The following is a 72089-nucleotide window of genomic DNA, read 5'->3' on the forward strand; positions in this document are numbered from 1 at the left end:
GCGGTAATTTCAGCAATTTACCTTAAGATTTTTTTTATAAGTTTATAAATATGTATTCATTTATTGCAATGCCTACCTTTTCTGGGGCTGATGTCAAGCATTGAATACTCTTAACTCTGTGTACTACCAATTACACATTTTGACCTTTGCAGTGGGATTAAGGATGATATCCAGTACTGAGTTATCTTTCCAGACAGAAATTAAGTAGAAAAAAGAAAACAATAAATATGGTGAGAACTTAGTCTCTCATGTTATTTGTGAGATGGGAAAGGACTAAAATAAGTCAAAAAGGAAAAATGAAGGTGTAGATTACACGTTCCTGGTCTGGAATCTTGGGCTAGCTGTCTATAACAAATGTTATCTGTCCACTTCCTAATAATTCTTTTTTTATTTCAAATTCTCTGTTGCTGCACATTGAATGGTTATAGTATTTGATATGGACTTCTTCATCTTGGTGGTAAAGAATTTTTATAAAGTGTGTTTTCCAGTTTATGTAATCTCCTAGTTAGAAATTGTGATGTTTTAAATCATTTGTCTCTTTTAATTAATTGATTGAGTATGAGAAGCAGAGTAAGATAAGTGCAAAGTTTAGGTAAGGCTGCTGAAAACCCTGCAAGCAAGGTATCATACTGTTATCCCATGAAGGCTTTTGCCAGTCAATCTTTGTTCCTTGAAGCTGCCTATCTAAGACTATGCATATCTTTCTCAAACATTCCAGTCAAAGCCTTGATGATATAACAGTTTCCAATTTTCTGTTACAAGGAAAACAGGTTCTTATTGAACTTATGTTAATTATTATAGGAGAGTTTTTGTATTCTTATATAGGTAAGCTCATATTCAAGGGGCGTAGAAACAGATTCTACCTCTTCATGAGAAGAACTACTAAATATTCTGACTAATTTTTTTTAAGTCTACCGCAGTAGACTTAATGATTTTTTGCACATAATATGTGCTACATGAATGTTAGCTTGTATTAAAAGTAAGAAACCCTAACCCAGCTGGTGTGATTCAGTGGTTGAGCATTGACCCTATGAACCAGGAGGGCAGAGTTCAATTCCTGCACAGGGCACATGCCTGGGTTGCTGACTCTATCCCCGTTAGAAGGCATGCAGGATTCTCTCTCATCATTGATGTATCCATCTCTCTTCTCCCTTCCTCTCTGAAATCAATTAGAATATATTTTTTAAAAGGACAAGAAAATCTCACAACAGTCCAATTAGGCATTTGTATAATAAATTATTCTCTGGCTTTTAAGTAAATTGAGACCCAAAAAGTATGAGTAGCTGTCCAACTTCACTTAACTAACAAATTCCATAATCTAAAACTCAAACACAGAATTTCTGACTCTGACCTCACTGCATGAGGCCTCCCTACACTCAGTAAAAATTGCTTTCTTGAAAACTCAAGGTATGATTTTTGGCTAATTGACATGATGATGCTACCATTGCTAATAATGTCCCTTGGTCCTTTCCAAATCAGTGAAGATGAGTTTCCTGAGAAGTTTCTGAGCAATGGGAAATAGATAAGCATTCTTGTCACTCTGAATTACTTGTGTCAGAATATTTTAACCATAGCCCTAAGTAAATTACGTTTTTTAACAGGAAATAGTCTCAGATTTGAACAAGAGCTATGAGCAGTGCAGAAAAAATTCACCCACCCTCGAAGCACTCTTTATCTTTTAAGAACAAAATGAGACCTTTTGAACATACAGAATAATTTATGATACCCTTAGGTAATAAGAGTCTCCCATATCAAAATGCTAATGGAAAATTACCACCTAGAGCTGAGCTGCACGCCCAGTTCCCTCTGACTCCAAATCTTTTGTCCTGTCCACCAATGCATGCCGCCACTAGAGGTCATTTGCAAATGCTCTTTTATAAGCTTCAGAAGAGGGAAAAAGAGTTAGAGGAGGGGCTGGTAAAAAAGCACTAAAGTGCACAGAAACACAGGGTGAGGCATGGCTTTAGGACTCACCTGGTGCATCTCTGAAAGGGAGCTGTGGTTCACATTGTCAGAGACCAAAAAATTTCAGATCTGAAAAAGCAGTCACTAAGGCCAAAAAATCCTTAATATTTAGCATTGTCTTTCTATTCTCTTTTCCTTTAGTTTCCATGGAAACCTACTGGGTAATTTTGTGTGTATTTGCTGAAGACAGGTGGTTGTTTTTGCTTAGCCTAAGAGGGAGAAAGCAGTCTGAGAGAGGTCAATTAGAGGAAGAAATCTCATTTTATTTTGTGGGAACTCATAAGCTAAGGTCTTTAAAAATAACTGAGTTAATTTCTCAGACTTTGTCATAAGCATTCACTGAAATATAAGAAGAGGGAGAGGAGGAGGGGAGAGTGAGAGAGGGGTGGAGAGGGAGAGAGAGAGAGAGAGAGAGAGAGAGAGAGAGAGAGAGAGAGAGAGAGAGAGAAGGGAGAGAAGATAAGAGAGACGGTGTTGGGGAAAGGAAGACAGGAATAAACACATCTGTACTGTGTGGATATTCTCAGAGGACTAGCTACATTTTAGCCATTTTCCCTTTTTGCCTTCATACTCCCAGGGCATTCATCTACTTCCTCTCCTCTCTCCTCCTTTCATCCTTCTGTTCCCTGACTTCTGCTCTGTCACTGCAGCGAAGCAGAAGAGACAGGCTGGTGGCCCTGCAGGGAAGCCAGGTCTCTATGCCCTCCCTAACCCACTCCTAACAGAGGTCAGCTCCACAGATCTAGAAAGTCTACCTTCCACCTCAGGTGCCTCCTATTGTCTGCTTCTCTGTCTGAAGGCTTTCTCCACATAGAGGCGGATTGCTCTATCTGTGAGCGGGATATGCCAAAATATAGGTGATTTAACAACACCCCAGAAATGTCTGTGGGTAAAAGTTCCCTTTTGGCACAAATCCTAATGGGACACTTCAAAGGGGGACTCTACATGGTTCCTCAAATGTATCCCAGTGGGAATAAATTCTTTCACATAATCTACCTTCCTGGAGCTCTGCCCCGTTCTCTGTGTCATTTTTCCTACTTTCTTATTTGTGTATCCTAACTAAATAGTTGCTCCCAAGTCTTCATTGTAAATGAATGAGACCTAGGACACCAAGGTATCTCCTTCTTGGTGTCAACATATGCAAGAAACAATATTAATAATCATTAACACTAATAATTAAAGCAAAGCAAGTGATATATTTGAGGGTGGCTACGGCCCCAATGCTTCATTCTGGCATCCATCAGGGAAATAGAACCTCCCTGGGTTTTCATGTCGAATAGTTTGTACAACCATTGGGAGAGCTTAGGAATCAAAGGTCAGGAGATCTACAGCCAGAAGCAGGTGCGTCTCAGGAACACACCTGGAAACCACGGCGAACCTTATCTGCCATCCATCCAGACATCAGCTTACAACTGTCCCTAGAGAATAACAGCTTCTGTTTCCTTCCACCTCCAAAATTTTGTGCAGATTCTCATCAGTAAACAGAAAAGAAAAATAGGGTCGTAGGTATGTGCCCTAAAATGCAGATGGGCATGTAGGAAAGAAGGTGGCCAGGTTAGGAGTATAGCAGGTAGTTCAGCACACAGGCACATGCTCTCAGGATGCCCTGGAGATGCCGGAACTGATGGCTGGCCATGCTGGATAAACACTGACAAACCCTTGCTACCCAATTTCTTCATTTTTAGTCTACATGAGGACCACCATATCGTTTGACATAGTAGTATTAAGTAGAGAGGTTGATGCCGACCAGTTAAATCAAGAGATTTCTAAAACAACAAGCCTGTGTGAAACTTTCACACCAGTCATCTTGGATTCTCCCATGTCCCTACCTAGGGCTCTCCATTAGGTATTTACAAAGCATCTTCTAAATCTTAAATCTTTTCCATCACCGTGTCCCACTGTGGCCACCATCACCACTAATGCCTACACCCTGCTCCTTCTCCCAGTTCTCCATTTAAGTGAAATTAATAGTTTAAGTCAGCTATAAAGAGCTGCTTCTTCTTCTTCTTTTTTTAATATATATTTTATTGATTTTTTTACAGAGAGGAAGGGAGAGGGATAGAGAGTTAGAAACGTCAATGAGAGACAAACATCGACCAGCTGCCTTCTGCAACCCCCTACTGGGAATGTGCCCGCAACCAAGGTACATGCCCTTGATCAGAATCGAACCCGGGACCTTCCAGTCCTCAGGCCGAAGCTCTATCCACTGAGCCAAACCGTTTGGGCAAGAGCTGCTTCTTCTACATGCTGAACTCAAAAGAGCTCTTCAGCAATGGGTGGGAAACTGCAACTTTCTATATTATCTGGAGACTAGATTGTTGCTTCTGACCATTGAAACCTCTGACTCTTTCTTGGTTTCATCCTCATGACATATGCTACCACAGGACACCCTCTCTGCTCATTTCTTTTCTCTTTTTCTGTAGTTTGTCTTACAATTCACTTTCTTTGTTCCCCTCCCATCTCTGGACTTTCTTTTGGTCCTTAGCTGGCCCCTCTTTCTTCTCATTTTGTTGCCTAAACCTTTCTATCTTCATTTCTGTGGAGGTTTTCAACACTTGAGGGAGTAACAAATCACCTTGAGAGTCTGCTAAGCCTAAAGATCCTCAACTCAGCAACATGAACATGATATGTATGGCGGGAGTGTGTGTGTGTTGATTTTAAATATAATTTTCTCTTTTGGTTTCATTGAGTATACAATCCTGCCATAGTCTTCCCTGGCCATGACAATCAGCTACTTTCAATCAGGAAGCTAGATTTATTGTCTTCATATGATTCTTTGTGGTGGAACCGAGTTGAGAACTATACACCCTGCCAGTGGCCTGACACCCTGGTCAGAGGCCAGTTAGAGGCTGAGAGGATAGAAGCCAATGAGGTATCAGAAGTCAAGTCAGAAGGACAGGATGGTCACTGCTCCTGGGATCATGACTGGGCCAGAAAGGTGGGACCATAAAGTCACCTGCTTCAGAACTCAGCATCAAAGGCCAGCAGAAAACAGCAGTCTGGCCAGGAGGCATGCTTGTTGATATCAGAGGATGCCTGCCAGAACAATCCAAGGGCCCATACGAGGCCTAAGCCCCTTTCCTCATCCCTGCACAGCTCCTTAGTGAGAGAAACAGGAGAATATGGAGACTCTCAAAGAGCCTAAGCTTTGTATTCCAAGGGAGCCAGGAAATTTTTGGAAGGGACTCTTAACATTAGTTTAAACCAAGTTGGACATTTAATTAGTTTGTTTTCACACTCCCTAGTATATAAATATTCAGGAGAGAAAAACTAATTAGTAGTGGACCATATTAATTTATTAAATTTTTTCCCCCCTGCACAACCAATTTGGAGTGTGAGTGGCTTTTTTTTTTTTTTTTTTTTTTTTTTTTTTTTAACTAAAACATGCACAGATTTGCAGTCCTTTTCAAAGTCTTCAGAGCATCTCTGAGGGTGAAGATTTCTGCTCTATATTCATACATTTGGGAATAAAATACACTTGTGTTCCACTTCTTTGCAAAATCTGTATTTTCATCCTGTGTGTATAATATATCTATTGCAGCCACTAGCAAGGCATCTTAACTTAGATGTTCTATGAGTAGCCTGCAACTCAGGGAATGTACAGTGGAACCTACCCTGTCTCCTAACGTCAGCTCTCATCTCACCTTGCTTTTGCTGTCACGACCACAGCATTTCTGTGTCCCAGTTTTTATTGCTCACAAATCAAAGGTACTTTTGTTTCCTCCCTTCTCATTTATTCACAATAGTACTGGCTCTTTGCTCTTTGAAGTGGATCTAGGTTTTACTCCTTATCTCTGCATTCCTCTTTTTCATTATTATTAGAATAGTATCACTAATCAGGATACAAGCTTCTCCTCATGACCTCAGCTGTGGCCCTTTAGTCCATTGCCAGTACTCTTTTTAAAAACTGTATTTTATTTTTTAGAAATCTTTATTACTGGACCATTGCCTGTTTTCTTGACGATTCTTTTTTTTTAAAAATATATTTTATTGATTTTTTACAGAGAGGAAGAGAGAGGAATAGAGAATTAGAAACATTGATGAGAGAGAATCATTGATCAGCTGCCTCTTGCACAGCCTCTACTGAGGATGTGCCCGTAACCAAGGTACATGCCCTTGACCGGAATCAAACCTGGGACCCTTCAGTCTGCAGGCCAATGCTCTATCCGGTGAACCAAACCAGTTTCGGCGACAATTCTTTTTAAAGGTGTCATTTCATTGTGTCTTTCCCCTGCTCAAGGCTCTTCTTTTCTTGACCTGGACTTTCCTTGAACTTCAGTTTTACATTCCTAATTGCTTGCTGAACCATCTACATAAGGAGATGGAGATCTGATAAGGAAAGAGGTATCAGGGAGCAGGGAGGGACAGGTACCTAAAGGGAGAATGGTGTGAGGGAGGAAGTAGAGAGGAAAATAGTTTGGTTTTGGGAGTCTCACTGAAGGCCTGGGATGACCTGGATTGGGTTCAAATTTCTCCCTTCTTGTTCTTAACTTAAACATTTTAGAAACAATCCCTGAAATCTTTCCAGAGATGAAATGGGTACACTATAGATGTGTCTAGTAAATATTCACTTTTAGGAAAAGTAAGGGAGTCAGCATCTGAACCGGGAAGTGATGACTAACCTTTATCTCCTGGTCACTCACCAATGGGTCACCTATTCAAGGCGGGCTACTGAGTTACTAGGAACATCTCTATATAGACAGTGGGAAAGGGTTGGTGTGACATCAGCTTGGACCTTGGAGTGTCTTCTGGTAAATACCTGTCATGTCCCACTCATTCTTCCAGGCCTTTTCTGAGAAACCCTCCCTAATCCCTTCAATCCCTAGTCCATACTGTCAAGGTATTATTTGTACAGGAAAATGCTCATCTTCTGTACTAAAAAACAAAATTCTTGGGTACATGGACTAAGACTAGTTCAGTCTTTAATCCTAGTTCTTGGCACTATGCTATACATTTAGTAAATGCTGAATATACATTTAATAGATCTATAAATATGAAGCTTTTTATTATAGCTATTGTGTATATGTCTCTTACTTTTAAAAAATTCACCGTCTCCAATTTTTCTCTCTTCTTCCTTATTCTTTGAACACTTTTGTGTGTGGATGTGTGTGCTCGTTGTCAACTTTTGGGAATATTTAATTAGTTGAATTAGAATCTGAAAGTAGTTTACAAGAATCTGTTTATTTCAAGCATGTACCTGATGATATTACCATGAAAAAAAAAGATGCTGCTTCTGCAGTGTAATTTTCAATGGATTAAAAATGTTTGACATCGATATTTCTATGATTAAAAATATATTTCTTAGTTATTGTGAAGGTAAGTATCTGCCTAGTCCATTCCTGAATGGTGACAGATTCTAGAATAGTGGGATTTAATTTAATAAAGTTCTCAAGCAATGTGTAATTAATTTTGATTATCAGAAAAATATTTTTTAAAGGACATCAATTTGAATAAAACTTCACTCTGTAAAAGCTTTAGAAATAGCCAAATTATTACCTCTTCATATCCTGAGTTTAAAAACTTATTTTGGTTTCACCAAGTAAAAGATTCTCCAATAAGAGCATGATATTGTTAGTGTGCATGCCATATTGTTCACTCAATATGTTTTACTCAATATTACTAATCAGGATACACAAGTTTTTTTATTTTATTCTATTTTTAGATATTTTTAACTTTTAAAAAAGTAGCTAAGCCTGTTAAATTTGGCAGAAAGGTTTAATTAAAAAAATTAAATAGTCCTGGCCAGTGTGGCTCAGTGGCTGAGCATCCTTCTGTGTACTAAATGGTTACAGGTTCAATTCCTGGTTAGGGCATATACCCATATTGTAGGTTTATTTCTCACATTGATGTTTTTCTTTCCCTCTCCTTTAATTTTTCTCTAAAAAACAAGTAAAAACATATTTAAAAAATAAATAAAAATAATCAAACAGAAATCCCTACCACTAATTAGGTGGTTGCTATAGAATTTTCTTATTTTATTCCTGTTCAGGCTTTTACTTTTTTAAATGTTTCAAAGCTTTGTCAACTGCTGAGCTTTAGTAAACATTTATTTAGCCAATTAGTTGAGTCTAAAATAGCGCATGTCTGTCTATTTCCATTTGGAAAATGTATAATTTTAGTGCACTTCTATTTCAAAGTCTGAGATACCAAAGTTAAGAAGCAGATGACAATGATTTTCAAGTAATTTGATGTGTCAGGGTACTTGAGCTTCCTGAGCCTTAGGTTTATCAACCAGTAAGTCGATAAAATAATTCTTACTGTGCAAGCTCACCATCAATGACAAGTAGGAGAGGTAATTCCTAGCTTCTGGCCTGAGCTACTCTTCATACAACAAGTAATATTTAGTCTACAAGTAGTAAAGTCCAACTCCACCTCCAAATATAGCTAACTTATCTCAGCATAATTTAAAACTGACTAAGCTTTTATTTATTTTCAATAGCAACATAATAATTCTTCCTTAATTTTCTCATTAGGTACTTTCAAGGGGGGAGTTGGAAAGGGAGCCAGAGAGCATATGTATAGAGAGAAATGAGCCAATTTTATAGGGCCTGTCCCTGAGTTGGAATTCTTTACCTCACCACAGCTTGTTCAGACAAGAGTAGGAAGACATTCTTTCCACAGGGGTCATCAAGCCCTAAGAATACACAGAACTTTCACTGTGTCAGTGCAGTGACTTCACATAAAAATGAATTCCTTGTTTTTAATAAGACTTATTAGAGAATATCATTAGTATCGTCACCATATTCTTCATCACTCTTATTATTGATCTTGCTAATAGTAGCTAACATTAATTGAAATCTTATCTTGAGAGTGTTGCTTCAAATATTCCAGGTGCTGGCTAAGTATTTCTCTTTTGGCATTATCTCATCTAATCCACTTAGCCCACACTATTATTTATTTCCACACCATGGATGAGGACAGCAGAGGGGTTAAGTGATTTGCCCAGGACCTCACAGTAAGTGATAGACCTGGGATTGAATCCCAGATCTGTTTGAATAAAGGTCCTGTTCTCATATGCCTTTGTATTATAATAGTTCAGCAGCCAGTTTCCCCATCTCTATGCCATGCATAGAATAATAAGAAGCACTGGTTTGGTCAGGAGTTCAGATACTTTGACAAGTAGTTGGAGTTAGGAGGCAGAGGGGTGGTGGTACAGCCCAAGATTAACATTACGAATAAAACCAACCAACAAACAAAACATACTGGGTAAGTGACTTTTTTAGAATTGTTAGTTCCAGTTCATGGAGTAAACAATATTCCTAGGTTATAAAAAAAGAACATTCTAAAAATAGGTTTATTAAAGTTAGTTGATACTTTGCAATATTTCAAAATGGTTTTGCAGAGCAAGTCGGATAATGGTTCTCTCTCACTTTTTACTAAAAATGAGCATATGAAAAATTGTCTAGTTTGGATAATAGAAATATTTTATATTCTGCATACATCTATAAGAATAATTAAATATGTCACAAAAAGAAATTTAAGGAGTTTTGTGTTGAAAAATTTTGTTTGACTTCTTTTAAATAAACTGAAGAAGAATGAAAAAAACATCTCTTAAAGTACTTCTGTCACACCTTTATTTCTTTGTAATTTAAACTTCTGTAAGAATAATAATACATGAAAGAAAAAGTCTTTAAAAACACATTTGATTAACATTTCTTTTATAATGCAAGTACTTACTATAATGATAAATTACACATACCTATATATCCACATTTGAATTTTTCAATAGCAGAAACATTCCTAACAATTTATTATCTCTTGAGTGTAATTACTGAAGTCGTTTTTGGGATCAGATAGTTTATTAAATTTCTGAACATGGAATTTCAGACTGCTTCAAACATCAATGGCTGACAGGTCCTCGGGAAGAATGAGTTTGCAGAAGTGCCAACTAGATATTATTATAAGATACACATTCCCAGCAACAGCAGCATTAGCAAACAGGCAGGAACAGTCTATTGCACGTTATGTTCCAGCATCATCGCTCAGCTGCCAATGCTGATCACATAGAACAGGTTCCTTTGCAGAAAAAATGCTTTGAAGCATGAAGGATTCTTTGAAGAACAGATGCCCAAAGGCAGTACTCAACCACAGTTCAAAAACAAAAACAAAAAACACCCCAAAGTATAAACCAAGATTTTTACACTGAAGAAACATAGTTATAATTTCTGCTCTTGAGAGCCATTATTAAAGTATGTACGTTATTTTGGGCCAAGGAAAATCTGCTGATCCCTCCATATACTGACTGCTGTGAGTGCCCATCTTGAATTCTATTCTCCAAGACAGTGGGACAGATTTAAAAGTCTGATGACAAAGTCCACTGGCTAACATACCTTCTTGGATAAGCCTTGTTTAAATTCTATTCTATGAAATATTGTATCCACTAGGTTATGAGCTCTATGAGGTGACAGATTTTTTAAAGCATTTTGTTCATTGATATAGCCCCAGCACCTAAGGTACTTGGCACTTAGTAGGTACAAAATAAATATTTTAAATAAATTCATAACAAAATGAATTTTTTATTCATAACAAAGTGCAAGCAAGACTATATTAAAATAGAGATTGTGTTAAGGCAATAGTTTGGTCTCAAAGCCATGGGCACTGAAATATGTCCTGAACCTCCTTTGCAGAATTTTGCACAAACTAGGGCCTTAGCCAAGCAGCAAATTATCTGACCCAGAACATTTTGCTCCACACTCTATGTCACTTGCTTATTTCATGAGCAATGATATGAAGTGGAAAATGTGAAAGGCCCAAATGATTTACTTCTAGGAAGAAATATAAAGCTCTCTCCCATCACAGCTCATCACTTAATAATGTAACGTCACGGGAACCAGTGACATCTCAACTCACAGCTCACATGCCTGTATCCTTTACTCAATCTTCCCAGGATATTCTGGAACAAGTTACAAAACCTTGATTCCTTTCATTTTTTTTATCCCCTTGTAACAACATCTGTTGGTCCTTCCACTGTTAGAACTTAAGAGACATTCTGAGGAATTTGACAAGGATCCAAGAAATATTTGCCCCTACCAAGGAGCCGGTCCAGTACAGATATAATCGCCTTCAGGAGCCTTAACTGACTCCTTCCAAGTTGCCTTAATCATTCTCTTCTCTGATCCCATAATACTGTCTGCCTCTTTTCTGTGCTTTTAAGTTTATCTTTATTGCTGAAAGTATTATAGAGGTTCCTCCTTTCCCCCCTCCTTGGCCCCCTTCACCCTGCTCCTACCCCCTCTTCAGGGCTTCAGCCCATTTTAGAGAACCAAAGTGAATGGAGATGATCAGTGAATAGCTGTTCCTCCCACTAAACTGTAAGATTCATCAGGGGTCATGTCTTATTTCTCCTTAGCTTTTGTCATTGTAGGGATCACAGTGCATAGGATATAGTAGGTGCCTAGTCAATGCTCACTGAGCTCCCTGCTCCCTCTCTATGCTCTGTAATTGTCATCTTAAATGCTTATGTGAAAGTAGAATATTGTTGCTAGAAATGTTCCTCTAATACAATTGATAGCACTATGTGAAAACCATAATTTTATATTCTGTTTAATAGAGGGTGTTATTTCTGCTTTAAGAAACTATTGTCCACAACCCCATGATGCACTAAAATTAGGATCTTTGTTTCAGGTTACAGAAACCCAAATAGCATATCAAGTGAGGAATTTATTATAAAGATAATATGTCTCATAGAGGCCACAGATAAGAACAGATGAGGCTAAACTTTGAGAATACATGTACTAGGGACTCAGACTCTCAGGAAAGTTGAATCTTATATCTCTGTTCTTTCTAATCAGCTTCCTTTGCTTTTTTGATACACATGAGAAAAAACATGACTTCCTATAGCTTTGAAATGACTCCAATAGGCCCAACTTTATTAAGTATTCCTCTTCGACCAGCAAAATGCTGAAAATGGGGTCAAAAATAGGGGCAGACAATCCCATATGCATGTCCACCACACTTCCAAGGAAAGTTTCCTTTTTTAAGGAAAACATCTGGTCAGAATGGACTATTTCAAATTTAATAATCGTAGTCCCTATAAAATATAAAAGTTTTCCAAAGCACTAATATTCAAATGTAATTCTCTTAATAATATATGGTACCAATAGAAAATTCCTGAGTATACAGTACATGTGTTTTCTTTGTTTTAAAAATAAAAGTCACTTTATTATTTGATAATAATGACAATTTATATCCAAGTTCATTTAATATATGCAAAACAATTATAAATACATTTTGAAAAAGATATGAAAATCCTCAGTTCTTTCTTGACATCAGCCCTATCAATTTTCAAAAGACACCATTAACATCTTAGGATCAAAACAAAATTCCACATCGGAATTGTCTTTGGTCAACTAACATCAGTTTAGGAAAGAAGAAACATTTATGCCTTCTTTTTTGTTTTAAATGCTCAAACGAGCATTTGTTTCTAGTGTTCTTAGTATCAAAGAAGACTGAGAAAGAGAAAGGGCATGGAATGAGTCCAGAAGACTTGTAAAGAAAACATATACAACATAAATCAGCTGTATATAATCCTGTTGTAAGAATGTCTAAGTTAGGAGAATAAAATAGAATTAGAAAATTATCAGCTGTTGATATTTGAGCTAAATCTGTATTACATAGAAGCACAGCCTTAGTGTCACTCCAAACATGAAGTGTAATAGGAAGTGATGTACAGCTTCACCTTTTCTCTCAATTCTCCACTTCACTCTAGGTATAGCATCTACACCATAAATATAATTTACAAAGATTCTGGAAAAGGAGCTGCTGGGCTGACAGGTGCAACAGCCAAAGAGCAGCAGTTTGGGGACATCCTCCATCTGTTTTTGTAAAAGACCTAGCCTATCAATGTTGAAAGTTCCATATTCTATTGGATGTTGGTTAAATGTAGATTTTGCTTCTTCAGTTGTAAAGAGTCCTTATTAAATATACTAGGGAGTTAAAGGAGCATATGGGAGATGGTCTCAAGTAATAGTTGTATACACGGGATTTCATTGCAACAATATTCCATGGAGTGCAGTCTCAGTTACTGCTTATTAGAAGGACAAAAATGAGGATAGGGTCACAACCAGCTTCTGCCTGAGCTTTGCTATGCTGTCACTGACCATTATCCTGGGGATAACTAGATCTTCCAGTGCTATTGTTGATACTCAGTGAACAGCACACTCACCTGGGTCTTAATGACTGCCAGGCACTTCCTTTCTGAAGCTCTGTGCATTCTACGAGGGGGCAAATCTGTTTGCTTTACTAACCTAGAGTTTATGCATGTCTCTAAGCATTATATGAAGGAGCAAAGGAACATAATAAAAGTCAATGCTGCAGAAAATATGGTAGTAACAGTAACATATATTCGGGACCCTGCATTCTGAGTTTCTGCAGGGAAATAGCCCCAGTATCTCAGAGTCATGACAAAACACAGTTCAGTAGAAAGTGTTGAGTTATCTAGTGAGTTAAGTTGTACCAAGTGTGAGGAGCAAAAATGAGGGCTCAGAGCACATACGTTGAATGGGGTAAATCTTGGTTCTAGTTTCAGCTCCACCAGTTCCTAACTCTGAAAATCTGCTTTAGATTATTTACCTTCTTTGGGTCTGTTTCTATATATAGAAAATAAGGATCATAATAGATATCTCAGAGACTCTTGCAAGGATTCAAGGAAATAAAGTATTTCAATTTCAAACTCCCAGCATATGGTAAGTGTTGGATAAATGGTAGATGTATTATTAATGCAACTTCTAGGATCTAGAGACCTTCCTACTTTTTTCCCCCCTTATTTAACTAGTAATCCTGGTGACAAAGCTTAAGTGGAAGTTTAATAATATTCCCTTCTTAACTGGGTACTTTTTCCCAATTATTAAACAATAATAAAATTTATTATTATAACAAAAACAATAGTAAACAACAAAAACTGTTGCAAAGGTAAATACATGATTTAAAATTCATTTTGTTAGCTGTTTTTCTGAGACACATTCTGTCATTTTCAGTTGAGCCTGGCATTTTGTAGCTTGCGACCAGCCTGGAGGTACCTTCAGAAACTGTAGGAAACCAAAAAGAGGAAGTGTTTAAAAGAAAAATGTGCTATGAATATCCCTCCTCTCCCCTCCCTCCCCCCACCCAGCAAAAAAAATATAGAGAGCCAGCATTTTTGTATTTTTGTTTTCAATTCATTAGTGTTATCCTGGTAATAAGTTCAGAGAACATTATAATTTCTTGAGAGGCATTTATTGTACCCCATTTACCTGGGAGTTTCTGGGAAAGGAGGTTCTTTGTGATGCTGGGAGGCCTATGGAAAGTCACTACCCCGCTCTTGCTGAAAGTGAACAAGGAAGCCTGTGGCCCTGATTGCTACAGGCCTTGGCAGAAGTCATCAAGGATGAAGCCACCTCTTTAGACAGGGAGCAGAAAGAGAGAACTCATGTTTCCCTGCATGGGAGTCTCTGGATTGCCAGTTCACGTGCGCCAAACACTCCATTGTTTTAAACCAGTGTGGCTGTGTTTGGCCCTACCACAGGCAAAACGACTCGGTGACTGTTGTTTGCCCCCTCAGAGCCCTTCTCTCCCTGTTGTGCCCTCGAAGGGGCTGACACTACAGATTGCACCACAAGGGCTCCAGGCCTTTCTGGTTCTTAGGTTTAGCTAGTGGAAGGCTCCTGCTAAAGATCTGAAGGCAGGAGGAGAGGAAGTTTGGGGTGTTTTTCTCCATTTCCTGCCTCCCTCCTTGTTTAGGTTCCAGCAGTGGCTTTTTCATTCCACAGCACCAGCTCCTGCCTGGTGGGCCCTCCAGCAGCCCACCTCTCAGGGCCAAGGGAATGTAACTCCAGCCCTTGTGGACATGGGAAGGGTACAGCTCCTGCCATTGCTAGACTCTGGAGCCTCCATGTTCCTGTGAGTTTCCTCAAGCACCACCCCCCGCCCCCCCCCCCCCGCAACTTTTGCCTACCTCAATCCCTTCATCAAAATCTATTTATTGGTTCTAGTTGGTTTGGCTCAGTGGATAGAGCATTGGCCTATGGACTAAAGTGTCCCTAGTTTGATTCTGGTCAAGGGCATATGCCTGGATTGTGGGCTCGATCCCTAGTAGGAGGCATGCAGGAGGTAGCCAATCAATGATTCTCTCTCATTATTGATGTCTCTATTTCTCTCTCCCTCTCCCTTCCTCTCTGAAATCACTAAAAATATATTTTAAAAATCTCTTTATTGGATCATCCCAGAGGATTTGTGATTCATACTGGGAAACTAACTGATACAACATTTAAAGAGCATAGAACAACAGTGTTTTGGCATGTGGTAAATGCTCGATAAATGAAGCTATTAATAAAATATTACTATTATTATTTCCTCTCAATGAGAGATGTCTCTCAACCTGTTCTTTGTGCCTAAAAATGAGGAAGAAACAAATATAAAATAACTACACAACTATGTAAAATGAGAAAACTGCCCAGCCAGCATGGCTCAGTTGTTGAGCATCCACCTTTGGACCAGGAGACCATGGTTTGAGTCCAGGTCAAGGCACATGCCCAGGTTGTGGGGTCCATCTCTAGTAGGGGATGTGCAGAAGGCAACCAATCAATGATTCTCTCCAATCATTGATGTTTCTATCTGTCTCCCTCTCCCTTTCTCTCTGCAATCAATACAAATATATTTTTAAAAATTAAAAAACAATTGATCTGAGTACCTTAGAAAAAGTATATGAAATTCCTCTCCCACATACATGCATCTCTGTGATAACATGTGAGAGAAAGATATAAGAACATTTTATTTGACTTCAGAGTCTATGGAAAATTTTATTTATTTTAGATGTTTTTAAACATAATCAAATTTTAATCAATGATTTATTAGATGCAATTAAACCCCCATTTTCCCAGGTAAATGCCACCTGAATAGTTTCCCATCTACCAAGTTTATCACACTCACCATTAAACAATACTAGTTTCTTGAATATCTTCATTTACAGGAGTTATATCTTTATCAAGATTTGGCATATCTTCTTTCTTTTTCTTTCGAAGGGGACTTGGAAAATAGTGTTAGAAATTAGCATGGGCCTGTTAGTTCATGCGAAGACAAAATTAATCATCAAGAAAGCCACCTATGATTTTATTTCTAGAAGACTGTTAAGAGTGCATAGGTTCCTTTTTTTCCCGTTAAATATTTGAGGTTTTCTTTTAAAAATCATCTCTCAAGGCTCCAAGGCTCTGTTGGTCACTACAATAAGCAACAGTGTGACAGAGTAAGGCTATAGGTAGAAAGAATGTGGCACCTGAGTGTTGATGGAGTTTGGTTAGCACAAGAACATTTTCCAAAACAAGTCATTTTACAAAATAGACTGATATGGCATTATTTAGTGTGTATATAAGAAATAGTACACATTGGAAAAGAGCACTTTTGGAATGTTAATTAAGTTGCCAGATACATTAGAAATCTGGACTGTAGTCCCATTTTTTGGAAGTATAACTCAAAATTAATGTAATAAAATAGGCCATCTCTGAGCTCTGTCCAACAGATACTTTGTCCCAAACCTGGCATTATAAATGTTCCTTTTGCTAGAAAGTAGGCAAAAAAAAAAAAAAAAAAATAGTTTTCAATTTTATAGCTAGAAAGAATCCTATAAATTATCTGGTTTAATTCTCTAATTTTACAGATAATATGATTTTACAGATGTTAAGAAAGTCCTCCAACATTTCAAAGATACTCAATGGCAGAGCTGTAAAAAAATCAGTCACCCGGGAGCTGTGCTTGTGTTTCTCATCCCTGATGGCTGTGAAGAAAGGGATCATGGGATACTCTCTTCCGGGGTAGACCGCAGACCACCGGTCTACCTAAAGCAGTTTAGGAGGCTGCACTAGTTCCTCAAGACAGAAAGATAGCACTGGAGACTTTTAGCGTAGTACCTGGGAGTTCTAGTCTAACCAATCATTTGATGGGTTTCCGAAAGTAACTATCTTAAGTAATACACCAAGCCACCCTCTCTTAGACAAAAGCAAGGTGTTTATTGAGTGCCAAAATTGTGGCATATAATGAAAAGTAAAAGAGAAGAACAAGAGTGTGATTATCTTTCATAAATTAAATTCATGATTTTGATGTGGATAAAAATATGTTTTGTTCATTTATTTCAATCTTTCAAAGTTAGTCCTTGTGTAGCTTGAGAAAAGGAGTCTGATTCAGTCAGCCTAACAAACTCACATAAAATATGACAAACTTTAGGACTAAATAATAGTTTTCTTTAAGTTAGGAAATTTATACAAATTTGATTTTAAATTATAATAATTGTGCCCATTAAAATGACAAATATCATGTGTTTTGCTATAAATAGTTTAAATAAATGATGGAAAACTTGGAAAGTGATTTATTTAAATAAAAGCAAAAACAAAAAGTTAGAAAGGAGGGAAAAAATCAGGATGATACAGTTTCTCAGATTTACTTAAAATTAAATTTAAAATACTTACTGACAGTATGTGCAGACACCAATCACCAAAATGATCAATGTCACCATAACTGCTGTCAAACAAATCACCAGAATCCGTCCTGTGTCCCCTCTCAGGTAAAAAATGTCAACTTTCTCACATCTCATCCCAGTGTAGCCAACATCACAGCTGTAAAAATAAAACAAAAACAAAACAAGGTGAAATGGCAGTTTTCAAAATCTCTACTATTTCTTTTATGAAGTAACTAACACTGTTTTCATTCCTTGGAATTAATAATTAAAAAAAAAACCCACATAATTCCTTTAAAATATTAAGTAGTTCATGAATAATTTCTCTTTCTTTGGTTTGCTGAAAATCTGTCATCACTTGAACAATATTAACAATATGTATAACATAAATAGGGATGCTGGCAATTTACTAAACTTTAGTTTGAAATTTTAGATTTTGCATTTGAATAGAGAAGATGATAATATTCCCAAGCACTTAAATACCTACATGGCAAGGGCTTCCCATTTCATCGCAGGACAATATGAACAATTTCAGTGTGCCCAAGTTCTCTTAATATAATTTAAAAAAAATTATACTGTCTCATATCATCAAACATGATAATTACTATGCATGAAAGTTCATAGACATCTACCTACATATAGAAGTTCCATACATATTATTCAATAGAATTCCTCTCTCCCTGTGACTTCCACCCATCAGTTCTAGTTCTACTGCTTGCAGGTGTCACAGATGAGGTACTGCTTCTCTATTGCTCTTGTAGTCACCACCTCCCTAACTACACTCCCAAACACAATAGGTCATTATCCTCTCTGGTTCCTGGTTTCTGGTTCTTTTATCTGATCCTCTAAGTCCACATTTTCAGATCTGGTCATAATTCCCTCTAGTCTCTTCCAAATGGCCTCCCTTTCTCCATGGCCTAATAAAGTGTGGTGACCAGAAATCAGCAAGTTTTCCAAGTGTAGCAACACTCCCCTCATTCTCTCAACTCTCTATCAACACAGTCCTAGGATCCACCTGAACTCAGTGGATGCCCCAAGTCTCAGTTACAGTTAAGGATGTATTTGACCAAGCCAGGGCTTGTCTGAGCAATACTCAAGAAGCTCGAGGCTCAGTGATTTGGAGACTATTCCTAGTATTCTCTGAAGAGTGTCTATGCTTACAAGGTATTTAAGAAGTCTGAGGACATTTGAAACCAAAATTATATGTTGTAACATCAATTACTTTCCCCTTTTCTCCTTAGACTCATTCAAAATGCAGAGATGTTGGTCATGCTTATATATATCTGAAAAAGGGTAAATTATGCTTCTTGAAAAGACTTCTGTACAACCTCTTTTTTTGTTTTGTTTTTTTGCTTTGCTTGATTTGGTTTTAATTTTGTAAAAAGAGTTGAATTGCCAGGCTGGTCTATGGTTTATGTTTGACCAAAGAGTCAAGTCTGCTAATTCTCACAAAGTCTATATTGCACAAATAAAGAGATTCCCTGAATGCCAATACACAATGCTACAAAAATTAAATACAACAAAACAAAAAAGCAAGCTTGGCTGGAGTGGCTCAGTTGGTTGAATATAGTCCCATGCACTGAAAGGTTGCTGGTTCCATTCTTGGTCAAGACACATAGCTGGGTTGCAGGCTCCATCCTCAATTGGGATGATCATAGAAAGCAACCAATAGCTTAACCTCTCCTCTCCTCTCCTCTCCTCTCCTCTCCTCTCCTCTCCTCTCCTCTCCTCTCCTCTCCTCTCCTCTCCTCTCCTCTCCTCTCCTCTCCTCTCTTCTTCTCTCCCCTTTCTCTCTGTAAGCATGTCCTCAGGTGAGGATTGAAAAAAACAACACAAAAACAAGCTCAATCTCAACCCTGAGTTGAAAGGTGAGGCTCAATGCAGGCCAGGAGAAAGATACCTAATCAACTGCAAAAGGACCCCAGGACCTATGAGAGAAAACTGCTTCCTTTAGGAGAGCTGGGTGACTTGGTTGCAAGGTTAAAGTCATGAAAGGAAAACTTAGAAATATCTCAAAACATCAACAACAAAAAAATCTTCTGTACATGGGCCTGGAACTGGGGGGAGGGGAGGAAATCACTTTTAATTGCATGTGTGGGATGAAGGTTTTTAAGAGTCTTTTTTTTTTAAGGTCATAATTAAAAATCTTACAAATATAGTCTCTCCTAATTAGCTTAAATGTTTCTCTAACAAATTCACTGAAAGTGGCATTTTTAAACAATACCTTCACCTATAAAATACACTGCAATTTCTTACTGTTCTTTAGGATGCTTTTCTAATTATAAACTCCAGGTTTATAACTCAGGTCCTGTGGTGTAATCACACACTGGTTGAATTTCTCAGTGAGCAGTAAGCCTCCCAGCAAGTTGTAACCCGGTAAGCCATGCTAGAAGGTGAAATCTTAACCAGTTGTAGTGGCTCTCATGTTATTTCACTTCTGGTCAAATCAATAGTAACCTTTGCCTCGCTGAAAATGAGGCAAAGGGTACAAGATTCCAGGAGATGTTTATTAAATGCTCAATAAGTAAACAAATGAGATTTAATAAACATGAAATAAAATTTTAAATAATTTTTAAAGATGCCCATGGTCCTTGAGGACTCTGAAAAATCAGATTTGGGATCACTTTTCTGGAGTAATCACCAGACACAATTCTAAAAGATTTAGAAGTATTAACTCCATGATTCTTTTTTTTTTAAATATATTTTTTAATTGATTTAGGAAGGAAGAGAGAGCGAGGGAGGGAGACAGAAACAGCAATGATGAGAGAGAATCATGGATTGGCTGCCTCTGGCATGCGCCCTGATGGGGAATCAAACCTCGTCCTCCTGGTTCATAGATCTATGCTCAACCAGTGAGGCATGCCAGCCGGGCTCAATTGATTCTTAAAGTAACATTTGCAGTAGTTGTTATTATCAACCCATTTTACAGATGGAGTAACTCAGCTATAGAGAAATTGAGTGAGTGGGGCTGGGGCTCAAAGGCAGGAAGTTGGCTACTAAATTAATGCCCAACTCCATGCAATACTGCTTACATGAAATGTGCTGCATAAATAATTAAAAATTATGTATCTGGAAACAAATTGCCTCCATTCCAAGAATATACAGAAGAGACTAATAGAGGATTGAAGTTCTTTGAAACACTGTGGTGTTTATGTAAAAGCAGGAATCCACAAACTCCTCTGAGCTCAAAAGGAGATATTTCTGGTTCCCAGAATAGCATAGGCACCATGGGCAGGGCAGTTTTACCTGAATCTGTGTAAGTGACCCAAAAGGTCAGGCCTAGGTTCAATATTTCTCACTCATCTCATGGTACAGTTTATGAAACATTTACTCTGTGCTGGGTACCATAATAAATATTTTTATTAATGTTTATTTTGCCTAGTTCTCAACACTTCAGAGGAAGATATTATTATTCCATCTTACAGAAGATAAAACTGAGACTTGAGAAAGATATCTTATCCATTGTTAAACTTGCTTATTATTGATGAAAACAAAATTTTAACTTAAGTCTATTTGATTTCAAAATCTGTGTCCTGCTCCATAAGCTTTCCCACCTCCTATTGATTCATTATCATTCTACCACTAAGAAGGTGTTCCTGGTTCAGATTAAGGCCTTGGTTTGTGTTTTTTTAATATGTTTTTTTTTAATTTTTTTTTTTTTTTTTTTGAGAGAGAGAGAGAGAGAGAGAGAGAGAGAGAGAGAGAGAGAGAGAGAGAGAGGAAGGGCAAGGGATAGATAGAAAGATGAATAAGCTACCTCCTGCATGCCCCCTACTGGGGATTGAACCCACAGTAAGGGCATGTGCTCTGACCAGGAATTGAGTAGGTGACCTCCTGGTTGTGGGTCAACGCTCAAGGACTGAGCCACATCACCCAGCAAGGCCTTGGTTTTGATACTTAGCAGAGCATTGGATGAATTATGATAGAGGGACTCAGTCACTAATTCATCAGTCATTCTTGAACACCTAGTAAAATCTAGGTGTGATGCTTGGCACCAGAACACAAAAAGGAATAAGCCACGAGCCCTGCCTTCTAGGTATTCACAGTCACAGAAGTGACACTTACAGAAACCATTTATGCTCCAGGGGAAATAGTTTTTATAGAAGTGGGATTAAATCCCAGAGAAATGGCATCCAGCCAACACCTGAATGTGTCTAAGAATAGGGAAGATAATTCAGGGGTCCAGGAAGAGCTGATGGTTTGAGTTGCATGTAAAACACCAGTGAGAATGAGCTTTACAGATTATGAGAAGAGCTTGTGTGAAGTACCACACAAAGGAATGCAGGATTGTAGAGGGACATTTGAAGCTATAATGGAGATAAAGAATAAAGCAGGATCAGAGTAGCTTCGAAGGCTGAGGAAATGAGTTGGCAGAAGGGAGCATGCTGTGTGTTGATTGATCTTAGGGAGTAGATCACACACTGTGGTTTTCATTTTAGAAGGCAGCAATATTAAAGAACAATAAATGTACAGACATAGAGATCAGTTAGAAAAATGTAGTGCATTAATGGGCATTAATATTTAAAAGACTCAATAAATTCTCTCAAACCAGTGAGCAATTAAATGAAATTGAAAAAAAATCAGCTCTCTTTCCCAACACACCCACCCACACAGGCACATTTTTCTTATTCCCTTTTTTCCACCTCTAATTATGATCCTTATATATTTATTTTTAAATTAAATTTAATTAAATTTCAAAGAAGTCCATAACTCATACATTTCACTAAATTAGGGATTAGAATTTCTGTCCTGAGATAATTATGAAAAAACAAACAAACAAAAACGTCTGCTGAGGGGAAATGCACATAATATTCTATGAATTTTAAATAAAAATTATACTTAAGAAATCACCTTGCTACCCTATGAGGTGAGCTCTAAGGGCATTTTAGAGGGACATCTCTTTAGAAGAAAATGAATATTTAAATTATGCAAAAATGTTTCTTGTGCCTGAGTAAATTAAAATTTGGACTCTTAATGTATTAACAGGTGAAGATTTTTCTTCCAATTCCCTGCTCTATTAAACAAACTTTAAAAATCTATATTTATGGATAAGATGGGGTTCTTTGCACTTAATTGACACCTGCAAAAGTGACTTTTAATTTGGCAGAAACTCTTTTAAATTTAAATAAATTACAAACCATATAACTAATGTCAGAAAATGTATTTTCCCTTCAAAACACATGGGAGATAAATTGAGCTTTTAAAACCATCCTTTTAAAAAATTATCTTCATTATTGAAAGTATTACAGATATCTCCCTTTTTTCCCCCCTTGACTGCCTCCACTCCACTTTCGCCCCCTCCTCAGGCCTTTACTGCATTATTCTTGGTCCATGGGTTATGCATATATGCACATAAATTCTTGGTTAATCTCTTCCTGCCCTTGTGTGAGGCTCATATGATCACCACTGCACCATGAACACAAGATGGGTTGAGGGTAAGGAACTACAAGAAGCACATGGGAGGATGTCACCAAAAAGGAAGCAAGTTCCATGGAAACCCCCAGATTCAAAGTCAATAGTGCCAACCGTTACACCCTGGGGCCATAGAAGCAACCCAAGTGCCCATCTGTAAATGAGTGAGTAAAAAAGATATGGTACATATGTACAATGGACTACTACTTGGCAATGAAAAACAAGGGAATCTTACCATTTGCAATAGCATTCATGGACCTAGAGGCCATTGTGCTAAGTGAAATAAGTCAGCCAGAGGAAGACAAATTCCATATGATTTTACTTGTTTGTGAAACCTAAAGAGCCTTACAAATGAGCAAGCAAAACAGAAACAGAGACATGGGTACAGAGAATAGACTGATGGTTGCCAGAGGGAAAGGTTGGGGTTTGGAGAGAAAAGATGAAGACATTTACAAATACAGATTGGTGGCTGCAGAGTAGGGGGGTGTAAAGCACAGTATAGAAAAAATAGTCAAAAACATTGTCATAAATATGTAAGGTGCCAAGTGCGTACTTGACATATGGGGGACACTTTAGAAAGTATATGATTATCTAACCACTAGACTGTAACCCTCAAACTAACACAAAATAAATTGAATATAAACTATAATTGAAAAATAATAATAATAAAAAACTATAGTGAAAGAGAAAAAAAACACAACATTCTTAACACTGGATGGAAACAGTCTTGCTTGTCTAAGGCAGCAGAGGACTCGGCCCTGCCTGCAAGCAAATCTGGGCCCTCCGATGTGCATCAGTTTCTCCATGAGCAGCTGTGGAAGGAGCCCCTGAGCAAGTGGCTGCGGTAGGACCAGGGGTCCCTGTGCTGGCAGAAGGCTTGATTAGTTCAGACTTTCCAGTCCTGCAGAGCCCCGGCCAGCACCATCCTGTCTCCCTTTGCCTGCAGGCTCAGGGCTCCACTTACAGGCAGGAGGGTGTCTGCAGGTCCTCCACGAAGCGGCATTTTCCCTTGATGCAGTAATGCACATAGTTCTCGGGGCATGGAGATAAGTGGTCATTCCACTTTGACTGTGTGGTGGTAACTAAAAAATAAGAAAAAGGTCAATAAGTCACTCACCTAAAACCACATTTCTAAGCAGTAGTATATGCTTATCTTTACTGCCAGGTTTTTTGCAGAATATACTCCTGTTTTTCTTTTCTCCTCTATGCACTGGGATAAAAGTTACACTTTTGTGGCTCCAAAATAACGCTAGAGATTGTATAATGGGAACTGTGGTGGGAACATTTCATATTTTAATTAGATTTATGAGCATTCTACCTCTCAGAGACATTGGTGCTGTTCAAAGGGTAGAGCATAGTTGTGGTAAGAGAAAAGGTTACTCTTCTCATGAAGATTATTAGAGTCCTGAGGCTGATGGCACTGAAGAGAGAGGTACACATTTCTGTCCTTTTTAAAATTGTTTTAATTTAAACAGTTATGAAGCACTTACTGAAAACCAGATGCTGGTCTGTATACTTTGTTTTTATGAATGCATTTAACTCTCATAACACTCTTATAAGTAAACAGCATCCTAATGTCCTACTTATTAATGAGCAAATCCCCTATTTATTCATGAGAGGGTATGGTACCTTCTAGTACCCTCACACAGCTAGTACTGGGAAGGCCTGGAGAGCAAACGAGGGCCATCTTGTCCCACAGCCCATGCTCTTGACCACTCCACTCAGCACTCTATCAAGCCAGGTGTTCACAGGTGGCTGTCATCTGCTCTCCACCCAGGACCCCAGGAGTCGTGCTTCCTGAGTGGGGGTTTGTTTCTCTCATTTGACCCTTGGAAGGATGCTCATGCCCTGAAAGAGGGAGATTCTGAAAGCTTCACATCCAGGATTTCAATCCTGCACTGCCCTGACCCTCTTGTCTCACCTTTAGGGTGGTGATTGCCTAATTATTCACCTGGGACAGTAATATGCAACAATTTTCTCATCATAGAAAGTTTCAATAAATAAACACTGTCAAGAGGAACACTACAGAAATACTAACTGGCTGTGTGGATTCACAGCAGACATGTGCTCACACCCAGAGAGAGCAGCTAACTAGCCAGGCCCAGCCCAGGGCCGGACTTTCCATATTCATGTTATGACCAGCAGCTTGCAGGAGTCAGACACCTGTGCAGCCAGAAAGAGCACAGTGTTCGCTAATGGAGGGCCTCTCACACTAGCTTTGGTGGGGCACCTGCCACCCCAATGACATCAAACAATCCTTTTATTATTAGCAAGGACTGCTAAACTTCTTCCTTCATATTATGTAATGAGCGCATATAATTGCTCAGGGCCACCAGAGAGAGGAGTCGCAAAGAGCTCTGATGATCTACACATAGCAAGTGCCTGCCTTGCCAGGTCACAGTGTCAGCGGGTGGCAGAATGTTGCTGAGGAACTGGCTGACCTGGTTTTGGTTGGTGGCTTAATTACCAGCCATGCTCACTGCTGGTCCATGCCAGATATTTCTGCTATGCATGCCAATCAATGGGGTTCTTATTGAAATTTCTGCCAGAAATAAGTGCAAACTGGCTCTAAGGCAAAGATCTGTGTATTTTGGCAAATAAATTGATTAGTCAACTTCCATTCATCAAGCACTTTCTATCTCCAGAGCCCTATAGTAGACATTGGGAAACATCAAAGAAATAAGGGATATCCTATCTCTCTCTTATAATAAACCAAATTCAAGACAAGAATAAACAAGCAACAACTAAGAGCAACCATGGTAACTGCATAAATAGATGTGGTCCACTGGAAACAGTGGAAAAAACACTGGATTGGGAGGAATGAACTTAGTGTTTCATTTTCAGCTCTGCCTTTCTCTAGCCACGTGGGTCTGGGAAAGCAAAGTAAGCTGCCTGAGCCTGAGTTTCCTCACCTGCAAACTGAAGATGATGACATTTACTTTATTCAGAGGCTCAAAGAAAATAAATGTGGAATTCCTAGCAGAGAGCCTGGACTATAATGCTCTCAGTAAATGGATTGATTATAGAATCTTGACAATTTAAAAAAAAATATTGTATCAGTACAAAGGTGTTTACTAAATTAAGGGATAATTTTTGGGACACGTCGATATTTTATTTAGAGGTGGTGAGTAAGCAAGTGAGGTATGGAGAATGTCAAGGCCAAAAGGTCAGAGTCAAGAATATGCAAGCCTTATGCAAGGGGAAGATTTAATTGTAATAATGGAAGTGGCATGAAGGGGAGCAAACATGGCTGTGAATAGAAGTTAGAAAACTCAAATTGCCCAATGTGTTTGCACTGAAATTTAGGACAGAAGAGTGCTGAAGAAGGTTCTTACGCAATAAATTCAATGGTACATGTAGAAGCTAAGTGAGAAGCCTTTTATAAATAGATAGGAGAGTGCAGACTGGATCTGAGTAGAAAGATATCAGTGCAAGCAGTCAACCAAGGTACAGCTGAACCACACAGACATATGTGATGTGGGCCTGCAGCAGGTGAGTAAAGGTCAAGAAGAATTTAAGAAGCAATAACACTTAGTATCAGATCTGCTGTACTCCAGAAAGGTCTTTTTACTTTGCAAAACTCTCCTCGCTTTAAACATAAGCTGCATCATTCTGTGCTCTGACCACAACTGAGTCACTTATTCATTGTGCCTCTTTAAACATAGCCAGAGTTCTCATAAGCACCAAAACAGAGCAGGTCCCTCAAACCTTCTTTTTTTTTTATAAAAAAATATATATATATTTTATTGATTTTTCACAGAGAGGAAGAGAGAGGGATAGAGAGTTAGAAACATCGATGAGAGAGAATCATCGATCAGCTGCCTATTTCACACTCCTACTGGGGGTGTGCCTGCAACCAACGTACATGCCTTTGACTGGAATCGAAACCTTTCAGTCTGCAGGCCCACGCTCTATCCACTGAGCCAAACCGGTTTTAGCTCAAACCTTAATAGCAGCTGCTGGACACAGTGATTTGATCAGCCTCAGTTCATCCAACAACACATGCCTGTGCCAGAGAAATGGTTGCCAGGGCCTATTTTCACACCTCACAGAGCTCTCTTCTTTGCCAATAAGCTTGCTCTTAAATATTCATAGAATTATTTGGATTTAAAAACAGTTCCATGCCATCAGGCAGAAGATATTCAATGATTTATCTATGGAACTTTAAAACCTAGTAGAAAACAGCTCACACATACTGCCCCCCAAAAGCCAGAGAGACCTCTCTTCCTCTCTCTCTGGAAATTAAAGGCTGATCAGAATCTCCCCTTTGGAAATGCATCTACAATTCCAGGTGCTTTCATCTAAAGTTCACGAAGGTTACATCTGAAAGTCGAACAATTGTGAAATCTAACATTTTCTGCCTATCATGAGACCTGATGAGATTGCCGGGGATGGCAAAATTATACCATTCCATTCCAGGAATGTGTCTCAAGAAGAAAAAGTTAACCCTGTGACAAAAGTAAAATTAGTCTCATGTATATAGTTTCTCTTTTGAGAATTGAATGGCATGGTTTTGAACATGTCACAGGCTTAAAGCCTCCCTTGATTCTGGGTATGGTGGAATTAATTGATCTTTTGTCCTCCCACCTTCCTCTTTTCCAACCCACATGCCACAAAACCAAAACATGCTCTGGGAGTGAGTCTGTCTCACAAAATTCCACTGGAAAACTGCATCCATTGGTGAGCCAGGTTGCAACACTTAACTGGATGGGCACAGGAAATATATCACAATCTCTTCATGAGACACCATATCCCTAAGATTCTAATGCCAAATAAGTAAGAAACCACAAGGATTATTGCAGGTCAGTGTATGTCAAAATCTGATTCTAAGAGTTAGCACAAGGGATCAGAAGTAAAAACCTCTTTCTTTGACTATTTGGGCAGATAGACAAGAAGTGTATCTTCCTTGGGTGATATGGATAATTAGATGAGAGGTGACAAATTCTTTTGAGCTAAACTCAAATGTAGGAACACAGCCTACACCCAAATAACTGTTTAAATATGGATTTCCCCTCAGTTTGATAAATGCTTTGATTAAGCAGCATTGTGTGTTGGTCTTTCTGTACATGATTCTTACTGTCAAGCCAAAAAAGGTTTTGTAATATATTGGTGATGAAAACTTTTCAGATTTGAAACATTAGTTCTATTTTTTATAAAGTCTACCCTTACTTATTTCAATAGTGCTTAGTAGAATTCTAAGTAATGATTGATAATGGTATTAATATCAGCACCTCTTCTGAAAACAACTCTAAAGGTAAAGTAAAATTATAGTTACAATGTCTTTTGAAATTATCATTACGATGTTCATAACCTCATAGTATCGATATATCTGACCCCTATTTTGACACATAGTTAAATGCTTGTGTAGGGGACTTAAAAGTGGGTGTTTAATATAGACATAGATGTCTTACAAGTGTTTACAAGGAGAGAAGAAGAAAAACAAATACCTAGAAATTCACCTTCCCACTCAGATGCCTGACCTCCAAAAGGAAACACCAAGGGCACAGAAGAGTTTAAGTGGTCCCAGCAGAGTTTAGAGAAAAGTTTCTTCTTAGTCTGTGAAGTAGAGCCCAAGGCTTCAAACTTCTGTCCTTGGCTTCCAGGCATTTTCCCAGTGGGGCTTTCTAATATTACAACTTTTTAAAGCCAAAAGGTGAGGAAGAAAGTCATATATTTTAATGTTATTTTTTCTTATCTTTGTAATGATCTCCCTGAGAAGGGGAATGTAAATTCATGATGCCCTTCAAGTGCAAAATTTAACATTTATTGTAACTGAGGAATCCCATTTGTCTTACATCCACTGCCATTTCCTATAGAAATGTGAAAGGGTTGGTTGCTCCCAGACAAGAAGAATAGAAAATAGATTTCACAGATGTGCTGTGATCCCTCTGGTGCTACCAGACTATGCTTATACAGAGGGCTAGTTAGACCCTCTAGCATGTCTTTTAACCTGAGGGCTGTGCTAACCATTCTGACCTGACAGGAGAGGGCCATCACTTAGGGCTGCCCCTTTTCATTCTATAACTCTCAAGGAAGAAAAGGAAAATCTAGAGTTGAAGTGAGAGTGTATTTGTCTATATTTAAAATTATTCATAGCTGTGAGACAATTGAAAAGAACAATGGACAGGAGGGATACTTGTATTTCTTTTTGTTTTTCAAGAGTGCAGACTATGGAATTCTTATGCCTAAGATGCCTCCTTTGCTCATTCTCCTTTGCTGGTTCTTTCTCAGCTCCTCCATCCTGTAAATTTTGCAGTGCATTGGGCCTCTGCTCTTTCATCTTTTCTCCTTTCCTCACTCCCCCCGCTCAGTGTTTCTTGGCTTGCAACACCTTTAAACTAACAACTCCCAAATTTATGTTTCCATCCCAGATCTCTTTTCTCAATGCCAACAGCCCAACTAAAATCACCAGTTGGATATCTGACTGGCATTGAAACTAAACACTTCCAAAATGGAACACCTGGTTTCCTTGTGCAAATCGGGTCTTTTCTCATGTCAGTAAATCTGTATCAACATTCTTTTATTATTCAGACCAACAATTTTGGGGTTATCTTGATTTCTTTCTCTTTTACTCTATATCTAATTCATCAGAAAATTCAATTGGTTGAATTAAAATATGCAGAATTGTCCCTTTATCTCCAATAACCTGATCTAAGCCCAACATCATTTCTAGGTTGGCAGTAGTCTCCATGGCAATCATCTGTAAGTAGTCTTCCTGTTTTTGCCCCTTTCACTGTCTAATCTGCATACACAGAAACTAGATGGATGATATTAAAACTCACTCAGAGTAAAAGTTGAAGGCTTTTACCTTCTCAGCAAGACTCTATATTATACTACCCATTACTTCTTTTTCTCATAACCTCTCTGATATCATCTTTGACCATTGTGCTCATTGCTACATTCTTGGTATCTGGAACAGAGCTTGCTGCATCATAGTTGCCTATAAGTATTGGTGGAATGCATAAATTCTTCACTCAAAATAGAAAGTGATAAACTAAGCATGGAATGCTTAAACTCATGAAGTCATTTAGAAGTAGGAACTGCTCCTAAAGATCATCTGGTTCACTTCTTCATCTTACAGGTTAAAAACCGAGGGCACAGAAGAGTCTTTGAAAGCTCAAGTGATTTGTCAAAGGTCACATGATTAGTCAATAGAGACAATCTGCTCCTGTTCCACATTAATTCCTTTCTCAAGAATTTTTGTACTTATTTGGACTTTAAGCTATTATTTTTCAAACTTTCCTTCATTCCTATATTCAGCATTCTGATCTTCCCACATAATTTTAGCAGTTTAGCCTGGTGATTAACAAAACATTCTAGAGCCAGTCTCCCTGAATTCATGTTGCATGAGGTTGAGCAAAATTTTGCTGTCCCCAAAATATGGCTCTTCTGATATTGATTTTAAGCTGGTAATTAAGGGAAATACAGACTCAGGAAGAACTTTTTTAAAAAAATATATTTTATTGATTTTTTTACAGAGAGGAAAGGAGAGGGATAGAGAGTTAAAAATATTGATGAGAAACATCGATCAGCTGCCTCTTGCACACCTCCTACTGGGGATGTGCCCGCAACCCAGGTATTGTACATGCCCTTGACCAGACTTGAACCTGGGACCTTTCAGTTCACAGGCTAAAGCTCTATCCACTGAGCCAAACCGGTTTTGGCAAGGAAAAACTTTTGACCCTTCCTCTTTATTGCCTAAAAGGAATTTAGACAGAGAACGTGCTCCAGGAAGGGAGATATATGTCATCACAGATAACCACAGTTTAATATGGATTAGTGAGTGGTAGACAGGGAGGAACCCAACGACGCCTGCTTGATCAAAGTCCTCTCTGTGTCACATTGAGAAATATGGCCCAGCAAACATTTGTTTTCTAAGCACTTGTTTTTTTATATTCATGCGAATTGCCTTCTTTCCTTGAAGACCCAAACTTCAACATTTTTCTTTTCCTTAACTCCAGAATAGCATATAGGCCTTAATTGTCATAGCAATTAAATTTGGTTGTTTTCTCTTGTTAATCTGCCTTGTAAATTTGGTTATTAGCCCAGACAGAAGAAATTTAAAAAGTGGGAGGAAAATTAATTTTTTGACCTCTACACAGACTACTCTGCTTACTGTGTGACCTTAAACAAACTTATATCTTCTCCATATTAAAGAATCAAAGGACTAAAAAGCCAATCTATAGCTGCTATGGAAATAGAATGTAGTTTCCTTAAAAAATTAAAAATACATCAAACATATGATCCAGCATTCTAGCTTTTGATATTAATCCAAAAGAATTAAAGTCAGTATAACAAAGTGATATCTGTACTCCCCATATTTATAACAGCATTATTCACAATGGCCAAGATGTAAAAAAAAAACAAACCTAAATATCTATCAACAGATGAATGGATGAAGAAATTGTGTTACATACATAAAATGGAATATCATTCAATATCTTATTTATTTTTAAAATATGTTTTTATTGATTTTAGAGAGAGAAGAAGAAAGGAGAGAGAAGGAGAGAAACACTGATGTGAGAAGCATTGATTAGTCACCTCCATAAGCACCCCGACCAGGAAACAAACTTGCAACGTGGGCATGTGTTTTGACTAGGAATCAAACCAGTAACCCTTCAGTGCAGGGGATGATGCCCAACCAACTGAGCCACACCAGCTAGGACTCAGTTTTTTTCTTTGTTTGTTTGCTTTAAATGAAATACTTCAATATGCAACAAGATGGGTAACCCTGGAGAACATTATGCTAAGTGAAATAAGCCAGTCATTGAAGGGCAAATATTACATGATCCCACTGATATCTGATATCTAAATGACTAAATCTATGGAAGCAGAGACTAGAATGGTGATTGCCAGGGACTTGGGAAATGGGGGGATAAGAAATTTTTGTTCATGGGTTAAAATTTCAGTTATACAAGGTGAGTAATTTCTAGATATCTGCTGTATAATACTATGCCTTATAGTTAACAATATTGTATTGTACATTTAAAAATTTGTAAGAGGGTAGATCTCATGTTAAATGTTATTTCTACAATAAAAAAAAATAGAAAATACATTTAGGATATGATGAAGCAGATTGTTTAACACTGTCAATCATCAAATTATGGAATAATATCCCAAAGGATATGTGAAAATGCCATCATTTAAACCATTTGAAACCTGACTGAAGAAAAGCACACAAACACGCAAAGTTGACCTTGTTCTTTTTCCCTACATGGATGACAAGACTATACAAACAGGACCTAAGACAGGGGTGGATTCCACAGACATTCTCCAGACCGCCCACTAGTGTGAGGAAGAAAGAAGATAGGGCTGGAATTGATGACTCACATCAGGATGACTTGCTCAGCATATTCCTGGCTCAGTTACAACTTCCTGAAGTCACCTTACTCTCAGAAGTTTCCAGAGAATAGAGGAGATCCTTCTCCATTCCACCCTACATTTGGAATTAGCCTGTGTTTTGTTTTGTTTTGTTTTGTATCAGAAACAACTGGTGTAGAAGACCAGACCACACAATCTATAAAAGGTAGACAGAACCTTAGACCAGGGGTCAGCAAACTATGGTCCAAGGGTTAAATTTGGCCCACAGCCTATTTCTCTAAATAAAGTTTTATTGGAACACATCCAAGGCCACTCATTTGCATAGTGTCTATGGCTGCTTTTACAGTAAAAGGGAAGAGTTGAGTAGTAGAAACAACTCATGGTCGACAAAGCCTAAGATAATTATTATCTGGCCTTTTATAGGCTCGACCCTTGCCTTAGACTAATAATTAATAATTCAAGCATTTCCAGGGGGAAAAATGTAAAATTATTGCTTTCTTCACATATTTTAAGTTGTGGAATAGGAAAACAAATAATTTGAATAGAATATGGGAATTTTTTATTAATCTAGTCTAAGATAGAACATGCCAGAGCATGGAGCACACATCTGTGACACTAAAGTAGTGTTATGATTAATAATAAAAGCACTAGCTCTGACCACTTCACTCAGTCAGTTGGAATATCCTCCCATGAACCGAAAGGTTGTGGATTAGATTCCAGATCAGGACACATATCTAGGCTGAGGGTTTGATGTATTATATGTGTGGGAGGCAACTGATCAATTTTTCTTTTACATCGATGTCTGTCTCTCTCTCTCTCTCTCTCTCTCTCTCTCTCTCTCTCTCTCTCTCCTCAATAACTATATCCTTGGGTGAGAGGTGAGGATTAAAAAAAATAAAAGAATGTAAGCACTAGGATTACAAAGGCCTGAATGTGAATCCCGGATTTGCTCTTTACCACCCGTGTAACCTTTGCCAAGTTACTTAATATTACCCAGCTCCTATGGCTTGTGAGAGGAGTAAATGAATTACTTCATGTAAAGCACTTAGCACAGTACCTGGTGTATTAGTATGTGCTAAAAAACAAAAAACAAAACTACCTAGTTTTATGATTACTATATAATCAAAAAGTAAACTTAACAAGATTGAAGATGAAGATGATGAAATACAAAAATTAAGCATTACCTGCACAATCTTCTCTGGCATCTCCACAGAGAAGGCCATCATTCTCAGGACTTCTGGTTGAGTTCCCATCTGCCGCAACACAGTGGAGGATCACTAAACCTTCAAGTTCAAAACAGAACGAAAACAAACATGAAGACTTGAATATTTCCTCAAAGTAAAATACTCTGTCAAAATTATGACCCTTTTATAAAAATAACAAGCCTGTGGCCTCCATTTTCAATTCATTATCCCACAGGAAGGGATGTGTACACAAGCCAGCATGTCTCATTCTTTTAAACTAACAGTGCAGAAGACAGAATTCTCAAACCAGCATAACTATGCACCATAAGTAAGGAAACTTGACCATAATTTGTGATAGAAACTTATCATACAAACAGAAAATAGAGTTCTTAGCCACTGGATGAATTAATAAATGAGTTTCCAGTGAGAATGGATGATAAACAATATGGCAACTTACTTCCTCCATTCCACAGAGACCAAATGTTTCTTAAGTATTAACTACTGAGTTCCTTCCTCTTGGAAAGATATGACTTAGACATGCAATTTGTAGGAATTATTTTAAAACTTTGTTTACATAAAACAAATTGATAATTGTTGAAGCTGGGTGGTGGGTATATAAAGAGTCACTGTGCTGTCCTCTCTACTTTTATATATATTTGAAAATTTCTAAAATAAGAACTTGGGAGGGCTTCCAGTAAAGATGGCAGTGTAGATAAATGTGGTACTTGCATCCTCTCACAATCACATAAAAAATACAACTGAACTACAAAACAACAATCATTCAGAACTATCTGAAATCTAGTTGAACAGAAGTCCTATAACTAAGGATACAAAGAAGCCATATTAAGAATGGTGGGAAGGGGGGGAGGAATGAATGGCAGGGGGATCAAGGCATAAAATGAGCTAGTCCCACTCACACAAGTGGTGGATAAAAAATGAGAAGGATATCTCAGCTATGGTGTTACTCCTTGAGGAGCAAGGGGTCCCAGCTGCACAACTAGACTCCCAACCCAGGGTTTTAGTGCTGGGAAAAGAAGTACTCATAACTTCTGGCTGTAAAAAACAGTAGGGAGCCGAAACTGGTTTGGCTCAGTGGATAGAGCTTCGGCCTGTGGACTGAAAGGTACCGGGTTCAATACCGGTCAAGGGCATGTACCTTGGTTGTGGGCACATCCCCAGCAGGGGGTGTGCAAGAGGCAGCTGATCGATGATTCTCATCGATGTTTCTAACTCTCTATCCCTCTCTCTTCCTCTCTGTAAAAAAATCAATAAATATATATTTTTAAAAAAGGACAAATGCTATAGTGCCCCAAATACCATATAATTTAAAAACAAACAAACAAGCAAACAAACAAACAAAAAAAAACAAAAAACAGTTGGGACTGTGGCTGAGTGAAAGGGCATTCCTCTTAAAGGGCTCACCCATGAATTTACTCAGACTTACTCACTCTGAGCTGCAGGTACAGCAACTTGAAAGGAACCAGGGATATACTGTGATGAAATGAGTTGTCTGGCATCTAGGTGTTGGCAAAGGCCATTGCTCCTTTTTTGAGACACTCCCCACTCCACAGAGCCAGTAGACGGGTGCCATATCTGAGTCTCCAGCAAACTGACTATCACTATTCACCCGTCCTTGTAATTCCGAGACCCTGTCCCACCAACTTTTGGGCACACCCAAGTATTTCTAATGGATTTTCCATATAAATGGCCTATCTTGGCTCATTCTTTGGACTCTTGAGAGATTTTTAAATCTCTCAAACAAGCAACAACATCTGACTGCAGCACACCTTGTACCTCTCTCTAAGTAGCCCCAGGCCTGGCCTAGTAGCATCCAGTCTTAGTTCTTAGCTTAACCTCTCCTGAGCACCTCCAAGCCCAGCACAAATAACATCCACTGCAGATCACTCAGTAGCTTGTGCCAGTTAGCCCCAGGCAGAACAGGTGGTTGCTGACCTTGGCCTATACATTCTGGAAGGCCCTGGAGCCAGCACACCCAGTGGACAACTTCAGATCACATCTGGCCTGGTGGGATTGGGCCTAAAAGGGCAGTCCGACATCCCTCGAGGGGTCCCAGATTGGAGAGGGTGCAGACTGGGCTGAGGGACACTCCCTCGCCCCAATTGTGCACTGGTGGGGTCCCTCAGTCTGGTCTATACCTTTTCACAATCCAGCACCCCTTGGGGGATATTGGAGAGCCAGTTTCAGCCTGATCCCATGGGCCAGGCTGAGGGACCCCACTGCTGAACAAATTCGTGCACCAGGCCTCCAGTTTTGTTATAATGGCCAAAAGTGGCTAGAGAGGGAATTTCTACTTTGCACACTCTGAGACTTGAAATAAACTGTAGTTTATCTAGGAGATAGTAAATGGATATTAGATTTATGTCTCTGGAACTCTTAAAGAGAAGGCAAAGCAACAGGATCTACATTTGGGAGTCATGGAAAAGAAACTGGTATTTCATGCCATGGAAGTGGGGTACTCAGAAAGATCTATGTGAGAATGGAAATATGATTAAGGACAGAATCCTGAAGAACATACATAAAATAGAGGGGTAGAGAGAGAAACATCTTCAAGTGACTGAGAAGAAGAAGCCACCGAAGTAAAAAGAGAGAGTTTTCCTAAAAGAATTTGATCAACAGTGCAAAAAAGATTGATGGAGAATTACAGATAAGAGCTGAAACACATTCATTGGATATACAACCATAAAGCACCAGTCATATGTTGCTAGAGAAACAATAGTGGCATGAAGAGGATGCAAATAATTACAGATTATGCTTCAAAGATGTGAAACTGAAGAAGGGAGTGAGAAGACTAGTCAATATATATATAGGAAAACGATTTTCCTTGTTGTTTCAAATGTGAGAGAAAATGGACAAAAATAAGACAAAGGGATAGAAGAAAGGCCTAGCATGAATTACCAGTAGATGCAGAAAACCTTGGAAAGTTTAGCAGAAAGGCAGGGACTCTTCTCTAATTACTGAAGTCCCCTCTACCCATAGGAAATGTTCCAAGGCCCCCTGTGAATGCCTGAAACCTCAGATAATACCAAGCCCTCAATTTTTTATGTTTTCTCATATATATATATATATATATATATATATATATATATATATATATATATCTCAGATCTAATTTAGATAGGTACAGTAAGAGATCAATGAAAATAACTGAAAATAAATCAGCTATCACAATATACTGTAATAAAAGTTATATGGCGTTATTAAGTAAAATGAGGCTTACTTGAACACTGCCATATCTGGTCAGTCCATTTAATAATTGAGACAGCTACTAAGTGACCAATGGGTGGGAAGTATGAGCAGTGTGGACACGCTACCCAAGGGGATGCACTGCTCCAGCAGGACAAAGAAGGAGAGCAAGAGATGTGATCATGCTTCCAGAATGGCAAGCAATGAAAAGTCTTTAGAGAATAGAGCTTAAATGTATTTTATATTTTGGATACCTCACCCCATTGTTCAAAGAAATCCAATTCTAGTTTGAAATGAATGAGCACCATCCAATGGGTTTCTCAATTTTCACACTATTGATATTTGGGGCTGGCTAAGTCTTCGTTGCAGGAGGCTGTGCATTGTGGGGTTCTTAGCAGTGTCTGTGGCTTTTACCCTCTAAATGCCAGTAGCACCCCTCCTTTCACTCCTAAGTTCTCACAGCAAAAAATGTCTCCACACATTGCCAAATATCCCTGGGAAGAAAATGTTTGTGGTTGAGAACAACTATAATTCTTTCCTAATTCTTTCAGTACCTTTAAAAAATTTTTTTATTGATTTTTCACAGAGAGGAAGGGAGAGGGATAGAGAGCTAGAAATGTCGATGAGAGAGAAATGTCGATGAGAGAGAAACATCAACCAGTTGCCTCTTGCACACCCCCTACTGGGTATGTACCCGCAACCAAGGTACATGCCCTTGACCAGAATCAAACCTGGGACCTTTTAGTCCGCAAGCCGAGACTCTATCTACTGAGTCAAACCGGTTTTGGCTCTTTCAGTACTTTTTAATCCAATATATAGCTTTCATTTTGTATCTACTGCTTTAAGTCAATTGCACATAATCAAAGTCTTAAATTTTGACGTCTTAGGGAAAGTACCATTACTGTGGAAAGATCACCAAACTCATTATAATTCGCTATAAAATTTTGAGTTCATTAACAAACTGTCCTGACCTTTTCCTCAAGAAAAATTAAAATCATAGGTTCCCTGCCCTTCCCATAATCTAATAAATGTCAATAAAATAAAAATACCATAACATAGTTTGTAAAGGAACATAATGCACTATTATAATAATCATTATCTTTATCAGAGAAGGTACAGATTATATTTTAGATAAAATATGGTACATAGATATGAAAAACATTAGATTTTCATTTAAGAGACTCACTAATTATATATTTCAAAATTAGTAAGAATATTAGAGGCATTAAGATCTTTTACCCACTAACTTTCAACTCCCATAAAATCATTTCTTGGGAGAAGTGATCTCTCCCACCTTTATTTTTTCAGTACAGAGACTTCACTCTCTTCAAAAGCATTCAATTTCAGTGAGACCATTCCTCCATTCTATCAATCACAGTCATTCATTCATTCAAAAATTTATTAAACAGCTTTACAAAGACATCTTGATATTGACTTGGTTTTTGCCTTCCTGTAATTTTACTCTGCAACATTAGAATCACTTAGAATAAGTGCAATATCTCTTTTTCTTTTTTCCATGATAGATTATCATATATTTGAAACCAGCTATCAAGTTTTCTTGAAAGAATTTCTTTTCTTCAGGCTAAATGCCCTAGTTCCTTCAACTGTATTTTACCTGACATCATCAAGACCTTCATAAGCTTTGTCACTGTCCCCTAAGTGCAAGGTCAGAATAAGTGTCATTTCACCTGGTCTGGCAAAGACAGCATAGATGGGGCACTAAGCCTTCACATTGTGGGCACCATATTTCTAATAATGTAGCCCCAAAGAGTCAGGTTTTTTTTTGGTTGCTCCATTAAATACTTGGGGTTCATTTGGGTTATATTAAAATGAAGTTAGATTGTTTTTGTACTGCTGGGAAGCACTGTATTAATGGGATTATTTATTCTGTTTTGTGTCATTTTAGTTTTTTTCCTAAAAATAAGATTTTACACTTGGCCCTTTTAGATGTTAGTGTGTTAGATTTCACTATCATTCAAATATTTTACAATCTTTTTGCTTTCTTATTATTTCATTTGATCTTACCTCCCTGCTTCACATGACATGAAGAATTTCTCAAATGCATTAAAGCAAAGAAACAATAAAATAAAATAATGTTAGATTAGCTTGTTTGCTAAGTGATTAAAAATGGAGTCCCTATTTCCAGGGTTACTTTTTAAATATTAAGTCCACTCATAAGATTAAAGACAAAAAGGAAAAGAAACCCTTTTCTCCTTTAATGAGTCAAAGCTCCATTTACTATTACTGTTATGCACTTTGAGATTCTCAAATTAAAAATTACTGAATGTATTAAAGTATTATCCCTGTCAGCCAGCATGGGGGATGAAGTCATTGAGAACAATACAGGCATTGAAAGAGACACAGCATGACAAGGAGCATGACCCACTGTCTCAAAGTTACTGCTGATGCTGAGGTAAGTCGTATACCAGCTGGGTCAACTATTTAAAAACATCAAATGTGACCAACCTAAACAGTCATGTACGTTGTATTTGCCTCATCTCTGAGCTGAATTTTTCATTCTTAGAGCCAAGAGCATTTTAACCAGGAATAGGCAAAAGTAGGTTTACAGTTGTTTATATGGCAAATAATACAATAATTCATAAATAATGATACAAGAATAAATTATAAACCTACTTTTGCCCAACTCTGTATTTCAAAAATAAATATAACATTATCACAAAATGTCACTTAATCTATATTCTGATAATTTGGGACATCATTTTTAGATATCCTCACATCTACTTGTGTCTAATAAACCCATTGATTTCTTATCAATCTTATTTACGATTTGAACCTCACTCCACCCCCCGTTAGAAAATCTAACTGTAAATTAAAGGATAATGTATTAAGTTATGAATATAATCAGAAGTTGGAAGACTCTTTCATAGTCAAACACATTTTCATTTATTTTAAAGGGAAGCAGATTAATGGTACAAGGATATGTTTCAACAAATGAAAATGGATTTGAATCTTGATGTACCTTTTAATTATGAGTTTTATGATTATGATTAAGTTATTCAATTTCAGAGTTCCCACCCATAAACTGAGGCTCACAATATATAACTTACACATTAAAGATTTACCTATGTGCTTAAAGGAATGAAAAAAATAAATTATGAATTAGTAAGCCTGGTAATGTCTGGCACATGGTAGTCACTCAACAAAATAGCAGCTATAGGAGATCTGAGGTAAAAAAAGAATTCTAATAACTCTGATAAAACATTCTCCCTCTCATAAATGGCTATTGAAAAATTCCTACATTTATGGTGTGATTTGCCTTCTGTATAAAACACATTTATGAAATAAACTACATAAGATAAATATACCTACATTAGAGGCCAAATACATGAAGATTTGTGCAAGAATGGGCCTTCCTTCCCCTGGCTGCCTACTACACTGCCTTCACTCTGGCCAGAGCCATCTTTTCACTCAGAACACCTGTGTCATGACCATGGCAACAATGTAAGCACGCCGCCCCTGCCCTTGGCTCCTTGGTGCAGGTGCATGCAAATTAAACCGCCATCTTTGTTGGATTCATTTGCATAGTCACTCCTGATTGGCTGATGGGTATTACATGGTATGGTCAATTTGCATTTTACTCTTTTGTTATTGTAGATATACAGTATACACTAAGCAGTGTGTTTATATGTATGTACTCAGTGAGGCAAAACCATTTGTTGGTCTTTCCTCATTCTGTTTCTTTCCAGTGGTTTTTTAAAAGAGATTTGAAGTGCCTCAACTGATTGGTAGAACTATGGTGTCTTCTACATGTGTGGTTCTCTATACTCTTAACACAGTTTTGCCAGTGACTCAGCACACTGCTTATACCAGATGAGATTACTGATTCAGTTAGTTGTTTAAGTGATTCAGTGACACAAATATAATAGACTAGAGGCCCGATGCACAAAATTCATGCAAGAGTAGGTCTTCGCAGCCCTGGCTGCCTCAGCCCTCACAGCCTCGGCTTTATCCAGAAGGTCCTCTAGAGAGTCATTCTGCTGTTTTGCTGTTCAGTCAATATGCATATTATGCTTTTATTATTATTATAAATAAAGTCAGATCTTAGATGATTTCAAAACCCAGTTTATTATAAATTATCTTTCTGGCTTTGGAAAAATAGAGTTAATAAAGTTTTTAAAGTTTAAAATCAATATTCTGGGAAATTTTCACACTATATCTTTATTGTCAAGAATAAAAACAGAACCTTAAGTATGCAGTATAGATTTAGAGCATTTTCCAAATTCAAAAAGAGATCCCATCTAACATGAAGCTGAGAAAATATCCAGGGATAGAAATGATGTTTAACATTGGGCTGTGGTTGGCTAAGACAAAAACTGTGAAATAGGTGAATTTGATATTGGTGTTCTTCTTAATTTTTTCCCCCTGTAATTATCGTTTTTATTGACCTCCTATAATCCAGCATCCTTATACTACTTCAATATTCCCCCAAATAGAACATAATTCTTTAATGTATTACCATTTCTAAATGTATTTGATTTTAAAACAGACCTGCAAAGGAAAAAATGACTTTACTAAAAGAGATACATGAGAATCAAGTGTCCCAACCTGAGTTTTAGAAAGCAGAGACTGAGAAACAGATTAAGAGATTATCATTTTAGCCGAAACTGGTTTGGCTCAGTGGATAGAGCATCAGCCTGTGGACTGAAAGGTCCCAGGTTTGATTCCAGTCAAGGGCATGTACCTTGGTCGCGGGCACATTCCCAATAGGGGGTGTGCAGGAGGCGGCTGATCGATATCTCTCTCTCTCTTTGATGTTTCTAACTCTCTATCTCTCTCCCTTTCTCTCTGTAAAAAATCAATAAAATGTATTTTTAAAAAAGAGATTATCACTTTATTTGAGACATACAAAGTCTGGGCTGTGAGAATGAGAGAAGAAATAAACTAAAAAGAAGGAGGCAAAGCAAAGCAATTTGTGTACAAAGTGAAACCCAGAGACACAAATTTGCTCAGACGACATGTTCACCCATACAGGAGCTGGGCTAAGTATTCCAAAGGAACTATGTCTTCAATGAGTCCACAGGAAAAGAATGAAGGAAGAATTTGTCTGTTCCAATCACTTTCATCATTCATTTTCTACTTGACAAAATGTCCCCCACGGAATACTAATTTCCTTAATTTCTGGTCCCTTGGTGAGTGTGAGCCAGAACTCATGTTTTGGGAGATAATGTTGTACAAAAAAAAGGGGTGACCTGGTATGGGTAGGGAGCAGAGTAAAAGACAAAGAAGGTACTTGAGGGGGTTTGAAGAGGTGCACCATGTTTGTGTCCCGGTACAGTGAAGGATATCAGGACATCTTATGGAGAGCCATGTTCTAGGACAGGGAAGAATTTTTCCAAGGTCTCTCAAATTGTGGCACCCAGAGAACAGCCTAATCTTTGAAACTGAGAGATAGGTTTTTAGATTTCCAGGGCCAGGAAGGGAAGCAGAGATGAGGGCAAAGAAATAAGAAGAAGGTCTTCGTAAACAGTTTATGTCCATTCAAACTTAGGAAAGCAAAATATGAACTCCTTTCTCCCCCAATGTAAAATTCTATTCCAAACAGTAGAAAAAATATCTTGCTGTTTAAGATGGAGAATGATGGATCACACTTTTTCTTAACTCATCAAAGTACTCCACATTCATATTTTTAAAGCCTGGAGAGGAAAGTAATTTAACAACCTGTCATATATAAACTGACTCATATATCTGAAAACTGTCAACACCACTCTAAATGCCTTTGCCAGTAAATCATGCTCTTTTTTTTTCACCATGATTGTTATTAAATCTGTGACAACATTGACTAAATTGAATGGGACCCCATAATAACCTGTAGCTAGTTTCTTAGTAATCATCATTGTCAAAACTTGACTTTTTGATTCCTATTCCTTTATGACAGGAACAGATCAGTCAGACATTGTAATACTTTAAATGAGAAGCTCCACGTGTCACTGAATTTCCACAATAGTTCAGAGAGAGGAGGCAAAAAAGAGCCAAGAAAAAGAACAATTTGATCCCAGGGAGGATTATCCAAGTGCAAAGTGAAGAGGAAGAGTGCAGTTGGCCTTTGGATCTAGAGATAACACAGCCTTTGACCCCTGGGGTAGGAGCCATCAGACTCTAATAGTGGTATAGAAGAGAACATAGAGTTTGAAGTAGCTGCTTAACCAACCTGAAAACCATACACAAACCCACCCAGAATTTAGGTTTGTAAACTTAGGTTAATCAACCCAACTTAGCATTAATCATTATTATCTTTATTAATGAAATCATTGCAGAGATCAGAAATAAATAAATAAATAAATAAATAAATAAATAAATAAATAAATAAAATAAAATAAATAAATGTTAGGTAGTATCGTTAAAGTACCAGGTATACAAGAAATAAATTCTCTCGGAATTACAAAAAGAGGCAATGTGTTAAGTGAAGAAATCATAGGGAAATGTTTCATAGAAGATGGGAACTAAACAGTAGTAAAGGCAATGACATAGAAATGAGTTTGATATGTTTGGGACACAATGAATTAAGCTGTCCAGCTGGAACAAAAAAAATATAACAAACAAGAATTTTTTAAAAAGGGACTTCTTGATGTGTATGGTAGGAACATGAAAGAATTCAATTGATATTCTTGTGTAACCTATGGAAGCAAGACTCATTAAGAAATGGTCACACCACATATTTCCAGTTGGAGCTTTGTAATGTCTTTTCACCACATTCTGAAAGATAGATTCCCAATTAAGGATCTGAGTAGTCTAGAAACCCATTCAATAAGTATTTAATAGTGGTGAATGCTGTTGAATAGAAATTAGTAAGAAAGAATGGGGTGTGTTTCCTTTGGTATGCTTTGCTAAGGCAAATGAGAAACATAGCTTATTATTCTTTTCTGTAGTTTTAACTGGAATATAAATCACACTTCCAGTCACTCTTTTAACCCTAAATTACAGGATAATTGTGATTTAGTTTTTGCCCTAGTTGGTTTAGCTCAGTGGCTAGAGCATCGGCCAGTGGACTGAAGAGTCCCAGGTTCAATTCCAGTCAAGGGCACATGCCTGGATTGCTGGCTCAAGCCCTGGTAGGGGATGTGCAAGAAGTGGCCAGTCGATGATTCTCTCTCATCATTGATGTTTCTATTTCTCTCCTCTTCTCCCTTCCACTCTGAAATCACACACACACACACACACACACACACACGCATTTTTTTAATTTATTTTTTTTTAAAATATAGTTTTAAAAGCAAAAACTGAGCCTGTTGCATAGGATCAGTACTACACCCCAAGATAAGGATCACGAGAAGGCATGTTCACTGTATCCAGTTTTGAGGGGGAAATCTCAAGTAATTTTATTTCATTTTTCAAAAATTCTTTACCATTTGTTTCCCAGGTCTCCAAGTTTCCTACCTTTTTATTCCTTCCCAGAGAAATCTACTGACAATTTCTTAGTATGAAATTTTACCAACCAACCTCCAAAGCATTTCCAAAGTACAGTAACATCATCCTGAGTTCTTAGACACATAAGAATCATTGGTAGTTATTTGGTCCACCTCTGTCTCACCTAGGAATCACCTCTGTACAACTTTCTGTAGTGTCATTCAGACCACAAACTTGTCCAGGCATGGGGAGGTCACCACCTCCCAAGTCAGCAGTTCCCATTGTTTCAAAGTTCTACTTAGACGGAAATTCTGCCTAAATTAAGACAAGAGCTCTGCTTTCTGGAATAAATAAATAAATACCACCGTTTATCTCCAGGACTCTTTTCATCCCTGCAAAACTGCATATCTAGACCCACTAAACAGTAACTCCCCAATCCCTCCTCTCCTGGCTCCTGGCAACCACCTTTCTACTTTCTGTTCTCTATGATTTTGCTTTTGTCTTCTTTTAATATAATGCTATTCAATCTTATAAAATATCCATGGACTCAGATTTGAACACATATATACTGAGGATTTATTATGTCATAGGTACTGTGCTAGATCCTAAAATTTTAATCAGTTAACTTATTTCTTTATATTTTTCAGCCATATTTTTTTAGCTAGGTGATTGTCCAATCTCTTGTAGGATCTTTAAAATACATATATAATAAACTTTATTTTGATACAGGTTTTCCCCATTATCCAAAAGTATAATATTCTTATGAAACCTTTAGTAAGCTAAAATGGCATGAAGTAAAGAAGCAATTACCTCAGAACAAACACATCTTGCTAACGGATGCACAAAAGAAGCAGAAATAAAACCCAGATGCTCACAGACACAGTACAATGTTATAGCCGCTTGATGCTGAGATGCTGAGGGTAGTTCCTGGGTAAGAAGCGTGGGGGCACTCTTAGCGCTCAGAGTGCTCGCTGCCTCTATCATGGCTGGCTACAAAACAAATACTGAATGCTGCTTTTGGTTTTCACAAAAATGAAAATTTTCTTAGGATTTCTTTCACTTAGTAAAACCCAGTACTAAGGTAGGACTTTTGTAAAAGTGGAGTAGTGTAAAGTGAACTTTTGAAAGGCAAGGGAGACCTGTAGATTTAGATTTATAGGAAACTGCTAAGTATACAGCATCCCCATAGTATACTCTCACTCACTCCCATTTCCTGAACGTTATCATTTTGCATTATTGAGGTACATTTATCAATACTAAGAATCAACATTGATCCATTAATATCCACTAAAGCCAAGGCTTTATTCTGATTTCACCAACTTTCCATTAATGTTCTAATTCTGTGTCAAGATTCTTAGCAGCCTCTGATCTGTGACAGGTTCTCAGCTCCACCTTCGAGAGGGGCAGTATCAATATATATATATAAAACTTGCAATTATTCTGTTTTTCCTTCTCTTGGAAACTCTTCAAAGAGTTATATTTATAGGAACATATTAACTGGACTTCAGTGGGTCTGGGGAGAGGCCTGATAACCTTTACTCTTTACATTCCTTGGGAGAACAATCAGATTTGGAGTCCAAAATAGTTCACATCTCCATGGGGGGGGGGGGGCAGGGGGGAGCTCTAATTCACACATGGTACCATAAACTTGTCTCTCTTGGGTTAACAGCCTCAGAGTCTCATAGATGTTCTACTTGTTCCTTCTCCTTCCTAACCCACTCATGATTTGTCAATATATCCTATCAACTCTTGCTTAGAAATATTTATTGAGTTTATTCCTTTCTCTTCATTGCCTGGTCCAGACTTTCTGGGCTAGTTAACAGTAGCTTTCTCTTTACTTGCCTCTTATTGTATTAGTTTCTCTTTTTCTGATCTACTCTGCACACTATAACCAGTATTTAAACCACTGCATACTCTTCATAATTTCCCTACTGAAAAATGCCGCAATAGCTACCCAGTACCCATTAGTATTTGTACTCCCAAGAAGAGGTCTTCTGGCATGAGTTAGAGGTCCTCTGACATAACAGTACTAAATTAAGTAAGGCTAACTGAATTAATACACCCATGATTTTCCAAAGAGGGAAATGTTACATTAGTAACTCAACCAACTCAGTAAAATTGAAATAAGGCAATAAAGCTGAACACAAACATTGTTCAATTTTTGTCACTGTTTTGGAATTAATGTTTCTAATCTACAGGTCAGATAAATAATATAGTACATATTCTCAAAAGCAATGTGAAGAATAAGTAAAAGTATTTCATGGCTATTTGACTTAGCCCTGCTGATAAGCAAAGTAGGTTATTACCTAATTGATGTGACTTAATATTAAATGCCCCATATCTGTCAACCATCTAAAAAGTTATCTTATTTCTTTGAATTTTAGCAATTAGAAATTCATTTAAGCTACCAAGATTCTCTTTTCAAGATACAAATATGCCTGGGAAAGCTAGGAGCCATTACAGGATGAAGCATACCCATTTCAAGCAAATTGCTTTCCTCTTAAGTTGTAGTCTGAAGTACTCCTGACTGGACTTCAGATTCTTTGTGAACCCAGAGGTCTGTCAGAGCAATTTGAAAGTGCATCATGATCATGGCTTCAGCCTAAACTGCACGCAGCCCTGATTCTGGCTTGTCTGGCCCCTCCTGGAAAGACACTGATCCTTAGGGAGATGCTTATGAGCATGGTTCATGGATATTCATGTCTATATCCTGGCATGAGCTGACTACAATGAAAGGGTGAGAAAAAACAAGATGAGGTTTTCCCTCCAGGCTCTCTGTGGACTTAAGGGGCACAGGAGTACTGGGGTGAACAACCTCCACAGAGATGAGGCAGTGCCAGAGGCTTGCGCCCATGGGAGAGACATAAGTATCCTCTGTCCTTTGCATCTTCCATTTGGGCACAGGCATTGGCAGGCCAAGCTTCAGCATGCCTGCAGTACTGGGCTCTCCCAGAATTATTTGGGCATTTCCACACCACGAGAGAGCATCATGCAATGGCAAAAACTGATTTGTAACAGTTGTTAATATGCAAGTGTGGCCTGTGAAACATGAGGTTTTTGAAGAGAAAAAACACATGCAAAAACTCGATGCTCTTTTAAGTCAAAATCACATCTGAAGAGGCAAATCCTAAAATCTTTGGTGTTTGGGGCTTCATTTACATCATTTTTACAATGGGAATTTTACCTGCTGCCACCTTCTGCTTTATAACTTTAAAGCTAGATATTATTGTATAATCATGAATACATTTATGTTTTCTAGATTTAAATAAGAACTTGCAACTTTAGATTTTAATGAGAGCATATTTTTTTACCTTAAAACACACTCTTTTTTAAAAAGAAAAGTTTTTCCCCTTTTTCATTGGTCATAATTTCAGTGCTAGTGTTATATAGCAAGTGGATTTGAGGGAGAAACTAAAAAAAAAAAAAATTACAGAGAATGACTCAATTTCTTTAAGATAAAAAACCTACTTTAAAGAAAGTTATTGCCCCTTTACCATACTTTTCAAAGAATCAAACATCTATGATTATCTCTGTGATGATAACGTTTGCCTAAAACAGAGATCTCATTACATAGAAAATGGAAGTTAAGTGATATTGTAAAAAGATTTTCTCTTAAATTTCCCAATAGAAATGTTGGTTACAGATCACTACAATGTCAGGTTGGTAAGAACTTTACTCTCATCTAAAGAAACTGCTTCATTTTGCAAATGAGAGAAACAAGGCCCAGAAATTTATAACTTGCAGGCATCTCTGAGTCACAGAATAGCAGAGTGGAAACCAGGTCTTGTGCCTGCTCATTGCAGTTCTCAAGGTACTTTTCACTGCCACACACACACACACACACACACACACACTGGCTAGTGGATCACACAGTACTAGTACATTGCTCACATTCCGGAAACACTGATGCCAACAAATGACATTCTTTGGCATTTTGCAGCCAGTGGAGCTTTTAGGTGATCTAAAGACCCAGTTCAATTCCCTAAGTCAAATATTCAACAGGGCAGTTGTACATTTAGGTTACTCTGAGTACACAATAACAATAGATTAGGGTTTTTCTGCTTTTTAATAGGTTTTGAGGAAAAAGATAAAGCACCATGTGATAGTGAAGGGGGAAGAATGTCCATTAACCTGGAATAACAACTTCTATCATAACATTTCGCCAGGCACATCATCCTAATTTAAGGCCAGAATTAGCTCATGCCTGGACCACAGCTGTGAGACAATCAGGACCCTGGCCTCCAGCACCTCTCCCCTACCCCGCTCCCACACTGCACCCCACTGACCGATTTACCTCTTTGAATCTTTGTTTGCATTATATCATTCCGTATTCAAGACCCATGATGGTGTGTGTTTAACTGTTTAGTGATTCATGTCCAAATATTTGAATGTAACTTTTTTTGGCTCTTTATAATCCATCTGTCTCTCGTAAATTCTACTTTCTGGCATGCTGACTGACTGTCTCTCAGTTAAAACAATCTTATTTCCATCACCAGCCCTTGTATATCATTGGCGTCCTTTTCCTACTATTTCAAATCCTACCCAAGCTTCAAGGCACCCACTCGTGTCCTCCACATAGCTGTTCCCCATTCCCCCACCCTTCACCATTGATAGAGGTAGCTCTCCCTTCCCAGTTTAATAAATTTTTCTCTTATTGTGTCATATCTGTTAGTCTTGTATCCCCAATTCAATGTAACATCTTTTAGAGCAGCAATCATGCCTTAGAAATTACATCTTGGAGTTTCTTGAGCCCTCATCCCACTCCCATTTCCATATACTCTAGCATCTTGCTGACTGTAGCCGATTCTCAGTAAATGCTGTGGGTGTTGGACAGTCCATATGAGTTGTAAGGAGAAAGTTCCACCTTCCTCCAGAACTGGTATAGCATCAGCACTGGTTCTGGGCATAACTCTTGGAGCCACTGTTCTCGGAGGCTCCACATCACTCCACCACTAACCTGTTCCTGCCTTCTTCCTTCTCTGCAGGATTTGTTAAATCAGTTCCTTCTCTCTAACCATGGTCTGCCCACTAAAGCCAAGGTCACAAACCTTTTCAGCCACCTCTCTTACTCCCAGGACACAGCCAAATGAAAGTTTCCATTTCTTTTCCCTCCGTAGAGAAATCACAGCCCTTCCTAGGCTGTAGACTCTTCAGCTGGAAGACTCTTCTCTCCCACATGAATGCCCCAAACCCAGGTGTTCCTGCCCCTCATCCCAGCAAAGCCTGCAAAATACTAGTTTTTCTTCCCTCCACCTCCCCTCAAAATGACCATGATGTGGATGGGATGCCCTGAAGTGGTAGGGGTGTCCTGCTACCTTATCACATGGGAGGGTGAAGATAGCCAGGCTCCCAGCTGCTTACACACACACACACACACACACACACACACACACACACCTGCACCTGCAGTTCCAGGCCCCTGTCCGCCAGCACAACTCCCAAGGGGGTGGGGACAGCCTCCAGGGGTTTCTGGGAATCCTGCAAATCCTCCCACCTGCCTCTCCCCTCTCTTCCCTCACACCACTGGACCACACCCAGTGGTCCTTAACCTAACAACCCCAATTAAACCTTCAAAATGAAGAAAACTTTTCCCTCCTGCAATTTCTCCTTAAAATAAAGAATATACAGTCACATGCTGCTTCAGGAGGACTGGCCAATGACGGACCACCTATAGGATTGTTGGTCCCCAAAGACTATTATGAAGCTGAAAAATTCCTATCAGCCAATGACTTTGTAGTCATCATGATGTCATAGAGCAACACATTACTCATGGTGCATGGTGATGCTGACGTAAGCATTCCTAGTCTGCTGCCAGTCTTATAAAAGTATAGCATATACAGTTATGTGCAGTACATATCACTTGATGATGATAAGAAGTGACTGTTACTAGTTTATGTATTACCTATGCTGCATTTTTTATTGTTATTTCAGACTGCATCTTTCTATTCTACTCCTTAAAAACAAGTGTCCTGTAAACCAGTATGCTTTGTTACACTAGCAGCGGTATCATACATCTGGTGTTTACCAAGTGCCCTAATTGCATGGCTTTCTCTTGTGCTTGATTTAATTTCATGTTGCTTTGTACAGTTACACGTTGTATAGGCTTGGGACCTAGGAGGACGAGGCTATACCTTCTTGCCCGGGTGTGCATTAGGCTATATCTTCTAAGTTAGTGTGAGTACACTCTATGATGGTCACTCAGCGGTGAAATACCCTAACAGCGCCTTAGAACACGCATCCCCGTCTAGCATTTCCTTTTCCTTCGCTTCCCTATATCAGCAACAGGAGGTTCTGGTCTCAGAAGTTGTCTTTTCTCCTACAGCTCCCCCAGCTGCCCCAGCGAGAAACAGGTGTAAGAATTCAACCCCAAATCTAGGCCAGCTCCAGTCTCCCCAGGGGTAATCTCTCTCTCACCTCTGGCACACACACACACCAAGCAAAGACCCACCCACCTTGCCCAGCACTGCCAACCCACATCTTAAGCCAAGGAATTCTCTTTCCAACTACTCCCAGGATATCTTTCTCTTCATCTTCCATGCTCCTGCTTTTCCTCCCACCAATTCTCACTCATGACCACGGTGCCCCCACGGGGCCCCCCTAGGTTTTGAGGGCAGCCTGCCTGGTCCTGCGCTCTGTGCTCACAGCTGCAGCACCAGCCGCTGGGCCACGGGTCCCTCCCGCCCTCTCGCAGCCCCAGCAGGTGCCCCATCGCCAGCCCTTTCAAAAGTCGCACTCTCCCAGCGGTCCAAGTTCCCTGACCTGCCCCTGTCAGCCCCACAGCTCCCTGGGTCCAGGTGCCAGCTCCGATCAGAGGTCGCTCTCCCTGTGACGCAACCCCAGCTTCCCTCCTGGGTCTCCTGCACCCACTTACCCAGGGCCAGGAGCAGCGGCAGGGAGCCCGCGCCGCTGCCCGGGGCGGTCAGGTTCATCAAACCCGCGCTGCGGGGCGGGCAGCCCCTGGACGAGCCTCCCGCCTCCTTCTGAGCCTCTTTTCCAGGCCACATGGGCGTCCAAGGAGGTGCCTGGCAACTAATCCTGGGAGCCAGAAGGAAACGAAACTACTCCTCCGGCTGGAACCCTGGCTACAGGGCAGGCAAACACCCAGGGCGGCGGCCTCGGATCCTGAGTGTCGCTGGGAGGAGGGAGCCTCCTATTTATTTCTGCTCTTTCTGCACACACCCCACCAGCAGTGAGGCGCAGGAAGGCGAGGTGGTAGCCTCCAGGTGGTTCCCAGCCAAATTGCCCCACACCCACACGTAAATTCATCTCGGGGATGCCCTGGGGCCAGCTCAGCCGCTCCACCTGCTGGGTTGTTCCTGTCCCTCCTCCTGGGGCAGTAAACAGGTAGCCGGGGAGCAGGGAGGGAATGCACCGCAGGGGAGTCAGATGTGTCTGTCCTGCAAGGCCTGCAGGCAGCCCAGGGAGAAGCCTGCGCTCAACTCTCTGGGAGAAGCAGAGGTTCACATGTGCTCTGGAATTCTAACTTTCCCCCAGCCAATTGCTAGTCTCTTGGAGGGACTGGAGCCAAGCACTACTGCGGTTAACCTCAGGCATTTGACAACTTACAAGCCCTCTATTTGCATGTATCCTTTGTTGGCTATCTGGGAGTTTGGACTCCTTTAGAAATGTCATTTATGTCTTTATTTATTCACTTATTCGTTGTACTTTTACTTATTTAATTCGTGTGCTCTATCGGACCTGCAAAAACAAGAAGAATGTTTTTGTTTTTTGTTTTTTGTTTTGTTTTTTGCCTGTCTCTATTTCATCACGCCTCCTCCTTTATGGAGAAGAGGAATCTGGTCCAAGCATTTTCTGGAACACAAAGGCATCCTCTTAGCTTTCAAAGACAGAAAGCAGCACCCAGAATTATCTTTTAAGATTAATAAATTCGCCTCCAAAATAACTAAAGGGTACAGTTGTGTTTAGTCTGATCTATAATATATTTCTCTTGCAAGATTCCTCTTGTGGAAGGAAGCATGCCTCCTCAGTAGAGAACTTCTATTTCATGGACATCCAAAAGGCCCATATGTAAACTGCATTTACATATGAAATGCAGTTCAGAGGTCTGGCCCTTCCTCCCCACTGTTTAAATTATACAAATTATGATGCATTTCCCCCCCCCCCCCACCATTTTAGTGCCCCAAGCAACCCATATGTCCAGAGGAACAAAAATCAACAAAAATGTTAATTTTCAGAATCCCATGCTAGCCTCCACGTAGCAGTCTATAAAGTCTTGATAGAGAGATTATGGGATAGATTATTAATGAACCCATATAAAAGGAGAGGAGCACACTAAGCCAAGGATTTGGCACCATCTTCTTCCTCTTGCTTTCTGATATTCTCTCCTTCCCAGAGGATCAGGGCCCTATGCATTTTTCACACTGAGATGACACCCTAGCCAGCAATAGCCATGCTATCCTCCAACAGAGCATTATTTTTATTTTTATTTTCCATTGACACTAGTGAACAATAAAGCACACCTAAGTTAAAACACACACACACACAAAAAAAAAAAACACAAAAAAAACCAAAAAAAAAAAAACCAAACAAATCTTTGTTCAGTATTGTAAAGTGCCAGAACTTGGTGTAAGTATTTATCATTCATGCTCTTCAAATGGTAAATTAACTTTTTCAGGCCACTATAGTATGAAATAGTGTAATTAGACCAAATAAATTAATAACCTTCCCTAAGGGCTTTATTTACTACCAGAATTAAAATAAGTACCCTGGAGAATATGCCTTCCAAATTTCCTGACACTGGAGGTTCAATATCTTCAAGGTCAAGAAACTTCCTCTCTCTCTCCTTCCCTCCATCCTTCCTTTCCTTCTTTCCTATTCCTCCTCTCCTCCTCCTCTTTCTTTCTTTCCCCCTCTCTCTTTTTCATTTATTCATAAGGGAAGGTAAATCTGGGATCAAATCATAAACTTTGGAAGAGTAGAATTGACCTCTCTGGGGCCTTATCCACACAATGAGGTGTGTCTCAATGCTTTACACTGTAAGGTGGGCGGTTGCTAAGAGAAGAATGTCTGAAAGCTACACTGGAATCACAAGGTAGAACTTGTATCCCCAGCCTAGGGATTGCTTGAATGATGTCTGGCGTGTTCCAACTTTAGGCAGGTAAAACCAGCCTTCTCAAATCTGGTATGAAGCTTAAGTGAATTCCTTTGGAGGGCCTGTAACCTCAGTCTTTTTTCTTCCTACACAGAGCAGTCTTCAGCAGGAACACCCTGCCCCAACCCTCTGGACAGGACAATATTTGGTTATTTGTGAGGACAGCACTGAGTGTGTTTTAAGGTAAAAAATATGCTCTCATTAAAATCTAAAGTTGCAAGTTCTTATTTAAATCTAGAAAACATAAATGTATTCATGATTGTACAATAATATCTAGCTTTAAAGTTATAAAGCAGAAGGTGGCAGCAGGTAAAATTCCCATTGTAAAAATGATGTAAATGAAGCCCCAAACACCAAAGATTTTAGGATTTGCCTCTTCAGATGTGATTTTGACTTAAAAGAGCATCGAGTTTTTGCATGTGTTTTTTCTCTTCAAAAACCTCATGTTTCACAGGCCACACTTGCATATTAACAACTGTTACAAATCAGTTTTTGCCATTGCATGATGCTCTCTCGTGGTGTGGAAATGCCCAAATAATTCTGGGAGAGCCCAGTACTGCAGGCATGCTGAAGCTTGGCCTGCCAATGCCTGTGCCCAAATGGAAGATGCAAAGGACAGAGGATACTTATGTCTCTCCCATGGGCGCAAGCCTCTGGCACTGCCTCATCTCTGTGGAGGTTGTTCACCCCAGTACTCCTGTGCCCCTTAAGTCCACAGAGAGCCTGGAGGGAAAACCTCATCTTGTTTTTTCTCACCCTTTCATTGTAGTCAGCTCATGCCAGGATATAGACATGAATATCCATGAACCATGCTCATAAGCATCTCCCTAAGGATCAGTGTCTTTCCAGGAGGGGCCAGACAAGCCAGAATCAGGGCTGCATGCAGTTTAGGCTGAAGCCATGATCATGATGCACTTTCAAATTGCTCTGACAGACCTCTGGGTTCACAAAGAATCTGAAGTCCAGTCAGGAGTACTTCAGACTACAACTTAAGAGGAAAGCAATTTGCTTGAAATGGGTATGCTTCATCCTGTAATGGCTCCTAGCTTTCCCAGGCATATTTGTATCTTGAAAAGAGAATCTTGGTAGCTTAAATGAATTTCTAATTGCTAAAATTCAAAGAAATAAGATAACTTTTTAGATGGTTGACAGATATGGGGCATTTAATATTAAGTCACATCAATTAGGTAATAACCTACTTTGCTTATCAGCAGGGCTAAGTCAAATAGCCATGAAATACTTTTACTTATTCTTCACATTGCTTTTGAGAATATGTACTATATTATTTATCTGACCTGTAGATTAGAAACATTAATTCCAAAACAGTGACAAAAATTGAACAATGTTTGTGTTCAGCTTTATTGCCTTATTTCAATTTTACTGAGTTGGTTGAGTTACTAATGTAACATTTCCCTCTTTGGAAAATCATGGGTGTATTAATTCAGTTAGCCTTACTTAATTTAGTACTGTTATGTCAGAGGACCTCTAACTCATGCCAGAAGACCTCTTCTTGGGAGTACAAATACTAATGGGTACTGGGTAGCTATTGCGGCATTTTTCAGTAGGGAAATTATGAAGAGTATGCAGTGGTTTAAATACTGGTTATAGTGTGCAGAGTAGATCAGAAAAAGAGAAACTAATACAATAAGAGGCAAGTAAAGAGAAAGCTACTGTTAACTAGCCCAGAAAGTCTGGACCAGGCAATAAAGAGAAAGGAATAAACTCAATAAATATTTCTAAGCAAGAGTTGATAGGATATAATGACAAATCATGAGTGGGTTAGGAAGGAGAAGGAACAAGTAGAACATCTATGAGACTCTGAGGCTGTTAACCCAAGAGAGATAAGTTTATGGTACCATGTGTGAATTAGAGCTCCCCCCTGCTCCCCCCCCCCATGGAGATGTGAACTATTTTGGACTCCAAATCTGATTGTTCTCCCAAGGAATGTAAAGAGTAAAGGTTATCAGGCCTCTCCCCAGACCCACTGAAGTCCAGTTAATATGTTCCTATAAATATAACTCTTTGAAGAGTTTCCAAGAGAAGGAAAAACAGAATAATTGCAAGTTATATATATATATATATAAAATCTGATTGTTCTCCCAAGGAATGTAAAGAGTAAAGGTTATCAGGCCTCTCCCCAGACCCACTGAAGTCCAGTTAATATGTTCCTATAAATATAACTCTTTGAAGAGTTTCCAAGAGAAGGAAAAACAGAATAATTGCAAGTTATATATATATATACATATATATATATATATATATATATATATATATATATATATATATAGATAGATAGATACTGCCCCTCTCGAAGGTGGAGCTGAGAACCTGTCACAGACCAGAGGCTGCTAAGAATCTTGACACAGAATTAGAACATTAATGGAAAGTTGGTGAAATCAGAATAAAGCCTTGGCTTTAGTGGATATTAATGGATCAATGTTGATTCTTAGTATTGATAAATGTACCTCAATAATGCAAAATGATAACGTTCAGGAAATGGGAGTGAGTGAGAGTATACTATGGGGATGCTGTATACTTAGCAGTTTCCTATAAATCTAAATCTACAGGTCTCCCTTGCCTTTCAAAAGTTCACTTTACACTACTCCACTTTTACAAAAGTCCTACCTTAATACTGGGTTTTACTAAGTGAAAGAAATCCTAAGAAAATTTTCATTTTTGTGAAAACCAAAAGCAGCATTCAGTATTTGTTTTGTAGCCAGCCATGATAGAGGCAGCGAGCACTCTGAGCGCTAAGAGTGCCCCCACGCTTCTTACCCAGGAACTACCCTCAGCATCTCAGCATCAAGCGGCCATAACATTGTACTGTGTCTGTGAGCATGTGGGTTTTATTTCTGCTTCTTTTGTGCATCCGTTAGCAAGATGTGTTTGTTCTGAGGTAATTGCTTCTTTACTTCATGCCATTTTAGCTTACTAAAGGTTTCATAAGAATATTATACTTTTGGATAATGGGGAAAACCTGTATCAAAATAAAGTTTATTATATATGTATTTTAAAGATCCTACAAGAGATTGGACAATCACCTAGCTAAAAAAATATGGCTGAAAAATATAAAGAAATAAGTTAACTGATTAAAATTTTAGGATCTAGCACAGTACCTATGACATAATAAATCCTCAGTATATATGTGTTCAAATCTGAGTCCATGGATATTTTATAAGATTGAATAGCATTATATTAAAAGAAGACAAAAGCAAAATCATAGAGAACAGAAAGTAGAAAGGTGGTTGCCAGGAGCCAGGAGAGGAGGGATTGGGGAGTTACTGTTTAGTGGGTCTAGATATGCAGTTTTGCAGGGATGAAAAGAGTCCTGGAGATAAATGGTGGTATTTATTTATTAATTCCAGAAAGCAGAGCTCTTGTCTTAATTTAGGCAGAATTTCCTTCTAAGTAGAACTTTGAAACAATGGAAACTACTGACTTGGGAGGTGGTGAGCTCCCCATGCCTGGACAAGTTTGTGGTCTGAATGACACTACAGAAAGTTGTACAGAGGTGATTCCTAGGTGAGACAGAGGTGGACCAAATAACTACCAATGATTCTTATGTGTCTAAGAACTCAGGATGATGTTACTGTACTTTGGAAATGCTTTGGAGGTTGGTTGGTAAAATTTCATACTAAGAAATTGTCAGTAGATTTCTCTGGGAAGGAATAAAAAGGTAGGAAACTTGGAGACCTGGGAAACAAATGGTAAAGAATTTTTGAAAATGAAATAAAATTACTTGAGATTTCCCCCTCAAAACTGGATACAGTGAACATGCCTTCTCGTGATCCTTATCTTGGGGTGTAGTACTGATCCTATGCAACAGGCTCAGTTTTTGCTTTTAAAACTATATTTTAAAAAAAAATAAATTAAAAAAATGTTTGCGTGTGTGTGTGTGTGTGTGTGTGTGTGCGCGCATGTGTGTGTGTGTGATTTCAGAGTGGAAGGGAGAAGAGGAGAGAGATAGAAACATCAATGATGAGAGAGAATCATCGACTGGCCACTTCTTGCACATCCCCTACCAGGGCTTGAGCCAGCAATCCAGGCATGTGCCCTTGACTGGAATTGAACCTGGGACTCTTCAGTCCACTGGCCGATGCTCTAGCCACTGAGCTAAACCAACTAGGGCAAAAACTAAATCACAATTATCCTGTAATTTAGGGTTAAAAGAGTGACTGGAAGTGTGATTTATATTCCAGTTAAACTACAGAAAAGAATAATAAGCTATGTTTCTCATTTGCCTTAGCAAAGCATACCAAAGGAAACACACCCCATTCTTTCTTACTAATTTCTATTCAACAGCATTCACCACTATTAAATACTTATTGAATGGGTTTCTAGACTACTCAGATCCTTAATTGGGAATCTATCTTTCAGAATGTGGTGAAAAGACATTACAAAGCTCCAACTGGAAATATGTGGTGTGACCATTTCTTAATGAGTCTTGCTTCCATAGGTTACACAAGAATATCAATTGAATTCTTTCATGTTCCTACCATACACATCAAGAAGTCCCTTTTTAAAAAATTCTTGTTTGTTATATTTTTTTTGTTCCAGCTGGACAGCTTAATTCATTGTGTCCCAAACATATCAAACTCATTTCTATGTCATTGCCTTTACTACTGTTTAGGTCCCATCTTCTATGAAACATTTTCTTCACTTAACACATTGCCTCTTTTTGTAATTCCAAGAGAATTTATTTCTTGTATACCTGGTACTTTAAGGATACTACCTAACATTTATTTATTTATTTATTTATTTATTTATTTATTTATTTATTTATTTATTTCTGATCTCTGCAATGATTTCATTAATAAAGATAATAATGATTAATGCTAAGTTGGGTTGATTAACCTAAGTTTACAAACCTAAATTCTGGGTGGGTTTGTGTATGGTTTTCAGGTTGGTTAAGCAGCTACTTCAAACTCTATGTTCTCTTCTGTACCACTATTAGAGTCTGATGGCTCCTTCCCCAGGGGTCAAAGGCTGTGTTATCTCTAGATCCAAAGGCCAACTGCACTCTTCCTCCTCACTTTGCACTTGGATAATCCTCCCTGGGATCAAATTGTTCTTTTTCTTGGCTCTTTTTTGCCTCCTCTCTCTGAACTATTGTGGAAATTGAGTGACACATGGAGCTTCTCATTTAAAGTATTACAATGTCTGACTGATCTGTTCCTGTCATAAAGGAATAGGAATCAAAAAGTCAAGTTTTGACAATGATGATTACTAAGAAACTAGCTACAGGTTATTATGGGGTCCCATTCAATTTAGTCAATGTTGTCACAGATTTAATAACAATCATGGTGAAAAAAAAAGAGCATGATTTACTGGCAAAGGCGTTTACATTGGTGTTGACAGTTTTCAGATATATGAGTCAGTTTATATATGACAGGTTGTTAAATTACTTTCCTCTCCAGGCTTTAAAAATATGAATGTGGAGTACTTTGATGAGTTAAGAAAAAGTGTGATCCATCATTCTCCATCTTAAACAGCAAGATATTTTTTCTACTGTTTGGAATAGAATTTTACATTGGGGGAGAAAGGAGTTCATATTTTGTTTTCCTAAGTTTGAATGGACATAAACTGTTTACGAAGACCTTCTTCTTATTTCTTTGCCCTCATCTCTGCTTCCCTTCCTGGCCCTGGAAATCTAAAAACCTATCTCTCAGTTTCACAGATTAGGCTGTTCTCTGGGTGCCACAATTTGAGAGACCTTGGAAAAATTCTTCCCTGTCCTAGAACATGGCTCTCCATAAGATGTCCTGATATCCTTCACTGTACCGGGACACAAACATGGTGCACCTCTTCAAACCCCCTCAAGTACCTTCTTTGTCTTTTACTCTGCTCCCTACCCATACCAGGTCACCCCTTTTTTTGTACAACATTATCTCCCAAAACATGAGTTCTGGCTCTCACTCACCAAGGGACCAGAAATTAAGGAAATTAGTATTCCGTGAAGGACATTTTGTCAAGTAGAAAATGAATGATGAAAGTGATTGGAACAGACAAATTCTTCCTTCATTCTTTTCCTGTGGACTCATTGAAGACATAGTTCCTTTGGAATACTTAGCCCAGCTCCTGTATGGGTGAACATGTCGTCTGAGCAAATTTGTGTCTCTGGGTTTCACTTTGTACACAAATTGCTTTGCTTTGCCTCTTTCTTTTTCGTTTATTTCTTCTCTCATTCTCACAGCCCAGACCTTGTATCTCTCAAATAAAGTGATAATCTCTTTTTTTAAAATACATTTTATTGATTTTTTACAGAGAGAAAGGGAGAGGGATAGAGAGTTAGAAACATCAATGAGAGAGAGACATCGATCAGCCGCCTCCTGCACACCCCCTATTGGGAATGTGCCCGCGACCAAGGTACATGCCCTTGACTGGAATCAAACCTGGGACCTTTCAGTCCACAGGCTGATGCTCTATCCACTGAGCCAAACCAGTTTCGGCTAAAGTGATAATCTCTTAATCTGTTTCTCAGTCTCTGCTTTCTAAAACTCAGGTTGGGACACTTGATTCTCATGTATCTCTTTTAGTAAAGTCATTTTTTCCTTTGCAGGTCTGTTTTAAAATCAAATACATTTAGAAATGGTAATGCATTAAAGAATTATGTTCTATTTGGGGGAATATTGAAGTAGTATAAGGATGCTGGATTATAGGAGGTCAATAAAAACGATAATTACAGGGGGGAAAATGGAGAAGAACACCAATATCAAATTCACCTATTTCACAGTTTTTGTCTTAGCCAACCACAGCCCAATGTTAAACATCATTTCTATCCCTGGATATTTTCTCAGCTTCATGTTAGATGGGATCTCTTTTTGAATTTGGAAAATGCTCTAAATCTATACTGCATACTTAAGGTTCTGTTTTTATTCTTTACAATAAAGATATAGTGTGAAAATTTCCCAGAATATTGATTTTAAACTTTAAAAACTTTATTAACTCTATTTTTCCAAAGCCAGAAAGATAATTTATAATAAACTGGGTTTTGAAATAATATCATCTAAGATCTGACTTTATTTATAATAATAATAAAAGCATAATATGCATATTGACTGAACAGCAAAACAGCAGAATGACTCTCTAGAGGACCTTCTGGATAAAGCCAAGGCTGTAAGGGCTGAGGCAGCCAGGGCTGCGAAGACCTACTCTTGCATGAATTTTGTGCATCGGGCCTCTAGTCTATTATATTTGTGTCACTGAATCACTTAAACAACTAACTGAATCAGTAATCTCATCTGGTATAAGCAGTGTGCTGAGTCACTGGCAAAACTGTGTTAAGAGTATAGAGAACCACACATGTAGAAGACACCATAGTTCTACCAATCAGTTGAGGCACTTCAAATCTCTTTTAAAAAACCACTGGAAAGAAACAGAATGAGGAAAGACCAACAAATGGTTTTGCCTCACTGAGTACATACATATAAACACACTGCTTAGTGTATACTGTATATCTACAATAACAAAAGAGTAAAATGCAAATTGACCGTACCATGTAATACCCATCAGCCAATCAGGAGTGACTATGCAAATGAATCCAACAAAGATGGCGGTTTAATTTGCATGCACCTGCACCAAGGAGCCAAGGGCAGGGGCGGCGTGCTTACATTGTTGCCATGGTCATGACACAGGTGTTCTGAGTGAAAAGATGGCTCTGGCCAGAGTGAAGGCAGTGTAGTAGGCAGCCAGGGGAAGGAAGGCCCATTCTTGCACAAATCTTCATGTATTTGGCCTCTAATGTAGGTATATTTATCTTATGTAGTTTATTTCATAAATGTGTTTTATACAGAAGGCAAATCACACCATAAATGTAGGAATTTTTCAATAGCCATTTATGAGAGGGAGAATGTTTTATCAGAGTTATTAGAATCCTTTTTTTTACCTCAGATCTCCTATAGCTGCTATTTTGTTGAGTGACTACCATGTGCCAGACATTACCAGGCTTACTAATTCATAATTTATTTTTTTCATTCCTTTAAGCACATAGGTAAATCTTTAATGTGTAAGTTATATATTGTGAGCCTCAGTTTATGGGTGGGAACTCTGAAATTGAATAACTTAATCATAATCATAAAACTCATAATTAAAAGGTACATCAAGATTCAAATCCATTTTCATTTTTTGAAACATATCCTTGTACCATTAATCTGCTTCCCTTTAAAATAAATGAAAATGTGTTTGACTATGAAAGAGTCTTCCAACTTCTGATTATATTCATAACTTAATACATTATCCTTTAATTTACAGTTAGATTTTCTAACGGGGGGTGGAGTGAGGTTCAAATCGTAAATAAGATTGATAAGAAATCAATGGGTTTATTAGACACAAGTAGATGTGAGGATATCTAAAAATGATGTCCCAAATTATCAGAATATAGATTAAGTGACATTTTGTGATAATGTTATATTTATTTTTGAAATACAGAGTTGGGCAAAAGTAGGTTTATAATTTATTCTTGTATCATTATTTATGAATTATTGTATTATTTGCCATATAAACAACTGTAAACCTACTTTTGCCTATTCCTGGTTAAAATGCTCTTGGCTCTAAGAATGGAAAATTCAGCTCAGAGATGAGGCAAATACAACGTACATGACTGTTTAGGTTGGTCACATTTGATGTTTTTAAATAGTTGACCCAGCTGGTATACGACTTACCTCAGCATCAGCAGTAACTTTGAGACAGTGGGTCATGCTCCTTGTCATGCTGTGTCTCTTTCAATGCCTGTATTGTTCTCAATGACTTCATCCCCCATGCTGGCTGACAGGGATAATACTTTAATACATTCAGTAATTTTTAATTTGAGAATCTCAAAGTGCATAACAGTAATAGTAAATGGAGCTTTGACTCATTAAAGGAGAAAAGGGTTTCTTTTCCTTTTTGTCTTTAATCTTATGAGTGGACTTAATATTTAAAAAGTAACCCTGGAAATAGGGACTCCATTTTTAATCACTTAGCAAACAAGCTAATCTAACATTATTTTATTTTATTGTTTCTTTGCTTTAATGCATTTGAGAAATTCTTCATGTCATGTGAAGCAGGGAGGTAAGATCAAATGAAATAATAAGAAAGCAAAAAGATTGTAAAATATTTGAATGATAGTGAAATCTAACACAATAACATCTAAAAGGGCCAAGTGTAAAATCTTATTTTTAGGAAAAAAACTAAAATGACACAAAACAGAATAAATAATCCCATTAATACAGTGCTTCCCAGCAGTACAAAAACAATCTAACTTCATTTTAATATAACCCAAATGAACCCCAAGTATTTAATGGAGCAACCAAAAAAAAAAGCTGACTCTTTGGGGCTACATTATTAGAAATATGGTGCCCACAATGTGAAGGCTTAGTGCCCCATCTATGCTGTCTTTGCCAGACCAGGTGAAATGACACTTATTCTGACCTTGCACTTAGGGGACAGTGACAAAGCTTATGAAGGTCTTGATGATGTCAGGTAAAATACAGTTGAAGGAACTAGGGCATTTAGCCTGAAGAAAAGAAATTCTTTCAAGAAAACTTGATAGCTGGTTTCAAATATATGATAATCTATCATGGAAAAAAGAAAAAGAGATATTGCACTTATTCTAAGTGATTCTAATGTTGCAGAGTAAAATTACAGGAAGGCAAAAACCAAGTCAATATCAAGATGTCTTTGAGTCTCTTAAATGAAAATCTAATGTTTTTCATATCTATGTACCATATTTTGTCTAAAATATAATCTGTACCTTCTCTGATAAAGATAATGATTATTATAATAGTGCATTATGTTCCTTTACAAACTATGTTATGGTATTTTTATTTTATTGACATTTATTAGATTATGGGAAGGGCAGGGAACCTATGATTTTAATTTTTCTTGAGGAAAAGGTCAGGACAGTTTGTTAATGAACTCAAAATTTTATAGCGAATTATAATGAGTTTGGTGATCTTTCCACAGTCCTGGTGCATGAAATTTGTACACAGGTAGGGTCCCTAGGCCTGGCCAACAATTAGGGCCTTTCTTCATTCTGTTTAATAAATTTTTGAATGAATGAATGACTGTGATTGATAGAATGGAGGAATGGTCTCACTGAAATTGAATGCTTTTGAAGAGAGTGACGTCTGGCCAACAATTAGGGCCTTTCTTCATTCTGTTTAATAAATTTTTGAATGAATGAATGACTGTGATTGATAGAATGGAGGAATGGTGTCACTGAAATTGAATGCTTTTGAAGAGAGTGACGTCTCTGTACTGAAATAATAAAGGTGGGAGAGATCACTTCTCCCAAGAAATGATTTTATGGGAGTTGAAAGTTAGTGGGTAAAAGATCTTAATGCCTCTAATATTCTTACTAATTTTGAAATATATAATTAGTGAGTCTCTTAAATGAAAATCTAATGTTTTTCATATCTATGTACCATATTTTGTCTAAAATATAATCTGTACCTTCTCTGATAAAGATAATGATTATTATAATAGTGCATTATGTTCCTTTACAAACTATGTTATGGTATTTTTATTTTATTGACATTTATTAGATTATGGGAAGGGCAGGGAACCTATGATTTTAATTTTTCTTGAGGAAAAGGTCAGGACAGTTTGTTAATGAACTCAAAATTTTATAGCGAATTATAATGAGTTTGGTGATCTTTCCACAGTCCTGGTGCATGAAATTTGTACACAGGTAGGGTCCCTAGGCCTGGCCAACAATTAGGGCCTTTCTTCATTCTGTTTAATAAATTTTTGAATGAATGAATGACTGTGATTGATAGAATGGAGGAATGGTCTCACTGAAATTGAATGCTTTTGAAGAGAGTGACGTCTGGCCAACAATTAGGGCCTTTCTTCATTCTGTTTAATAAATTTTTGAATGAATGAATGACTGTGATTGATAGAATGGAGGAATGGTGTCACTGAAATTGAATGCTTTTGAAGAGAGTGACGTCTCTGTACTGAAATAATAAAGGTGGGAGAGATCACTTCTCCCAAGAAATGATTTTATGGGAGTTGAAAGTTAGTGGGTAAAAGATCTTAATGCCTCTAATATTCTTACTAATTTTGAAATATATAATTAGTGAGTCTCTTAAATGAAAATCTAATGTTTTTCATATCTATGTACCATATTTTGTCTAAAATATAATCTGTACCTTCTCTGATAAAGATAATGATTATTATAATAGTGCATTATGTTCCTTTACAAACTATGTTATGGTATTTTTATTTTATTGACATTTATTAGATTATGGGAAGGGCAGGGAACCTATGATTTTAATTTTTCTTGAGGAAAAGGTCAGGACAGTTTGTTAATGAACTCAAAATTTTATAGCGAATTATAATGAGTTTGGTGATCTTTCCACAGTAATGGTACTTTCCCTAAGACGTCAAAATTTAAGACTTTGATTATGTGCAATTGACTTAAAGCAGTAGATACAAAATGAAAGCTATATATTGGATTAAAAAGTACTGAAAGAGCCAAAACCGGTTTGGCTCAGTGGATAGAGCCTCGGCCTGCGGACTAAAAGGTCCCAGGTTCCATTCTGGTCAAGGGCATGTACCTTGGTTGAGGGTACATCCCCAGTAGGGGGTGTGCAAGAGGCAACTGGTTGATGTTTCTCTCTCATCGACATTTCTCTCTCATCAACATTTCTAGCTCTCTATCCCTCTCCCTTCCTCTCTGTGAAAAATCAATAAAAATTTTTTTTTTTAAAGTACTGAAAGAATTAGGAAAGAATTATAGTTGTTCTCAACCACAAACATTTTTTTCCCAGGGATATTTGGCAATGTGTGGAGACATTTTTTGCTGTGAGAACTTAGGAGTGAAAGGAGGGGTGCTACTGGCATTTAGAGGGTAAAAGCCACAGACACTGCTAAGAACCCCACAATGCACAGCCTCCTGCAACGAAGACTTAGCCAGCCCCAAATATCAATAGTGTGAAAATTGAGAAACCCATTGGATGGTGCCCATTCATTTCAAACTAGAATTGGATTTCTTTGAACAATGGAGTGAGGTATCCAAAATACAATATAAAATACATTTAAGCTCTATTCTCTAAAGACTTTTCATTGCTTGCCATTCTGGTAGCATGATCACATCTCTTGCTCTCCTTCTTTGTCCTGCTGGAGCAGTGCATCCCCTTGGGTAGCGTGTCCACACTGCTCATACTTCCCACCCATTGGTCACTAAGTAGCTGTCTCAATTATTAAATGGACTGACCAGATATGGCAGTGTTCAAGTAAGCCTCATTTTACTTAATAATGCCATATAACTTTTATTACATAATAAAAGTTATATGGCAGATGTGATAGCTGATTTATTTTCAGTTATTTTCAGTTATTTTCATTCATCTCTTACTGTACCTATCTAAATTAGATGTGAGAGATATATATATATGAGAAAACATAAAAAATAGAGGGCTTGGTACTATCTGAGGTTTCAGGCATTCACAGGGGGCCTTGGAACATTTCCTATGGATAAGAGGGGACTTCAGTAATTAGAGGAGAGTCCCTGCCGTTCTGCTAAACTTTCCAAGGTTTTCTGCATCTACTGGTAAGTCATGCTAGGCCTTTCTTCTATCCCTTTGTCTTATTTTTGTCCATTTTCTCTCGCATTTGAAACAACAAGAAAAATCGTTTTCCTATATACATATTGACTAGTCTTCTCACTCCCTTCTTCAGTTTCACATCTTTGAAGCATAATCTGTAATTATTTGCATCCTCTTCATGCCACTATTGTTTCTCTAGCAACATATGACTGGTGCTTTATGGTTGTATATCCAATGAATGTGTTTCAGCTCTTATCTGTAATTCTCCATCAATCTTTTTTGCACTGTTGATCAAATTCTTTTAGGAAAACTCTCTCTTTTTACTTCGGTGGCTTCTTCTTCTCAGTCACTTGAAGATGTTTCTCTTTCTACCCCTCTATTTTATGTATGTTCTTCAGGATTCTGTCCTTAATCATATTTCCATTCTCACATAGATCTTTCTGAGTACCCCACTTCCATGGCATGAAATACCAGTTTCTTTTCCATGACTCCCAAATGTAGATCCTGTTGCTTTGCCTTCTCTTTAAGAGTTCCAGAGACATAAATCTAATATCCATTTACTATCTCCTAGATAAACTACAGTTTATTTCAAGTCTCAGAGTGTGCAAAGTAGAAATTCCCTCTCTAGCCACTTTTGGCCATTATAACAAAACTGGAGGCCTGGTGCACGAATTTGTTCAGCAGTGGGGTCCCTCAGCCTGGCCCATGGGATCAGGCTGAAACTGGCTCTCCAATATCCCCCAAGGGGTGCTGGATTGTGAAAAGGTATAGACCAGACTGAGGGACCCCACCAGTGCACAATTGGGGCGAGGGAGTGTCCCTCAGCCCAGTCTGCACCCTCTCCAATCTGGGACCCCTCGAGGGATGTCGGACTGCCCTTTTAGGCCCAATCCCACCAGGCCAGATGTGATCTGAAGTTGTCCACTGGGTGTGCTGGCTCCAGGGCCTTCCAGAAGGTATAGGCCAAGGTCAGCAACCACCTGTTCTGCCTGGGGCTAACTGGCACAAGCTACTGAGTGATCTGCAGTGGATGTTATTTGTGCTGGCTTGGAGGTGCTCAGGAGAGGTTAAGCTGAGAACTAAGACTGGATGCTACTAGGCCAGGCCTGGGGCTACTTAGAGAGAGGTACAAGGTGTGCTGCAGTCAGATGTTGTTGCTTGTTTGAGAGATTTAAAAATCTCTCAAGAGTCCAAAGAATGAGCCAAGATAGGCCATTTATATGGAAAATCCATTAGAAATACTTGGGTGTGCCCAAAAGTTGGTGGGACAGGGTCTCGGAATTACAAGGACGGGTGAATAGTGATAGTCAGTTTGCTGGAGACTCAGATATGGCACCCATCTACTGGCTCTGTGGAGTGGGGAGTGTCTCAAAAAAGGAGCAATGGCCTTTGCCAACACCTAGATGCCAGACAACTCATTTCATCACAGTATATCCCTGGTTCCTTTCAAGTTGCTGTACCTGCAGCTCAGAGTGAGTAAGTCTGAGTAAATTCATGGGTGAGCCCTTTAAGAGGAATGCCCTTTCACTCAGCCACAGTCCCAACTGTTTTTTGTTTTTTTTTGTTTGTTTGTTTGCTTGTTTGTTTGTTTTTAAATTATATGGTATTTGGGGCACTATAGCATTTGTCCTTTTTTAAAAATATATATTTATTGATTTTTTTACAGAGAGGAAGAGAGAGGGATAGAGAGTTAGAAACATCGATGAGAATCATCGATCAGCTGCCTCTTGCACACCCCCTGCTGGGGATGTGCCCACAACCAAGGTACATGCCCTTGACCGGTATTGAACCCGGTACCTTTCAGTCCACAGGCCGAAGCTCTATCCACTGAGCCAAACCAGTTTCGGCTCCCTACTGTTTTTTACAGCCAGAAGTTATGAGTACTTCTTTTCCCAGCACTAAAACCCTGGGTTGGAAGTCTAGTTGTGCAGCTGGGACCCCTTGCTCCTCAAGGAGTAACACCATAGCTGAGATATCCTTCTCATTTTTTATCCACCACTTGTGTGAGTGGGACTAGCTCATTTTATGCCTTGATCCCCCTGCCATTCATTCCTCCCCCCCTTCCCACCATTCTTAATATGGCTTCTTTGTATCCTTAGTTATAGGACTTCTGTTCAACTAGATTTCAGATAGTTCTGAATGATTGTTGTTTTGTAGTTCAGTTGTATTTTTTATGTGATTGTGAGAGGATGCAAGTACCACATTTATCTACACTGCCATCTTTACTGTAAGCCCTCCCAAGTTCTTATTTTAGAAATTTTCAAATATATATAAAAGTAGAGAGGACAGCACAGTGACTCTTTATATACCCACCACCCAGCTTCAACAATTATCAATTTGTTTTATGTAAACAAAGTTTTAAAATAATTCCTACAAATTGCATGTCTAAGTCATATCTTTCCAAGAGGAAGGAACTCAGTAGTTAATACTTAAGAAACATTTGGTCTCTGTGGAATGGAGGAAGTAAGTTGCCATATTGTTTATCATCCATTCTCACTGGAAACTCATTTATTAATTCATCCAGTGGCTAAGAACTCTATTTTCTGTTTGTATGATAAGTTTCTATCACAAATTATGGTCAAGTTTCCTTACTTATGGTGCATAGTTATGCTGGTTTGAGAATTCTGTCTTCTGCACTGTTAGTTTAAAAGAATGAGACATGCTGGCTTGTGTACACATCCCTTCCTGTGGGATAATGAATTGAAAATGGAGGCCACAGGCTTGTTATTTTTATAAAAGGGTCATAATTTTGATAGAGTATTTTACTTTGAGGAAATATTCAAGTCTTCATGTTTGTTTTCGTTCTGTTTTGAACTTGAAGGTTTAGTGATCCTCCACTGTGTTGTGGCAGATGGGAACTCAACCAGAAGTCCTGAGAATGATGGCCTTCTCTGTGGAGATGCCAGAGAAGATTGTGCAGGTAATGCTTAATTTTTGTATTTCATCATCTTCATCTTTAATCTTGTTAAGTTTACTTTTTGATTATATAGTAATCATAAAACTAGGTAGTTTTGTTTTTTGTTTTTTAGCACATACTAATACACCAGGTACTGTGCTAAGTGCTTTACATGAAGTAATTCATTTACTCCTCTCACAAGCCATAGGAGCTGGGTAATATTAAGTAACTTGGCAAAGGTTACACGGGTGGTAAAGAGCAAATCCGGGATTCACATTCAGGCCTTTGTAATCCTAGTGCTTACATTCTTTTATTTTTTTTAATCCTCACCTCTCACCCAAGGATATAGTTATTGAGGAGAGAGAGAGAAAGAGAGAGAGAGAGAGAGAGAGAGAGAGAGAGAGAGAGAGAGAGAGAGAGACATCGATGTAAGAGAAAAATTGATCAGTTGCCTCCCACACATACATCAAACCCTCAGCCTAGATATGTGTCCTGATCTGGAATCTAACCCACAACCTTTCGGTTCATGGGAGGATAATCCAACTGACTGAGTGAAGTGGTCAGAGCTAGTGCTTTAATTATTAATCATAACACTACTTTAGTGTCACAGATGTGTGCTCCATGCTCTGGCATGTTCTATCTTAGACTAGATTAATAAAAAATTCCCATATTCTATTCAAATTATTTGTTTTCCTATTCCACAACTTAAAATATGTGAAGAAAGCAATAATTTTACATTTTTCCCCCTGGAAATGCTTGAATTATTAATTATTAGTCTAAGGCAAGGGTCGAGCCTATAAAAAGCCAGATAATAATTATCTTAGGCTTTGTCGACCATGAGTTGTTTCTACTACTCAAATCTTCCCTTTTACTGTAAAAGCAGCCATAGACACTATGCAAATGAGTGGCCTTGGATGTATTCCAATAAAACTTTATTTAGAGAAATAGGCTGTGGGCCAAATTTAACCCTTGGACCATAGTTTGCTGACCCCTGGTCTAAGGTTCTGTCTGCCCTTTATAGATTGTGTGGTCTGGTCTTCTACACCAGTTGTTTCTGATACAAAACAAAACAAAACAAAACAAAACACAGGCTAATTCCAAATGCAGGGTGGAATGGAGAAGGATCTCCTCTATTCTCTGGAAACTTCTGAGAGTAAGGTGACTTCAGGAAGTTGTAACTGAGCCAGGAACATGCTGAGCAAGTCATCCTGATGTGAGTCATCAATTCCAGCCCTATCTTCTTTCTTCCTCACACTAGTGGGCAGTCTGGAGAATGTCTGTGGAATCCACCCCTGTCTTAGGTCCTGTTTGTATAGTCTTGTCATCCATGTAGGGAAAAAGACAAGGTCAACTTTGCGTGTTTGTGTGCTTTTCTTCAGTCAGGTTTCAAATGGTTTAAATGATGGCATTTTCACATATCCTTTGGGATATTATTCCATAATTTGATGATTGACAGTGTTAAACAATCTGCTTCATCATATCCTAAATGTATTTTCTATTTTTTTTATTGTAGAAATAACATTTAACATGAGATCTACCCTCTTACAAATTTTTAAATGTACAATACAATATTGTTAACTATAAGGCATAGTATTATACAGCAGATATCTAGAAATTACTCACCTTTTATAACTGAAATTTTAACCCATGAACAAAAATTTCTTATTCCCCCATTTCCCCAGTCCCTGGCAATCACCATTCTAGTCTCTGCTTCCATAGATTTAGTCATTTAGATATCAGATATCAGTGGGATCATGTAATATTTGCCCTTCAATGACTGGCTTATTTCACTTAGCATAATGTTCTCCAGGGTTACCCATCTTGTTGCATATTGAAGTATTTCATTTAAAGCAAACAAACAAAGAAAAAAACTGAGTCCTAGCTGGTGTGGCTCAGTTGGTTGGGCATCATCCCCTGCACTGAAGGGTTACTGGTTTGATTCCTAGTCAAAACACATGCCCACGTTGCAAGTTTGTTTCCTGGTCGGGGTGCTTATGGAGGTGACTAATCAATGCTTCTCACATCAATGTTTCTCTCCTTCTCTCTCCTTCTTTCTTCTCTCTCTAAAATCAATAAAAACATATTTTAAAAATAAATAAGATATTGAATGATATTCCATTTTATGTATGTAACACAATTTCTTCATCCATTCATCTGTTGATAGATATTTAGGTTTGTTTTTTTTACATCTTGGCCATTGTGAATAATGCTGGTATAAATATGGGGAGTACAGATATCACTTTGTTATACTGACTTTAATTCTTTTGGATTAATATCAAAAGCTGGAATGCTGGATCATCTGTTTGATGTATTTTTAATTTTTTGAGGAAACTACATTCTATTTCCATAGCAGCTATAGATTGGCTTTTTAATCCTTTGATTCTTTAATATGGAGAAGATATAAGTTTGTTTAAGGTCACACAGTAAGCAGAGCAGTCTGTGTAGAGGTCAAAAAATTAATTTTCCTCCCACTTTTTTAATTTCTTCTGTCTGGGCTAATAACCAAATTTACAAGACAGATTAACAAGAGAAAACAACCAAATTTAATTGCTATGACAATTAAGGCCTATATGCTATTCTGGAGTTAAGGAAAAGAAAAATGTTGAAGTTTGGGTCTTCAAAGGAAAGAAGGCAATTGGCATGAATATAAAAAAACAAGTGCTTAGAAAACAAATGTTTGCTGGGCCATATTTCTCAATGTGACTCAGAGAGGACTTTGATCAAGCAGGCGTCGTTGGGTTCCTCCCTGTCTACCACTCACTAATCCATATTAAACTGTGGTTATCTGTGATGACATATATCTCCCTTCCTGGAGCACGTTCTCTGTCTAAATTCCTTTTAGGCAATAAAGAGGAAGGGTCAAAAGTTTTTCCTTGCCAAAACCGGTTTGGCTCAGTGGATAGAGCTTTAGCCTGTGAACTGAAAGGTCCCAGGTTCAAGTCTGGTCAAGGGCATGTACAATACCTGGGTTGCGGGCACATCCCCAGTAGGAGGTGTGCAAGAGGCAGCTGATCGATGTTTCTCATCAATATTTTTAACTCTCTATCCCTCTCCTTTCCTCTCTGTAAAAAAATCAATAAAATATATTTTTTTAAAAAAGTTCTTCCTGAGTCTGTATTTCCCTTAATTACCAGCTTAAAATCAATATCAGAAGAGCCATATTTTGGGGACAGCAAAATTTTGCTCAACCTCATGCAACATGAATTCAGGGAGACTGGCTCTAGAATGTGTTGTTAATCACCATGCTAAACTGCTAAAATCATGTGGGAAGATCAGAATGCTGAATATAGGAATGAAGGAAAGTTTGAAAAATAATAGCTTAAAGTCCAAATAAGTACAAAAATTCTTGAGAAAGGAATTAATGTGGAACAGGAGCAGATTGTCTCTATTGACTAATCATGTGACCTTTGACAAATCACTTGAGCTTTCAAAGACTCTTCTGTGCCCTCGGTTTTTAACCTGTAAGATGAAGAAGTGAACAGATGATCTTTAGGAGCAGTTCCTACTTCTAAATGACTTCATGAGTTTAAGCATTCCATGCTTAGTTTATCACTTTCTATTTTGAGTGAAGAATTTATGCATTCCACCAATACTTATAGGCTACTATGATGCAGCAAGCTCTGTTCCAGATACCAAGAATGTAGCAATGAGCACAATGGTCAAAGATGATATCAGAGAGGTT

General features: G+C 38.3%; 1 protein-coding gene across 1 annotated transcript; it reads right to left on the bottom strand.

The window, feature by feature from the left end:
• Positions 1-12108: 12108 nt before the first annotated feature.
• On the bottom strand, positions 12109-51118 carry BTC (betacellulin). The gene is made up of 6 exons (XM_084886150.1): positions 50744-51118; positions 33304-33402; positions 23763-23880; positions 17400-17546; positions 15871-15966; positions 12109-13991 (listed from the first exon to the last, which is right to left on the bottom strand). The coding sequence occupies exons 1-5, from the start codon at positions 50874-50876 to the stop codon at positions 15873-15875; spliced, it is 591 nt and encodes a 196-aa protein (XP_084742276.1). The 5' UTR covers positions 50877-51118; the 3' UTR covers positions 12109-13991; positions 15871-15872.
• Between the last annotated feature and the right edge of the window lie 20971 nt (positions 51119-72089).

This window comes from Pipistrellus hanaki (assembly GCF_964339955.1).
Source record: "Pipistrellus hanaki genome assembly, chromosome: 1".
Taxonomy (NCBI): domain Eukaryota; kingdom Metazoa; phylum Chordata; class Mammalia; order Chiroptera; family Vespertilionidae; genus Pipistrellus; species Pipistrellus hanaki.

Coding starts and splice junctions, on each gene's coding strand:
- BTC (XM_084886150.1), bottom strand. CDS start 50,876: ATGTGGCCTGGAAAAGAGGCTCAGAAGGAGGCGGGAGGCTCGTCCAGG. Junction 23,881..33,303: donor TGCCAGAGAAGATTGTGCAG/GTAATGCTTAAT, acceptor CTTATTTTTTAG/TTACCACCACACAGTCAAAG. Junction 17,547..23,762: donor CTGCAGACACCCTCCTGCCT/GTAAGTGGAGCC, acceptor TTATTTTTACAG/CTGTGATGTTGGCTACACTG.